General features: G+C 42.7%; 3 protein-coding genes across 3 annotated transcripts; all 3 read right to left on the bottom strand.

The window, feature by feature from the left end:
- Positions 1 to 8,595: 8,595 nt before the first annotated feature.
- LOC115665298 (allene oxide synthase 3-like) lies at positions 8,596 to 10,573 on the bottom strand. Its single transcript, XM_030587170.2, has one exon. The coding sequence runs from the start codon at positions 10,356 to 10,358 to the stop codon at positions 8,862 to 8,864; it is 1,497 nt and encodes a 498-aa protein (XP_030443030.2). The 5' UTR covers positions 10,359 to 10,573; the 3' UTR covers positions 8,596 to 8,861.
- Positions 10,574 to 19,278: 8,705 nt separating this feature from the next.
- Positions 19,279 to 20,038, bottom strand: LOC115667659 (putative E3 ubiquitin-protein ligase LIN). The gene is made up of 4 exons (XM_030589213.2): positions 19,896 to 20,038; positions 19,697 to 19,813; positions 19,473 to 19,616; positions 19,279 to 19,383 (listed from the first exon to the last, which is right to left on the bottom strand). The coding sequence occupies exons 2-4, from the start codon at positions 19,742 to 19,744 to the stop codon at positions 19,279 to 19,281; spliced, it is 297 nt and encodes a 98-aa protein (XP_030445073.1). The 5' UTR covers positions 19,745 to 19,813; positions 19,896 to 20,038.
- A 966-nt stretch (positions 20,039 to 21,004) lies between these two features.
- On the bottom strand, positions 21,005 to 24,299 carry LOC115669437 (allene oxide synthase 3-like). Its single transcript, XM_056305054.1, has 2 exons — positions 22,742 to 24,299; positions 21,005 to 21,141 (listed from the first exon to the last, which is right to left on the bottom strand). Exon 1 carries the CDS (start codon positions 24,199 to 24,201, stop codon positions 22,774 to 22,776), a length of 1,428 nt encoding a protein of 475 aa, XP_056161029.1. The 5' UTR covers positions 24,202 to 24,299; the 3' UTR covers positions 21,005 to 21,141; positions 22,742 to 22,773.
- Positions 24,300 to 60,948: the final 36,649 nt, after the last annotated feature.

Genomic DNA, 60,948 nt, shown 5'->3' with positions numbered 1-60,948 from the left:
GAATTGCTGCCTAGAACTGCTAGATTTGAGTAGATGACTTAGGTCTCTAATTCCTAGGTGGAATTATATTAGTTTAGGTGTTTGGTGAGAGAACCCTGTGAGAATGAGCAGTCGAGGAAGGGGGAACAAGAGGTCGATCGGGTTCACGAGCTAGAGCTGTGGAGGATCACAGAGTGGATGGGATTTTGAGGGCACTTGCAGAGGTTGGAAACTTGATGGGTAGACAGACTCAAGAACGAGTTGCTATTGTTACTGCTACTGCTTAGGCCAGTGTTGCCGCTGTCAATGGGGCTAATGGAAATAATAGGAATAATGGTAATCATGGAAGTGGAAATTACTAGATGCACCAACTGGTGGAGCAGTTCTTAAAGCTGAAACCGTCCAAGTTTGACGGGAAGGGAGATCCCGAGGCCGCTACTATCTGGGTTCAAGAATTGCAGAAAGCCTTTACACTGCTGGGGTGCACGAAGGAAGAAAATGTGACCCTGGCAGTGCATCAACTTCAGGGTGTAGCAAATGACTGGTGGGAGGCCACTTGAGGTAGGGTTTTCCCTATAGGCACGGTTTCGAATTGGACTGCCTTCGTTGAGACCTTCAATGGGAAATACTTCTCTGACACTGCACAGGAATAGAAAATGACAGAGTTTCTATGGCTTCGTCAGAATCAGATAACTGTAGATTAGTATGAGGCTGAGTTCTCAAGGTTGTCCAAGTACGCACTAAGGATGGTCGAGGACCCTGTGGATAGGGCGAGGAGGTTCTGAGATGGACTAAAGCTGGAACTCCGCAGTCAGCTGATGCTACTGAACTTAAAGGATTACAACGAACTATATGAGAGGGCTCAGATAGTTGAGCAGGATATGAATGAGAGGGCTGCTGCCTCTGGATCGTGGTACGTGCCGGCTAGGGACAATCGCAATTTTTGGAAGAAGCCTATGACTGGGAATAAGCGGTTTGTTTCTCCTGTAATAAAGAATATTGGAAAGCCGGACTACTATTATAGCGCCGCATGTTGGTTTTGTGGAAGGAGGCATGGGGATGGCCCTTGCCCAGGTGGACTTGGAGCGTGCTTTGGATGTGGCCAACAAGATCACCAAGTGAGAAATTGCTAATCCGACAGGTTAGACCACTGATGCAATCGCAGCGACCGCAGGTAGGACATTAAGCGAGAGCTACCCCGCAGATTAATCAGAATCGGCTAAGGACGTAAGGAAAAGTATATGTTGTGGCTGAGAAGGAAGCGGAGGATGTGCCTTGAAAGTCTAGATGCGTTATGAGATGATATTGGGTGCAATAGGAGATGATTTTGAAGTTATCGCTCGAGTGGTCATGTAAGACTTATAATCAATTTTATGGTGAATAGGCGCAATCGGTTTAAGGATTTATGGATTACTGATGATATTCTTGGACGGGTTTAGAAGGATGAGTGTTGCTTAGAAATTTCAGATTTTGTAAAGAACCGATGTGATTTGTTTTTGGAAAACTGTTGGATTGAAATTGGATGGATTGAGCTTTGTCTTTGAGGTATAGAAAGATAATGATTTTGTGGCTGACTAGTTGGTTGAGGAACCAAGGCTAAAGGACATAGCCGAGGTGTGTAATCTTCCCGATGTCTTTCCTCAGGAATTGCCGGGATTGCCACCTGAGAGGGAAGTGGAGTTTGTGGTTGAATTAGCCCCAGGGACAGAACCGATCTCGAAAGTGCCCTTTAGGATGTCACTGTCGGAATTGAAGGAATTGAAGGTCCAAATGCAGTAGTTATTGGATAAAGGCTTCATTCGCCCGAGTGCGTCTCCATGGGGAGCGCCAGTTTTATTCGTGAGGAAGAAAGACGGATCGTTAAAGTTGTGCATTGACTACAGACAGTTGAATCAGGTGACCATTAAGAATAAGTACCCGTTGCCAAGGATTGATGACCTGTTGGATCAGTTACAAGGGGCGTCGATATTTTCAAAGATCGATTTAAGGACTGACTATCATCAATTGAGGATTAAGGAGGATGTGCCGAAGATGGCATTTAGGACGAGATATGTGTACTATGAGTTTACGGTGATGCCATTTGGATTGACTAATGCCCCTGCTGCTTTATGGATTTAATGAATAGGGTATTCAAGGAATTTTTGGATCAGTTCGTCATAGTCTTCATAGACGATATCTTGGTATACTCAAAGAGTTCCGCCGAGCATGAGCTACACTTGGAAAGAGTTCTACGGACTTTAAGGGAACATGCGCTCTACGCTAAATTTAGTAAGTGCGAATTCTGGCTCCGTTGAGTGGCGTTCTTAGGACATGTGATATCCGGAAAAGGAATTGCACTGGACTCGACAAAGATTGAGGCCGTCACGAATTGGCCGAGGCCAACAACAGTGACCGAGGTTCGGAGCTTCTTAGATCTAGCGGGTTATTACAGACGCTTCGTGGAGAGGTTTTCGGCATTAGCGACGCCATCGACACGATTATTAAAGAAGGAGACGAGGTTTGAATGGACGGATAAGTGTGAAAGGAATTTCCAAGAGTTAAAGCAGAGGTTGATGACTGCACTAGTATTAACAATCCCGTCGGGTCCGAGAAGATATGACATCTACAGTGACGCGTCGCAAAAAGGACTAGGATGCGTGTTAATGCAACACGGAAGAGTGGTGGCATATGCATCACGACAATTGAGACCGTATGAGCTGAATTATCCGACGCACGACTTGGAATTGACCGTGATTATATTCGCCCTTAAGATTTGGATATGCTACTTGTGTGGGGAGAAGTTTTAGATTTATACGGATCATCAAAGTCTAAGGTGCTTGTTTTTCCAAAAGAAATTGAACTTGAGACAATGTCGTTTGATGGAACTCCTTAAGGACTATGATTGCGATATTCTGTATCATCCCGGAAAAGCTAATAAAGTAGCGGATGCACTGAGTCAGAAATCGAGCATCGCGCATATGATGGTCAAGGAATGGACTCTGTTGGAGGGAGTTCGGGATTCGGAGTTTAAGTTTGAAGAGAGTCATGTCTCAAGTCTGCTTGTCGCATTGAGGATTGAACCGGAAATCCAGACTAAGTTTAAGGCTTTACAACCGACGGACCCGGAGATTCAGAAGGTTCTGAGAATGGATGTCACAAAAAGGAAATCGGACTTTCAGGTATCAGGGGATGGGATTCTGAAGTTCTATGGACAGTTATGTGTACCCGGTGATGCAGAACTGAAGGAAGAAATTTTGTCAGAAGCTCACCGTAGCAATTACAGTATTCACCCGGATAGTACGAAGATGTATAAGAATTTGCGACAACATTATTGGTGGAATGGCATGAAAGTGGATGTAGCCAAGCACGTGGCTAAGTGTTTAACATGTCAGCAAGTGAAGGCATAACATTGCAAGCCGGGTGGAAGGTTGTAGCCATTAGAAATCCCAGAGTGGAAGTAGGAACACATCATGATAGACTTTGTAATGGGATTACCGAAGAGTCAGAGGAGTTATGATTCGATTTGGGTGGTAGTCGATCAATTGATAAAGTCAGCACATTTTCTGCTGGTGCGAAAGGACTTCGCCTTAGAAAGGTATGCCAAGATATACGTGCGACAAATAGTCCGTCTCCACGGAGTGCCAGTAACGATTACCTCAGACCGTGATCCTAAATTCACTGCCGCTTTTTGGAAAAGTCTTCATACGGCATTAAGAACGAAATTACAGTTTAGCACGGCCTATCATCCCCAAACGGATGGCCAATCTGAAAGGACGATTCAGACTTTGGAAGACATGCTACGGGCATGTGTACTGGGATTTTTAAAGGTAGCTGGGAGGAACAGTTGCATTTGGTTGAATTGCCTACAATAATAGCTACCAGTAGAGTATCAGAATGGCACCATTTGTAGCGCTATATGGCAGAGCTTGCAGAACACCGGTTTGTTGGGACGAAGTTGGTGAGAGGAGCATCACGGGTCCCGAGTTGGTTCAGCAGTCAGTCGAAATGGTCAAGGTAATTCGGGATAGGCTTAAGACCGCTCAAAGCCGCCAAAAGAATTATGCGGACCGGAGACGTAGGCCTTTGGAATTTCAAGTGGGGGATCATGTTTTCCTCAAGGTGTCGCCGATGAGAGGATTGTCACGGCTTGACAAGAAAGGAAAGTTGAGCCCGATGTACATGGGTCCATTTGAGGTCTTAGAGAGAATTGGCACCTTAGCCTATTGTCTCGCACTATCGCCGAATTTATCCCATGTGCACAATGTGTTCCACATGTCTATGCTAAGAAAATATGAACCGGACCCGATCCACGTGCTAAATTACGAAGAAATAGACGTGGACGACAAAGTGTCGTACGTGGAAAAGCCAGTACGGATCGAGGACAGAATGGAGCGAGTGTTGCGGAACAAGACAATTCCGATGGTCAAGGTGATTTGAGAGCATCATGGAACCGAAAGTGCGACATGGGCAAGCGAAGAGTTGATGCGACACCAATACCCCCATTTGTTCGAATAGTTGGGTTGGATTGTAAATTTCGAGGACGAAATTTTTGTAAGGGGGGAAGAGTTGTGACATTCCGAATTTCGGCCCATTTTTGGGATTTATAAAACGTGTAATTCGTCAGTGCGCTTATAATAAAATCTCACCCGGAACTGATCACTCTTGGGTTATTTTTTTTTTAAATTAGAGATTTTGCTAGAATCGTACTCGATCAAATTTGGCCGTTATTTAGAGCCCGAACTTTGGTGTCGAATTTCTCGGAGTGTCGTGACAAATTTAATTGGACGGTGTCGATATTATTGTGGCCAGCGTCAATATTGCCCGGGATAAGTGAAAAGTGAAATTTGGACCGGGTGCGAATTTGGACTAGTAGACCTCCCTCATAGTGTGTTTTAGTTATTATCTTTTGGCCTTCTTCCTAATTTATAATTAGGGTTTTTCGTTGGCCGTTGAATCGTTTTCGGATTTGAATGAGGATCGTCGGATCGCACTCAAGTGCGTTTGACTTTCTCTCTCTTCTCTCTCTCTCCCTCTCTCTCCTCCCCCACGTCGCCGCTGCCCCACGCCGCTGACTTCCTCCTCTTTCCCCGCTGCCCTCCCCCACGTTGTTTCTACCTTTGCTACAGCTGTTGACTTCTTCCACCAACTCCACCAGCCATCATCACTTCTCCATGCTTCAGCTGACTCCCCACGTTGCTGCTGCCTCTGCTTTGCTGCTGCTGCCATGCCTCTGTTCTGCTGACTTCTGCTCTTGTTGATCATGTTGGTTGACTGCTTCTGCTCCTACGTTGCTTGCTGCTGCTGCTTCTGCTTTCCCTCTGCTGTGACTGACTTCCACTCATTCCCTTGCTGCTCAATTATTGCTTTCTGCTGTCCCTTGCTGCTGCTTTGCTGACCACCCCCACGCCCGCCGCCGTTTCTCGCTTCATTTCGCCCCACGTTGCCGCCGCTTCGTCCTTCAATTGTCAGCGCCGCCGCTACTTCGTCTTCCCTTCTATTTCTTCTTTGCTTCTTCGGCTCCTTCATTTTGCTTTTGCTTCCTTTGGCTTCTGCGGCTTCTTGCTTCTCCATTTCATCCCGCCAGACCAGCTGCTCGCTGATCACCACAGCCACGCCATTCAGCCATCGTGAGCTCAGCTCACCGCCGGAGTTGCTGCTGCCTTTTCTTCTGGGTTTTCTTGCTTAAGCTAAGTGTAAGTGGCTTCCTAACCCTTGACTAGGCTAAGGGGTGACTAATGGACATGTTAGGGATGGTTTAAGGGCTGTGGATAGTTGGTTTAGTGGCTGGTTGTGCTTGGTTTGCTTGGTGGTGCTTGTTGGTTGATTTCCGGTAAAGTTGCTGCTGCGTCGCTGGATTTTACTATTTGTACTGTGACTTGTGTGGGCCGAATTTGAGGAAATGTTTTTCATGAAAGTTGCTCATGACATCTTGTAGTATGACATACATTAAATCTGAAATTTTTGGAGATCATTTAATGCCATTCGTAAGTCCATTTTTGGGACCGAATTCAGTCCGCCGGATTTACTGTTCACCCGACCTTCTGGTCTTTCCGATTTTCTATAAATTTTTCCAGACCTCTTTTCAACAAACTTTCTTCACAAAAATTGTTAAGAACATTCGTTTCTATGACATATAAAAATTTCAAGGCTTTCCAAAGTGATTTGGGTACTGGATGAGATGCATTTTTATGGTCAGGCGGCCTGACAGGACGGGTCGAATTTCGTCTGACTTCAAGTGACAAAAAGAGGTGTTTACAGTTGGAACTGAGTTTCGAATTCTTCACGGAAAATGTTTATCAAGATGTTTTATACGACATATCCAAAATTTCATAATTTTTGGAATTGGTTTACTATTTATTTTAAACGGATTTCTTTCACTGCGCAACTGCCCAGTTTGGGCCCGATTTTGTATATTCTCGATTTTTCTCTCTCTCGAGAATTATTCGGTGTTATCATGGCGTTTTGACGGATTTAGTTGACATTGGGCTAATTTATAAAGATAAGAATTAGTAATGATTGCTGAGGTGTGTGCATGGTCACAACACGTTCCGTCTAGGCGGGGGTTCTAGACGATGTCCGACGGGGGTTCGGATGCCGTCTAGGCGGGGGTTCTAGACGTTGCCGATCGCGGTGGAGGCCGAATCGATGCTCCTTTGTGGAATGCCGTCTGGGCGGGGGTTCCGGACGTTGCCTTCGCTGAAGTAACGGGACGATGCCTGGTTACGCCAGAAGACCGGCGGGAGTTCGGTGGCCCAAGGGTTCGTTAATAATCTGGACTTAATGAGTGCGATTTGCATTGGGGAATGCTTTGCCTGAGTTAATTGATGAGCACGTCTGGATTATTAACCATGTTATGCTTGATCATGCCATGAATTGCTTTGCGCGTGCTTGATGGGCAATTAGCCATGTTATGGCGATATTCTAACTTGCAGGACTTGTGTATGCGCCAAGGTGAGGTAAGGACGCCTGTGATTGTTTATGGCACGTCGATTGTTTGAATCGCATGTTTAGAATTGTTCGGAAGTACGCTTTGGCCTAAGCGAGGCTTAGGTAGTTGCTTATTGAGAAGTGTTCTCATGGTTGTATAACCAAACCATTTCAGACCCGCAACCGTGATTGATCCGGAGACGCTGCCAGGATACAACGAAGATTGAGGATAGGTCGAGTTACCCCATCTTTTGAGTGCCCCTTTTTGTAGAGGAGTTAAACTTACCAACCACCCGATCCTTGTTGGTGTGCGTGGTTCGTAGATAGTGGCCTCGTAGAAGGCTTGCAAATGTATGTGTTGTAATCGATGTTATGTTTATAAAAGTATCTTGTTGATGTGTATTCTTTGTCTCTCTATTATCCCGTTGTCTATATATTGTACGGAGAGTTCGAGGTTGCTTCCGCATGCATTACTCGTTAGTGTTTCGATTGGGTCGGCGACAAGTCCTGGGATGTCGCGTACATTGCGACAATGGAGGAATGATCGCGCGCTCGTGGAGTTCGGGGCGTGACAGGAATTCTCTTGTCCTCCTCTATCATCTTCCATTCTGCGCCTAAATAGTTGAAGCGGCCAAGTTGCATAATTCTATTTTGTTAAGTGAGAGTCAAGTTTCTGTTAATGAGGAAGGAGCCTTTGCATAGTCGTGAGAGTGGTCCTTTTTTAGCTCGTTCTTGGGGTTCACCTTCCCACGGGTGACTCTTTTGTCAATTGACGGCCCGATTTCTAAAAAAATCCGAACTGTAAGTTCAGTTTGAATTTTACTCTGAACTTTTTGTCGTCTCAAAATTTTTTTTAGCAACTTTCACTTTATATCAAAATCTAACTCCATTAACATTTCATCTAACATTATGGTTAAAGTCTGACGTGGCAATTCCACGTGTACTGAGAGTGCCTAGCAGAAATTTGATACATTCACTCGGGGAGATTGTCAAGAGAAAGACAAAATCCGATCCTAAAATTTCTAAAAACTTGTAAGTAATTGATTTCTTTAAAACGGGTACTTCTACAATTTTCAAAACTTGTTGAATATTGTTATTTCTAATTTTACTCAACTTAATTAATTCCCTCGAATTGACAAAACCCTATGTACCGGAATATTTATCATTCTAGTGCTTGTGGGATACGAATACACTATAGCTGGATGTGTCATTAGTTGCCTTTGTCTTGTCTTGATAGGCAACTTTAGAATAAGTTTTCCTCGATGCATTCATGCATTGACAGATTCAAAGCACGTGCACAAGGATCATCGCTAAAAAAGTTAAAGCTATCACCATGAGTCCATAATGTATGTTTTTTTCCTTATAAATCTCACTGTTCGCTCCAATAACTTTTTTGGGCGATCTTTTTCTTGATTCTACATAAATTTTACAGAGGAATCTCATAAAAAATGTCAGAAGCTTTTAGAAAATAGGATGGATCGAGCTATTATAGCATGTCTCGAGTTATTTATCTTGATGCAAGCAGTTTGGGAGGGCAAAATTTCGGGAACATGTATCTCATCGGTCCGACAACTTTTTTGGACAATCTTTATTTTTTGACTTTGCATAAATTTTCGATGGAAATCTCCTGGAAAACACGAAACTTCTATAAAAGAGGAAGAATCAAGCTAATAGAGCATATATTATGTTATTTTGTCCCGTTGCAAGAAGTTTGAGTTGAAGTAAATTTGATTTCCTGCAAAATTTAATAGTACATCCTACCCATATAATAAATCAAAGAAAGCCTTGAGGAAGGATAGCCACAAATTGAATGTCAGCAATTTTTGCAGTAAACACTCTTAAAAAACAGGACAACTCTAATTTCTCATCAATGTCCCATTTCTAGTGTTTTGTACCTACCACACAAAGCAATGCTGATTGATTTAACCTGTAAGACTTTATCAACCAGCTCTTGAAGTAGCTTTTGATCACCATGGTCAATTACTCGTGGCGGCCTTGGTCAACGACTTGAACGTTGCAGATGATCCGAGAGGCAACTTCCCGGGGTCGACGTCGAACGTGTCGTAACGAAGGAAGATCTCCACCAACATGATCCTGCACAAAAGCACCACCAGATCCTTCGCGGGGCACTGCTTGTTCCGCACCGTCGGATGGTCGATCTCGCGACCGTTCGACCAGAACACATACTTCAACAGCCTTTCTCCTTCCCCCATAAACCTATGGCCCAGAAATTCCTCCGGATCGTCGAAGACCCTCGGGTCTCTCATAGCGAACGGCTGATATCCGAAAATCATCTCGCCCTTCTTGATCTCGAAGGCTGCATCGTGGCTCCGGACCACCATATCACACCTCGCCTTCCCGTATTGGAATGGGACCGGTGGCTCGATCCTCAGTACTTCGTAAACGACCGATTTGGTCAAGCTCATCTTGTCCAAGGCAGCGAGTGTGACCCCGCCTTCCAATTTGACGACTGATCTGATCTCGTTAGCGAGCTGACGATGCAACTTCTCTCCTCCTGATGCGACCCACTTGATCAGAGCCGGAAACGTGGTTTTCATCCCGCCATACGCATTGAAACCGGCAACGAATATGAGGTTATGGCAAGCTTCGTCTCTTTTGATCCCTAAACTCTCGGCTTCATCCAATATGGATGTTGCATTCTCATTGAAGGCGTTATAAAGCTTTTGGTAATAAGATTTGACTAATAATGGAGGCAGTGGGAATGTGTGTAGTAGTATGTCCTCCAGAAAGTTTAAGGCCTTAGTCAACCCTAGGGTCATCAATGGGGCAAGTTGGAAAAACAACCAAGAATCAAATAGTTTTGACCCTTTTGTTTCTATTGTTGCATCATGTGGCTTTTTGTCACAGAAAAGCCTAAACACAAAGTTAAAGGACATTTTGTCACTATAGGTATTGAAGTATACCTTGCCTTTGCTAGCTAGCTCATCTTCCAGGTTGATGAAGAGCTCCGACAAGCAATTCCTAAAGAGCGGGACGATTTCCCCATGCCGAGACACGAGCATGGAGAAGACGAATTGCTTGAGAACAGCGTGCTTGGGCTCGGATGGGTCGAGGAAAGCGCATACACGGTAACCGCCAAAATAGTCGAGGGAGGGCATGTAAGTGCCATCGAGCACGTCTCGCTTCTCAACCTTGGATGTGTCAAAGAGGGCGGGAAAGCTGGCGGCGTCGAGGAGGACGATGACTTTAGGGCTCGAGGCCATGAACGGGCCTGGCGGCATGTTGACTCGGAAGACAGTCGAGTCGTACTTGTGCATTCGATACCTGAAGAACTCCTCTTTTCCTTGGTTGTAGAAGTAGTCGATACGATCTTTTATCGCGCTGAAGAAAGGTGTGCCGTAACCTCCGGGGATTTCTTTAAGCGGAGGTGCATTGTCGCGAGAAGCTTTTGAAATTTGCTCGACATTGAATGGGAAAGAAGATGATGATGATGAAGAATTGTGTGAAGACATTGATAATGAAGAAATGGACCTAGGGTTTTGAGAGAAATCAAAGGCAAAGTTGAGTGCTCGATGTGGTTTTTTTCTAGGAGTGTTCAAGCTTCAAAGAGGACATATATGGATTTGGAGTGGCGGCTTCCTTTATGTATCGACAATGTAAGGTGGAAAATCGTTTCCAATTGGTGGGATGCAATCGTTGTTTTGACAATTATGGGACGATATTCACTTGTGTCAATTGTGGAGATAAGAACTGAGTCAGAAAATTGAATTATAAAGCAAGGAGGAGACTTTTTTACGCTTGAACACGATACCTTCGTTTTCAATTATCAACTCAACATTGATCATATCAGCGTCGACTCTTTCTTCCTGGATAACCACTGACTATTCAATTCTTCGGCTCGGCTAATAATCTAACCGATACACGCAAACTGCTTCATCCATGTGCATCGGGCATCACTCCATCTGTCACATTTGGTGGACACGACCCTCAAGATTATTTGGATTAAAAGGAACTTGTGATACAAACTTACGATTCATCATATCCACACCAAACGGGAGAATTACCAAAAAAGTCTTAAACTTATTGTATTTATGTTAATTCAGTCATAAACCTTTTAATTGTGCCAATTAAGTTCTAAATTTTTTTATGATTTGCCAATTGAGTACTTTTTGCCAATTTTGGTCAGAAATCGCTGACGTGAATGCCGACCATCCTATGTGGCATGGCCAGTACTGACATGGCACGGCCAAATTTTTGAATTTTTTATTATTTTTCTTTTTTTTTTCCTTTCATTTCTTTTTTTTTTTACCTTTGCTGGCTGTAAGTTAAAAAAATAAGTAAAGAAAATAAAAATGGAAAAAGGAAAAAAATTAAAAAAAATTAAAAACATTATAGAAAATATCCATGTCAGCTTCGGCCGTGTCACGTAAGACGACCGGCATCCAAGTTAGCGATTTCAAGCCAAAATTGGCCGGATGGACTTAATTGACAAAATGTAAATAATTTTATGACTCAATTGACATAATTAAAATGTTTAGGATTAAACTGGCATAAATGCAATAGGTTTATAACTTTTTTGATATTTTTCCCCATATCACATTTGACCATTTGGCCAATTCCTCATAATATCGTCTAGTCTTTTTTTTTTTTTCACGAACTAAAAAGGCGAGAAGGGATGACTCTAGGCTCACCATGTTACGGGAACAAGGAAACTAGAAGTGCCAAAAATTGTGTACGGCGCTCACTTTAGTGTCAAAAGTTTTTTTCGGATCACTTAAGTGCCAACTTTAAAAAAAAAAACGATCACTTAAATGCCAACTTCGGTTTGGGTTGCTGGAAATCCGATATGGCCATATTTTATTAATTTCTCAGACCTACGTGGCTCGCCGGCATGCCCAGTCAGCATGTAGCCCCTAAATGATGTCGTCTAAAAGTTGTAATTAGTGATCGCTTGAGTGCCAATTTTTTTAAAGCGATCACTTTAGTGCAAGTCATTATTAAAAAGCGATCATTTCAGTGTCAAGCACATAGCAGCACAAATATGACATTAATGTCGCGTCACTCTCGATCGGTCACCCTGGCTTGTAATTGTTCTTTTCATTTTTCTCTATCAAGTTCATTCATAAAACTGGGGTTCAAAATTATTGAATCAAAACAAATACGTTAAGTGCTTGTCTCTTGTGCAAGGAAAACTGTGTTGCGGATGCCATGACTGTAGTATTCAGGTATTGGTTTTTTTTCTGCTCTATAGCTCTATTACTAGTGTTTTTGCATACATATAAATTTGTCCGTCGCTTTGTGGCTATATTTTTTGCTCTTGTTGGAGCACTGACCGTCAAAATCCGGTTGAACCTAGGAAATCAATTTGGCATTAGGGACAGTCAACAACATTCAGAGTAGTTCTCGAAAATTTCTTGGAAAAGGAAATCCGATCCAACATTAATTTTACATGGCCTTGGCAACGGTGGATTTGCCTATGCCTCCAATTCCATAGAAGCCAATCATACGAACATCGTCGAGGCGAATTCCAAGAATTGGATTAATTCCATCTAAGGGTGTCATCTATGCCAACTGGGTGAGTTGCAGCATTCAAAGAGGGGCGATTTAATTTACTCGACACTTCTTTAACAATTGTCTGAATAAGCTTTGATTCAACCCTGCAAGTTCCATTGCATCAGCTCAGAAAAAGAAAAGGAAAAGGTCCCATTGTACCAAGAACATAAAACTAATTAGTTTCAAGTTTCAGCAAGAGACATGAAATAAATTTATAATGAAGATTCAACTGCAGCTTATTGCTACGTCAATATACTTGTCATATTGACATTGCCATCAATCTGTACATGAGTAGGTTATATAGTAGTCATAGAGAATCATTATAATCTTCAGTACAAAGAGATAACTTCAAAAGGAGTCACTGTATATGTATATTTCAACACTGAAATAATTAGGAAACCCCCAGCATAGGAAAAAGTGTATCCAACCTACTCTGTCAAACTTAAAAGAGAGAGTGTTGACACCTAATTTTGCCCCACCGCGATGAATTAATGCTTGAATGGTAAATGGGCCAAGTTAGTGCAAAAGAGAGATAAAACTAAAACTAAAATAAATGAAGTATATATATCGGACCAATCTAGCCCGGCCCATCAGCCCTAGTTCCGATCTTTTAATTCTCGCTTGGCCCAGCCCATTTTGTTTATCTCTCTCTCTGGGCTTGGCCCCTCCTTTTCCCTCTCTCTTCAGCCCACCTTTGGATCCTCCCCCTCCTTTTTATTTTCGGCCCAACCTTCCATCATTCCTTTCTCTTCAGCCCAGCCCAGCCGCTCAACCATTCTCACGCTCGCTCGAAGAAGGCAGAGAACGGAATGGACAAAAGGTGAGAGAGACAAAAACGGGGGAAGGCCGGGGGGGAATCGGCGATAACCGCCGAGGAATCTCGGCTAGCCCGAAAATAAAGGACGATTGTCCTCGAGCCGAGCGGAAAAGAGAGGACAATCCCCCCCAACGGAGAGAGAAGGCCGGGGGGGTGTTTATCAAAGGATAGAGAGCAGAGAGAGAAGAGGAGGGAAAACAGAGTAGGGGGGGTGAAGAACCAAGAGAGATGGAGAGAAAACTAAGAGAGAAAATGGAGGATTGAGGGATTGGAGGAGAGTGTTCCGGCCCCCTTGATCGACAAGGCGGTGGCCGGGCGAATCTCTTCCCCCTCTCCGCCGTACGTTCGAGTCCGGTGACGCCGGCTGAGAAAGATTGAAGAGAGAAGCGAGAGGAGAAAGAGGAGGCCGAGAGAGAGTCGAGCTAAATCAGAGAGTTTCGAGTCTTACCCGCTCGCCGGAGGGCCACCCGGGATGCCACCGAGCCCCTCAGCCGCCGCGCTTCGACTTGGACAGCCACGAACAGGTGGGTGTCTTAACTCCCCTGTTTTTGCTTCCCCCTTCCCGTGCCTCTCGGGTGCCGGGCACACCGAGTCTATTTGGTGGTCGCCCGGCACCACAAGACGAGGAAAATGTTTCTTTGCATCTCCAGGATGCGTTCTTGAACGATCTCTACCAAGAAAAACCTTTAAACCCCACTGAAATCGACTTAGAAACCCGTAGTTTTAGTCGCACAGCACCTGCGCGGTCAAATGCCCAAGTCAGACCCGAGATGAACTTCATGAAAACCGATACGCTAGAGTGTTGATTTATGCACGATTTTCTCTGTTATTGTCACTGACTTCAAGTTTCTTGCTTTCGTTCATGTCGTTTCGTCGCAGTTCACACATCTCCGAGTCGGCCGCGTGTGTACGTCTCCTCGTCGGAAGTTTCATTACCGGTTGCCAGGTGTGCTCGCGATTTGGAGCGAAACAGTTAGCTCTCTATCTTCATTTGATGTGTTTGTCCGTGTATGTTCAGTGTTACTGTCTGTTGTGGGGTGGTCGAGAATTTGAGAGCCAAGAAATCCGATTTTTACACGTTGATGTCGGTTCCGTGACTGGAGTAAGTCGTCGGTATCATTGCCGGAAAGGCGGCCGACGGTCACGTCGTACGGCCAGTGCCGGTCGTCGACGCTGGCTGTCCAAGCCGTCGACCTGCGGTGGGCTTCCTCGGCGTGGTCCCGGCAAGGCTCGGTGAAGGCGCCATGAAGAAACAGGGGAGGAAGCTCTCGGGAAGAAGAAGCCTTTCTAGGCACGAAGGGGAAGAAGAAACAAAAATGATAAAAAAAAAATTAGAAAAAGAGAAAAGAAATAAAAGAAAAAAGAAAAAGAAAAGAAGGAAAATCAAAATAAAAAATAGAAAAAGCGTTTCCGGGTGGGTCAGTAATCCGGGTCAGGTGTCGGGCGGATCAGGTCAGGGATCCGGTCCGAAAATTTTATTTTATTAATAAAACATTAAAAAAAATATTCAAAAAAATATTAAAATTCCAAAAAAATTCGAAAATGTTTAAAAATCCAAAAAATATTAAAAAGTCTGAAAAACATTAAAAAAATTCAGAAAATTTTAAAAAATGAATAGTAATTAAAAAATCCAAAAAATTTAAAAAATCCAGAAAAATTCAGAAAAATTCAAAAAATTCGAGAAAATCGGAAAATGCTGGCTTAATTTCACTAGATTTTAGGTTAGAAACTCACAAAAAAATGAAAAATGAGAAAAACCTTTAAAAATTTTTTCAAAAATCGGATAAACCATTAGGTCTTTACTTAGGGCTTTTGATTGTCTTTTCCTTTCTAGAGATGATGCTAAATCGCTGGTTATTTATTTCCTTTATGATTATCTGGTTGTGCATTTTTAATACATTGATTGTTATTTTCTATTTTTAGAACGGTTAGGTGAAATCTTAGCTTTTTTGATAGACTGTCCGGTACATTAGTTTGCGAAAATTCAAGTTTAGGTACCGAAATTGTACTAGTTAGATCGCTAGTGTAATCAAATCCCTGAATTTTAGAATCTCTAATTTTCGCACGTATTGAGACGACACTCTCTCGTCTCGATCAGGGTTTCTAGCCGATCATTGATCATGGCTTAGTGGCGACTCCAATCAAATGCGTAAGTTAGGCAACTCTCGTCACGCGAGGTACGAAACTCGGGAGTGCCTCGGTCTTTGGATTAATAAACTATTTAGTTTGTCCTTCAAATGAATCAATTAATGTTCACATCCTTCGACAAATACCTCTTGATCTAGCCCAATCGGGACATGTAGGTCGCGACAGGGAGGAAGTAGTGGTACCCTTTTGAGAAGTGCCACCCAACCAAATTAGCCAAATCCTCAAGAGATTTCCTCCATTTCATGACCCTCTCAGAATCTTTCCCAAACCTACCCTCATGTTTGGCTAGATAATCCCCTGTTTTGCCAGTTTGCTTTCGCAATCAGAAGGATCCACCCTATGAAAGATTGGCCTGACCATATGACCCTTTGTCTCTTTACAAATCTAGATCAATCTTCTCGGCGACAAAACAGGACCTAAGAAAGAAGAAAGCCTCTGCCTTTGGTGTTGATAAATCACAACACTGCCTCCATTTACTTTCCCGATTCACGACTTTGTAGCTCCAATCTAATCAGATGTGAAATCTCTGACCACAGTTTGTCCAAAAAAATCTCACAAAACAAGACAATCAAGGCACACCTAATGATTCGATTCACGTGATAAGGCGCTCGACGCCAACCGGAAGCTCAGAATCAAGGAGAAAACGCATATTTAAATAAACAAACGCAAGGCCGTGAATACGTAGAAATGCACAAATCATGTCTCGACTCCTCCCACACCAACCTTGAGCTCAAAATCAAAGAGGAAAATACGCAAGACCCAAATCAACCCACACCTCAGTGCCAAGCAAGCAAGCAAGCACACGGGGTACAGCTCGGCAGAGATGTACCTGAACGGCGGCGGGCTGGGCGGCCATCCTTAGTGCCACTGTCACAAACCCCTGCCCCCAGAACTCGGCCCCAACGACGTAGCCGACGCAGGCGTGGCACCGCTCGTCGCTAGACCCGAGCTTGACGGAGACATACCTCATGGAGCTGTCGCCGATGTAGAAGCAGCGATGCCTTAGGTGGGGAATGGTGACGGCCGGAGATACGACTCGGCAGCCTCTAGGGAGGCGATGGAATCCCAGCGAAGGTAGAGGGTGACTCTGTCGTCGCCGGCCCATGAGAGGAAGTCATCGGCGTCGGAGGGTCGGAGAGTGATTGCTAGGGAAAATTACCAAAAAAGTCCTAAACCTTTTGCAATTGTGCCAATTCAGTCCTAAACCTTTTTTTTTTGCTAATTCATTCCTAAACTTTTTGCAAACCAGCCAATTCAATCCTTTTGGCCCGGCGGCGCTGATGTGGCCGCCGGCCGGCTGACGTGGCGCCGGCCGGCGTCCACGTGATAATATTTTAATATTTTTTATTATTTTCTATTTTTTTTCCTTTTATCTATTTTTTTTCTTTTCCTTCTCCCCCCTGGCCTGTTCGGCCAGGGGGGAGGCTCGCCAGTGAGGGCCCAGCTCCGGCGAGGCGAGCTAGGCCCTCGCCGCCGCTGGGCGAGCTCCACCTCGCCGGAGCTGGGCGAGGCTCGCCCAGCGGCGACGAGGGCCCAGCTCGCCATGGCTGGGCGAGCTCCGCCCTTGCCCCCGCTAGGCGAACCTCGCCCAGCTCCGGCGAGGCGGAGCTCGCCATGGCTGGGCGAGCTCCGCCCTCACCCAGATCTGGCGAGGCGGAGCTCGCCCTTCCGCCCTCGCCACCGCTAGGTGAGCCTCGCCCAGCTCCGGCGAGGGCCCAGCACTCCTTGCCGAAGCTGGGCCCTCGCCGGCGAACCTCCCCCCTGGCCGGACAGGCCAGGGGGGAGAAGGAAAAGAAAAAAAAAAGAAAAAAGGAAAAAAAATTCGAAAATAATAATAAAATATTACCACGTGGACGCCGGCCGGCGGCCACGTCAGCACCGGCCGGCCAAAAGGACTGAATTGGCTGGTTTGCAAAAGGTTTAGGACTGAATTGGCCAAAAAAAAGGTTTAGGACTGAATTGGCACAATTGCAAAAGGTTTAGGACTTTTTGGTAATTTTCCCGTGATTGCGGAGGGCTAGGGTTCCATGGAAACGGGAGAGGGAAGGTAGAATTTGGACTTTGGAAGGAGGGTGGACGTGGAGGGAGAGAAGCAACAAATATACATATGAAAATGCCATATACATTGATTTTTTTTAAAAAAAAGCCAACTCAAATTAAAATTTTAATTATAAAAGTCACGTAATTAATTTGGCTGGAATTTTTCGCGGTGGCACTTAAGTGATAGTTTTTTTCTCCAATTTAGCATTTAAGTGAGCCGGCGAAAATTTTTGACACTAAAGTGAGTACCGTACACAGCTTTTGGCACTTCTAGTGTCACTATTCCCCATGTTACGTGTACGGTATACGCCACTCAGAGCGTCCATTGGAGGAAAAATTGTCTAGCTTGTTGAGTGTAACGTAAGTTTTGGCTATTTCTAATGCTTTCGCGGTTATAATAAAGTGACTTGGTTTCTACACACGGATCCATAACTTGATCAAATTTCAAAATGTTTCCTTGCATGTCCTGCTATACTTGCTATAGACACAGTGGAAACATGAATCCGAGCTCAATAGCGTGGGCCCGTAACTAAGTGAAAACATAGGCACAAACTAAATATTCTTACAAACATCGCGTACACGGACGTACTTTACAAATATCGCATACACGGACGTTCCACTCCTAGAGTCGTAAATTTGGAGAAATCCCTCTCTCAGTATTAGTTCCTGAAGATAGCATGGAATGTGGTTTGCCGATGCTAATTGAAGATAGGACACTTAAAGCATATGCAATGCACCGTATTTGTAAAGGAGACTTTATACAGGAGCCTTGGAAATAACCCAAAAGAGGAGGGGAATCGGGGGGAGATCATTGGACATTCAACCTACTTCAACATGAACCAAGAAGTCCTGCAGATAGACAATTTTGAAGACCGGACTAACAAATGATTTCAACTTCAAATTGCCATATTGAAAAGTATAGGGCTGAATTGACCGCTATTCAATAGATTTATGACCTTTTTTCTTGGTAACTATCCCTTCATACCCTTTTGCTTATCTATGTCAAAATTTCACCCTAAACTTGTCGCCCACCGTGAATAAAGGGCAGTCCAATTTGTTGCATTCCTTCCAATATCATCTCAACAACACCCTTTACCTCCTTATACCAAAATGCATTTTGTGTGTTTCATTTCAAACGGTAGTATAAGCTATCTTTCTCATGTTAAGTTACGTTTATGTTCTGTGTTATGTTTACGTTCCGTTTCTCGTCGAAAAACAATTTGATGTCGAAACTATAATTCGATAGTTGCTGCTCCTCATGAAGGTCATCAAACCCACTTGTACTTTCTTTTCTTTTCTTTTCTTTTCTTTTCTTTTTTAACATTTCCATTTCTCTCCATGGAAAAAGTTAGAAGGCCTAAATTTTGATTATCCAGAGTCCCCAATTGAAAACGATGAATCTTGAGGCCAAAAAGCGAACTCAAACAACTTACCCAACTCGATCTTCAATATAGCACGCTAAACGAGCATTTGTTTCACGAAAAATTTAATATTTGAAAAATATTTTCCAAAAAATAATTGGTTATATCTTTCAAAAAAATGATGTTATATCTTTCAAAAAAATGAATCAATGAAAAATGTTTTCATTATCGACAACAATTTATGATTAACTATTTTTTTGGGTGATGAAAATATTTTTTATTCATTCATTTTTATAAGCGATGCATGTGATCATTTTTCAAAAAATATTTTTTGAATCTTGAATTTTTCATGAAACAAACGCAACTTACAAGTGTTGTAAAAGGTGCGGAACAATTTCATGGGTTAGTACTGGTCCCTCGTTGCCAAAAGGCGTGGCATAATTTCGCAATCTCATGGAGTTAGGACTGTTCCCTCATTGGCAAAAGGTACGCAACCCACCTTTTTCTCCCTTTTCACGTGGAATGACAGCAAATGAAGTCGTTGCTCACTGCCATCCGTTGGATGTCGAACCCCGTCGAGAGCGACCCGCTTATGGCCTTACTGGGCAGAGAGAATACCTTCCATGCTCAAGTTCAGAAAACATTAGTTTTAACTCATTTATCAGTCGAATTTTATATGAATGGACTGTGGGCAATGAAAGTCGTACCTTTCCCGCTGTTCCATCCACGGATGAACCGCCGGCGAAGAGAAGGCTATCGTGAATAAGCAGGGAATGAATAGTTTGCTTCCCAAGCAACTTCCTAGTCCCTGAGTAGAACGTACCCGATGTCGACTTTGCCAAGTCCACCTCCTACGACATTGTAGCATGCTCGAAGATTTGTGACTGTTGATTTGTTAATTGCGAGAATGCAAAGATATCTAGTGTTGTACCTGGATGCTGTATCCAGAACAGCCACAGTAGAGCTTACCCCCGGCCATGGCGAGGCACCGTGCCGTTCTGTTGTTGTTGAAATTTATATGCTTTGGAGTCCCTGACCAATTATATACCTGAAATTGCATAGGGAGTTGGCTACTATCCTTGTCCTCGTGCCAATCAGATCAATAAGTATGTGTGAAAAGTAGCACTTACCTTGACCCCGGTTCCTTGAGAAATGAAGCATGCGGTATGCGCGTTGGCGGTCAGCTCGTACACCGGCTCTTTCACATCATGGACTTGAACACAATGGACTTCTTCAGCTTTGATTACCCATACCTGCAGAAGAAGTATGGAACGACGACCTTTTTAGCATTATAAGGCAATAGCAAAGTCTATTCATCTGCCTAGTCGTGCAAGGCCACTTTGTGAACGAGGAAACAAAGGTAAAGATCTTAGATGAACTATCTGTGAATTGTATTTGTGCCATTGGTCAAGTTCAGGTCTATGAATTGGTCATGGTCTAAATTAGAAGGACGCAAATAGTGTACCTCATTGGCAAAAGGTACGCAACGACTTCACGACCCTTGTTCACGGTACATTCCCGACACGGCTTTTTCCGCAAGTCATTATCGACCTTTTAAACATTAATTCACATCTTCTTGATCGATCGAAATTCAGTTCCGTCTTTCACATTACTTCGTGTCATTTAAGAACCTTTTTCTTCATGTCCGAAATCGAGTAAGTCTCACAAGTATAAGGTAATTCTTTTTTTTTTTTGTCTTGGACCATGTCGGCTACTAACGGATAATTGTGGTCAAAACAAATAATGCGGTTGTTGACTGCAAGGTAGCTTCTTCTTCTTTTTTTCGAAAGAAAATTGTGTTCATTACTCAAAAGGATACATGAAAAGTAAAGCAAGCCCAGAATACTACAAACAAAGTCAAATCCAAAAAATAAGGAGGATCAACAGAGTATCAGTTAAGCACACACTTGTTCCATAAAAACGGATTGGATATGTCAAGCAAAATAATCGACGGCCGATCACTAAATTTCGTATTATTATCAATGATGAGCACACGCCTAAAGTTTCTTCTCCAATAAGTACAGCGTTGCCAGTTGGTGGTGTGCGCCTAGGTTCGGCTTCCTCTACACAATTGTCGTACAGAGACAATCAAAACAAATTGAATAAACACAATTTTAACTTTCAGAAGAGCAAATCTTCGTAGTTCAACGAGACGCCAGAGCTCTTGCGATCACCATTGAAACTTAAGGCAGAGAACGTGTACATAGACAGAGCATGGGGGTAGCGAATCCCTATAAATATTATTAAACTCCCAAATCTAAATTGGCAGAGTTCAAATTCTCAGATCTAGAATTAAACCGAGATAAGAGAGCTCCCAGATCTAGATCAGGAGAGAAGAAAGAAAAAGAAAATAACAAAAAAATTCAAACAAAATCAACAAGAGAGAGAGGGGAGAGTTTGAGCTACTCTACCCCACGGCCGAAGGTTGAAAAAGACGATGGAGAGAAAAGAGAGAGGGAGAGAAAAAGACTTTTTTTGTTATTATATGGCTGCAAGGTAGTCCATTGAGCATAAAATAGATCTCCTCGGTTAGCATTTGTCATCACGACAAGTCGAATGATTTTGAAAAGTAATTCCTCGATTGAATGTGGTACGGATACAAAATGTTTTGTCTTCGAATCTTCCCACATCCATTATTTACCTTTTCAATAGTTGATTTTATGGATTTTTTTTTAAATTTTGTCTCATCTTCGTTTATGGTAGCATTCTTTTTCCTCCTCAAATTATGTATGCCTCTTGTTTCTTTCCCATAATCATCATATGCCCCTTTTTCAATTACTTCATGAAGGTTATGTATAAAAATTTGGAAAAGTTACCTTCTTCCGGATGATATGATAATAATTTAAAAGTTGGGTTAATACCACGAAAAATCCTAAACTGGTACACTTGTGACACATTTACCATAAACTATTTTTTTTACCATAAAAAACCTCAAACTGGTACACCTGTGATAATTTTACCCTGAACTATTTTTTTGACCACAAAAAATCACAAACTGGTACACCTGTGATAATTTTACCCCGAACTTACCACAAAAAACCCCAAACTGGTACATATGTGACAATTTTACCCTGAATTAAAATTTTAATATTACTTTTTATTTTTTTCGAATTTTTATTTATTTTTTATTCTTTTCTTTTCTTTTTTTTTTCATCTTCCGCCTCTGGCCGGTTACTTTTTTATTTTTTTCGAAATTTTATTTATTTTTTATTCTTTTCTTTTCTTTTTTTTTTTCATCTTCAAACCCTGGCCGGTCGCCGGTCCGGCGACCGGCCAGAGGTTGAAGGTGAAGGAAAAAAAAAAGAAAAGAAAAAAGAAAAAATTCAAAAAAATTCAAAAAAATAAAAAAAAAATAATATTAAAAATTAGTTTGGGGTAAAATTGTCACGTGACGGTTAGGGTTTTTGTGGTAAGTTCAGGTAAAATTGTCATGCAGTGTACTCGTTGGGTTTTGGTGGTCAAAAAATAGTTCGAGTAAAATTGTCACAGATGTCTAGGTTGGGGTTTTTATTGTCAAAAAAATAGTTTGGGATAAATGTGTCATAAGTGTACCAGTTTAGGGTTTTTCATGGTATTAACCCTTAAAAGTTCAATACTAGTGCCAATTCGAAAATTTAAGTGTATATATATACTTTCCACTTTACTTTTTTCAAAAAGCATGAAGTTAAGCCAGATTGGTACTTATTAAGCTCACGTCTTAATTGCAATAGTTACAAGGAGGATAACGTATTTCGTAGATACATTGTACTATTCCAAAATAATAGAGTGAGCTAATCACGACGTAGAAAAAGAAAATATTTAATCACAATGTTGACGCTCGCTTATCATCGAAAAAAGTATTGTAAGACAATCAATTTATTAAATAGTGACCCAAATTATGTAATTTGAAAAATTAGAAACACTTCCAATCGCTGCGATCTAGTTTTAAAAAAAAAACACACTGAAAATCACACGTCACAATCATACAATTAAATCATGCTAAGTTCTTTATCAGCGGCAGACGCAGGGTCAACAACTTGTGGCCTTGGTCAACGACTTGAACGTCACGGATGAACCCACGGGCAAGCTCCCGCACTCCACGTCGAACGTGTCGTAGCGGAGGAACAGCTCCACCAACGTTACCCTGCACACAAGCAGCACCAGATCCTTCCCCGCGCACTGCTTGTTCCCCACCGTCGGATCATCGGTCTCCCGGCCATTCGACCAGTAGACGTACCTCAGCAGCTTTGCCCCCTCCCCGACGAACCTGTCGCCCACGAACTCCTCCGGGTCGTCGAAGACCCTCGGATCCTTGGTCGCGAACGGCTGGTACCCGAACACCATCTCGCCCTTCTTGATCTCGAAGGCCGCGTCGTGGCTCCGGACCACCGTGTCCTGCCTCGCCCTCCCGTACTGGAACGGGACCGGAGGGTCGATCCTGAGGGCTTCGTACACGACCGACTTGGTCAGGCTCATCCTGTCCAGGGCGGCGAGGGTCACCCCGCCTTCTGACTCGACGGTCGACCGGATCTCCCTCGCGAGCCGGCAGTGCAGGTCCTCGCCTCCCGACCCGACCCACTTGATCAAGATGGGCAATGTGGCTTTCATGCCACCATAGGCGTTGAACCCGGCAAGGAACACTAGGTTGTGGCATGCCTCGTCTCTATCAATTCCTAGCCTCTCGGCTTCATCTAAAACGGAAGTCGCATGCTCGCTAAATGCATGGTAAAGCTTCTTGTAAGATGATTTGATTAAGAGTGGAGGTAGTGGGAAAGTGTGCAACATGACATCTTCCAAGAAATTTAGGACCTTGTTGTTAAACCCTAGGGACAACAATGGCGCAAGTTGGAGAAATATCCATAGGTCGAACATCGTTGCTCCTTTGGTCCCTAGGATTGTGCTCGAGGGCTCTTGGTCACATAGTAGCCTAAACACAAAGTTGAAGGACATTTTGTCGTTGAGGGAGTTAAAGGACGCTTTCCCTTTGCTCGATAGCTCATCCTCTAGGTTGACAAAGAGATCCGACAAGCAGCTCCTGAGGGTCGGGATGAACATGTTGCGCCGAGCCGTGACAAGGGACAAGAACCAGCGCTTGATGGCGTCGTGCTTGGGCTCGGACGGGTCGAGAAAGGCGCAGGCACGGTGGCCGCCGGTGAAGGCGGTGGAGGGCATGTATGTGCCGTCGAGCACATTCCTCTTTTCAACCATGGATGTGTCGAAGAGGACGGGGAAGCTGATCGCGTCAAGGAGGACGACGACATTGGGGTTCGAGGAGATGAACGGGCCGGGCGGCATGTTGGCCCTGAAGACCGTCGACCGGTACTTGCGCATCTGGTCTCGGAAGAACTCATCTCTTCCTTGGAAGTAAAAGTAATCGAGACGATCCCTAATCGCGCCAAAGAATGGGAAACCGTAATCTCCCGGGATTTCTTCCAGTGGAAGTTCCGAATCCGACATGATCGATGCCACGAATTGGAAGACGAATTAGACGAAGACGAAGACGAGCAAGATCGAGATATGCACAGCCAGACCTAGCTTTAGAGGACTAGGTTTTGGTGAATTTTGGAGATAATAAGATGGTCCTTGCGAGGCGAAGTCATATAAAGACGTGAATGATATAATCACGACAACGTAGTGCATTGTGCTGGGAAAATGGCAAAAGGAACCATGTTGACTGAAAAGGACAAGTAAAAACTCACTATGGTAAGTACAGTTAATCCGTTTGGTTGTTATCTAATACAGTAACTTCAGAATTAAATACAAGTAATTTGTTTATTTCTTGATCAACAATCGAACATGTCAGTTTAGTATCTGATTTTTGTAAGGCAATCTTAAATTCCATATAGTTAACGTTACTAACGGCGTGAACATCACGCGGTCCACACCGCATGAAAATCGAGGGGGATAAATACTGATAAAAAATTATTTCGAAAAGGTCTCTTCCACTTGAAAGATAAAAAATGATTTCGAAAAGGTCTCTTCCACTTGAAAGATAAAAAAAGATTTCCCAAATTGCTTTCATGATTAAGCAAGAGCAAGCGTTGAACACGCATAAAAGATGCCCTAGAGTTGAATCGGATACCTAGGAAGGAAGGATAGAGCCATGAGTGATCAGTTAACTGTCGAAATCTTCCACGAGCAACACTTCATCATAAGAAAAGATTTTATAAAACCCCCACCCCCATCAGCCCACCAACTCCAACAGAGCCAATAGGTATAGCTCCGTTTGTTTCGAAAAATACTTGCTGCTATCGCTTATAAAAATGAATAAATGAAAATTATTTTATTATTCATGAAAATATTTAGACATAAATTGTTGTCGATACCGAAAACATATTTCATTGACTAATTATTTCAAGCGATACAAGTAATTAATTTAGAAAAATATTTTTCAAATCATTCATGTTTCGTAAAACAAACGAAATCTAAGTTTCTTTCTGGGTCATGTTTTACTCCAATCATAATTCATTCGCCAGTTACATGCAATCGTCATCACTCGCACCAAACTTAGCTATAATTAAGTGTAAAGGATGTCAATCTTTGTGACCTAACAATCAAAAGAAATGATAGACGAAATTAGAAAGTCCAATTAAAAAACTTTAGCCATTAAGCGAATTGAGACTTTATGAATATAATGTTGGAAATTTCCTATAATATGGGCTTACATTAATTAATTGATTTTCTATTTTAAATACTCGGGTTAATGGATATTCCAATATATGTGTTGTACCCTTTAGTGATCTTATTGAATTGGGTTTCGGCATCTATAAATAATAGGCCTAGTTGAGTAGCAAAGTGTAGGCAATTGTGTTTAACTGAAGCCTGTGATGGGAGGGGCCCAGTTAATGCACTAATGATTAGGTTTGCTAGGTCCCCTCTCTAGCCTATAAAAGGGTAGGTTATATCTATTGGTCGCTTTATCCCATTGAAAGCTGCTATATCGAAATAGGCCAAAGAGAGGAAGATCGGCATTCCAGTAGATCGTTGATCTATTTCTTTTCTTAGAGAATAACAATGGTTCAAACAGATACGCTTTAATTCTGCTGTGTGTATTATTATTATTATTTTTCTTATGGTGATCTACATTCATATATGGATCTAATTGTTCTTTAAGAATTAATGTATATATATTGAGAAATTCTTTACATGTGGTATCAGAGCTTGGTCATATATGATTGTAGAATCCATAAAATTAATAAAAATCGTATTTTTACTCGAATATTCAACAAGTTCTTGATTACTTCCGATTCTAGGGTTCATGTTTTTTGAATGAATCCTAAGATTTCGATTTTCTTTCGATTGAATGTCGCTATCTACATGTTTCTGAACATCTTGGTTGCATAAAGCTGAGATCTGATTATCTAAAATAGCTTTGTTCATGTGTGGCTAATAATTTGTTCGCCTTGTAATTGCCACGTTATTGTTAAATGCAATACGATCCTTAGAAGCACATGTCGTAAAGTGCTTCATATTGTCTAATGGAATTATGGGCATTGTTTGAATGGAACTTTTGCAATTCCTTATTGATAAGAATTAGTATATACAATCACCTGCCCAAAGGGGGTTATTGTGTGTATTAATTTGAAAATTGCATGAAGATAAGTACCCATGTTAATAGATGGGGATGTATAACTCGAAAGATTTATCTGCCCAAAGGGGATGATTTTTTTTTTTGAAAGTTATGTGTAATTTCCCTCTATAGTGATATAATGGAGATGTATAATTTAAAGGATTTGTCTGCCCAAAGGGGATGGGTCCTTGACAATTATGTGTAATTCTCCTTGTTGTTGTAATCTTCATGCTATGGAAAATAGTGGGGCATTATATACTTTGCCCAAAGGGGAGTTTATAGTGTGCTAATTATTTTATTGTTGGAAATATAATGTGGAAATGACAGGATCTTGCAAATTAAGTCAATGCGAAAATACCAGAGAAATAAACAAGGAACGATAAAGGACACCAGAGATTTACGTGGTTCGGTCCGAATATCGGTACCTACATCCACGAGGAGAGCCAGCAACAAATAATCCACTATAATCGGAGAATCATAGTTACAATTCGCTCATACGCTCGAGTGTTTCCCACACCTACGTTTAAGCCCAAACCCAAAGTGTTTACGAATAAACAACTTAATTGGACAAAATAAACTCACTGCACAAATCTCCGCGTGTTGAAGCCCAAAGCGAAATGCTCTTGTACGATCGAAACCAAGAACGACTGTATGTTCTTTTCTCTTGTTCTCGTGCGGCGATTCTTCTCTGAGAACTTCGTGGGCATTCGCGGCTAGTGCGGCTCTATGCGTGTGCAGCTTCAAAACCCTCGGAGAAGATAACATGCCTTTTATACGTGTGCCCATCTTTCTCTTTTATTTTATTATTTAATTCCAAGAGTCAACAAAGAATAACTTTGACCAGGGCCTACTCCGTTGAAGACGTCCTTCACTTTACGTGCCATCAGAAGGATTTCTTTTATAGGCAATTTTGAATATTTTCTCCAAAAGAAAATATATATATCTTCACGATAAATATGAAATTTATCTAAGCGAGTCACGCTGCGTAAACGATTCAAACTCGAGACATAAATTCAACAATTTTCCACCTTGGCTCGATGTTTGTAGCCAAGTTATAGTGCTCCTCTTCCATGCTGCTCTCCCAGCGCACCGACAAGCGCTCACTCTCCACAGACGCCAATTGTGCTCAAGCAGAGCTTGAGCTTCGCCAAAGGAACAGGCTTAGTCATCATGTCCGCTGGGTTCTTCTCTGTCGCAATCTTTTTAACAACAACTACACCCTTCGCTAAGACATCTCGGATGAAGTGGTACCTGATGTCGATATGCTTCGTTCGCTCATGATAAACCGGATTGTATGCCAGATATATCGCACCTTGGTTATCACAGTGTATATCAACACTTTTCTGATCTAACCCAAAGTCCGAGAGAAAACCTTTTAGCCATATCGCCTCTTTCGCTATAAAGGTCAGTGCCATGTACTCTGCCTCAGTCGAAGATAAGGCAACGTGATCCTGTAAGGATGCCTTCCAACTAACTGCACCACCTACTAGCGTAAATACGTACCCTGCTAAAGACCTGCGTTCATCCAAGTCACCTGCGTGATCCGAATCCACATAACCAGTGGTCTCACTGCCATTATTGTCCCTTCGGTACACAATTCCAACGTCTGCTGTCCCCTTTAAATATCTGAGGATCCACTTCACAGCTTCCCAATGAGCTTTACCAGGACGCTTCATATAACGACTAACAACGCTCACTGCTTGTGAAATATCAGGCCCAGTGCATACCATAGCATACATAATACTACCCACTGTACTAGAATAAGGAAAACGGGACATATGCTCCTCTTCCTCCTTAGTCTGTGGTGATAACTTATCTAAAAGTTTAAAGTGCATCGCCAAAGGTGTACTTACAAATTTCGCTGACTGTATTATATTAAATCGTGCAACAATCTTCTCAATATATTTCTTTTGAGAAAGACGTAAAATTCCTACAGTCCTGTCACGCAAAATCTCCATACCCAATATTTTCTTTGCAGCACCTAAATCTTGCATTTCAAATTCGGCACTCAATTGCCTCTTCAGCACAACAATATCGGACATATTCTTAGCTGCTATCAACATATCATCAACATATAGTAACAGATATATCAAAGACCCATCCTCCAATCTCCTATAGTAAACACAACTATCCATATGACTTTTGGAATAGTTCTGACTAGCCATGAAAGAATCGAAACGCTTATACCACTGCCTAGGAGACTGTTTCAGCCCATATAAAGATTTCTTCAATAAACAAACATGATCTTCCTTACCCGGAATAGCAAATCCCTCTGGCTGCCTCATGTAAATCCGCTCCTCCAACTCACCGTGAAGAAACGCTGTTTTCACATCTAACTGCTCCAGCTCGAGATCCTGTGCAGCAACTAAGGCAAGTAAAACACGAATAGAAGTATGTCTTACCACAGGAGAGAACACCTCGTTGTAGTCAATGCCCTCCCGCTGTGTATACCCCTTCGCCACAAGTCTCGCCTTATATCTCGCTGCCTCGACACCGGGAATGCCCTCTTTCCATTTAAAGACCCACTTGCTACCGACAATCTTCTGGCTCTTAGGTACTTTGACCAACTCCCATGTTTGATTCCGATGAAGTGATTCCATCTCTTCACTCATAGCCCTTATCCATTGCGACGACTCAGAACTCGCCATCGCCTCAGAGTAAGACGAAGGCTCATCTGTCTCCACCTCGTCACCTACAGTCAATGCATAAGCAATATCTGTATAACCATAACGTACCGATGGTTTAATTTGCCTTCTCTGTCTACCCGCGGCTATAGTGTGCCGCGGCTCTACTGATTGTTCATTATCACCGACTTCAGGAACTGCGGTCTCATATGTAATCTCAGCTTCTATTACCTTCGAGGTCTCCGGAGTCTCCACCTGAATCTCCACCTCACTGCTGACACCACGATCTATCTGCTCTGCTGGTTGTGTCTCAAGACCCCTCCTTTGAAGCATTGCAGTCTCGTCGAAGATCACGTCTCTGCTGATTAGAAAATCGGGTGATCTGGGATCAGTGCACCACAGCCGATAGCCTTTCACCCCATGTGCATAACCCAGAAATATGCACTTCTTTGCCCTCGGCTCAAGCTTACCATCACTCGCATGAGCATACGCAGGACATTCGAATACTCGTAATCCAGAGTAATCAACAGGTTTCCCCGACCATACTTCCTCGGGAGTCTTCCACTCTATAGCAGATGATGGAGATCGATTAACCAAGTAACATGCCATGTTCACTGCTTCGGCCCAAAATTCCTTGCCTATTCCTGCATGCGAAAGCATGCTCCGAGCTCGCTCCAGTAAAGTTCTGTTCTTCCGTTCTGCAACGCCATTCTGCTGTGGTGTCCCGGGCACTGTGCGGTGTCTCACAATCCCTTCTTTCTCACAGAACTCGGCAAAATCTTTACCACAGAACTCCATGCCGTTATCGGTTCTCAGGCACTTGATCTGTTTGTCTGACTGCTTCTCAATCAATGCCTTAAACTTCTTGAACCGATCAAACACATCAGATTTGTGCTTCAGAAAGTAAACCCATACCTTTCTAGAGTAGTCGTCGATAAATGTCAACATATATCGGGCACCTCCTTTTGAAGGAATCGAAGACGGGCCCCAGACGTCTGAATGAATGTACTCAACCGGTCGCTTGGTCGAATGAATAGCTATTGTAAACTTAATCCGACGCTGCTTCCCAAAGATGCAGTGCTCACATAAGTCCAGCTTCCCTGTCTTTTGACCCTTCAACAAACCCCTATCACTCAGCATCGTCATACCTGCCTCACTCATGTGCCCCAAACGCATATGCCATAACTGAGTCAAGTCAGAATCTGACTCACCTGATGAAACTGCAGCAGCTCCTGTCACGGTCTCTCCTAGTAGATGATAGAGAGAACTCACTTTCTTCCCCTTCATCACTGTCATGGCACCTCGAGAGACCTTCAGAACTCCACCTTCAGCGGTGTACTTACACCCGATATCATCGAGTGTCCCTAGAGAAAAAAGGTTCTTCTTGAGCTCTGGTACATGCCTCACGTCTGTCAGTGTGCGTACCACCCCATCGTGCATCCGAATCCGAACTGTTCCTATCCCCACAACATTGCAGGTTGCATTATTCCCCATTAGAACTCTACCACCATCTGCAGTCTGGTAAGTAGTAAACCAGTTCCTATGAGGCGTCATATGATAAGAACACCCCGAATCTAGCACCCATTCGTCTCCTAACGAACCAGTAGTCACACACAAGACGGCCTCTGCATCACTAGTGCTCTCCTCAGAAACGTTTTCCACACTGCTTGTAGCATTCTGCTTGTCACCTCTATTTCTCCGCTTCGGACAATCTCTCCTGATGTGCCCCTCTTCGTGACACTCAAAGCACTTCACGCGTCCCTTAGACTTTCGATTGCATGACTTTGACCTGCTTTTACCTCTGCTGCTATTGGACCCTCGATGTTGTTCTCTACCTTGAATCACTAGTCCCCGCGCTACATCCTGCGCTAGACTGTCATCTCGCAACTTCCTCTGCCACTCTTTAGAAAACAATGCGGACTTTACCTCTTCCGAGGTAATAGTAGTACGCCCCTGTAGTAGTGAATCAGTAAAATGCTCCCATGATTCCGGTAAAGAAGCCAATAACATCATGCCCTGTTCCTCATCATCAAGTATCTTACCGACGTTCTTCAAATCCATCATGAGTTTATTAAATTCATCTAGGTGGGATCTGATCAACGTACCTTCGGTATATCGAAATTGAAACATCCTCTTCAACATGTACAAGCGATTGTTCAAACCCTTCGTTACATAGAGTGCTTGTAATTTTGCCCACAATGCTGCGGCATCCTTCTCCTCAACCACCTCTATTAACACTTCATCCGATAAATTCAGCAGTATTATACTCTTTGCTTTCTCCATTAACTCTGCTTTATTAGCCGCTTTCATTATAATGGGTAACCCATCTTCGCCATCTAATGCTTTGGCCAAACCTTGGGTTGTCAATAGCGCACGCATCTTGACGCTCCATAACCCAAAATTGTTCCTCCCGTTAAACTTCTCAATCTCAACTTTCGCTCCAGACATAATTGCAATAGCAGAATTTCCAGATAATAATCAGACAAGCAAAAGCCCCAAATCACAATCCAGAAAATCCAACCCTCAAGCTCTCATACCAATTATTGGAAATATAATGCGGAAACGACAGGATCTTGCAAATTAAGTCAATACGAAAATACCAAAGAAATAAACGAGGAACGATAAAGGACACCAGAGATTTACGTGGTTCGGTCCGAATATCGGTACCTACATCCACAGGGAGAGCCAGCAACAAATAATCCACTATAATCGGAGAATCATAGTTACAATTCGCTCATACGCTCGAGTGTTTCCCACACCTACGTTTAAGCCCAAACCCAAAGTGTTTACGAATAAACAACTTAATTGGACAAAATAAACTCACTGCACAAATCTCCGCGTGTTGAAGCCCAAAGCGAAACGCTCTCGTACGATCGAAACCAAGAACGACTGTACGTTCTTTTCTCTTGTTCTCGTGCGGCGCTTCTTCTCTGAGAACTTCGTGGGCGTTCGCGGCTAGTGCGGCTCTGTGCGTGTGCGGCTTCAAAACCCTCGCAGAAGATAACATGCCTTTTATACGTGTGCCCCATCTTTCTCTTTTATTTTATTATTTAATTCCAAGAGTCAACAAAGAATAACTTTGACCAGGGCCCACTCCGTTGAAGACGTCCTTCACTTTACGTGCCATCAGAAGGATTTCTTTTATAGGCAATTTTGAATATTTTCTCCAAAAGAAAATATATATATATCTTCACGATAAATATGAAATTTATCCAAGTGAGTCACGTTCCGTAAACGATTCAAACTCGAGACATAAATTCAACAATTTTGTTGAATTGTTCATTGCCCATAATTGATCTTATTGCATTGTATGTGGCTCAAACAGTTACTTTTGCTGTAAACAACAATAATGCCACTGTCGAAATGTTAACTGGATCGAACTTCAAGAGGTGGAAACAAGACATAGAGTTTGCTCTGGGAATTGTGGATATGGACTTAGCTCTGCGTGAGGATGAACCTACCAAGCCCAATGATCAAAGCACTGCAGATCAAAAGGCTCATTATGCTAAGTGGGAAAAATCCAACCGACTAAGCCTCATTGCTATGAAGAGGTCCATTGCCAAGCATCTCATTAGTGGTTTGCCAGAAAAAGCAAATGCGAGAGAGTTTCTTGCAGCAGTGGAAGCAAGATATGCAGTTTCAGACAAAGCTGAGGTTGGGAATTTGCTGAGTGAGTTAACTAGTATGAAATATGATGCTGCTATAGGTGTTAGAGAATTTATATCGAGGATGGTGCATATTCAATCCAAGCTTAAGACCCATAATATTGTCCTTTCTGAAGATTATGTTGTGCATCATGCCTTAAATATTTTGCCTGCTGATTCAGTCAGATTAAAACTGCTTATAGCACTCAGAATGAGACTTGGAGTGTTAATGCTTTGATTACTAAATGTGTGGCTGAGGAAGAAAAGTTAAAGAAGGAGAAGAATGAATCTGCCCACTTGATTACTAATGCCAAGTTGAGTTCCTTTAGAGGAAAATGGAAGCCTAAAGGGTCGAATGCTTATGCCCCTAAGAAAGATCAAGGTTTCAAGAAAATTGGCAATAATGGGAAACATGGAGATAAGAATTTTAAGTGTTTTCACTGCAAGAAGCAGGGTCACAAGAGAGCTGATTGCTATAAGTTCAAAGCTTGGCTAAAAGCAAAGAAAGAAAGTAGCCAAGGTGAGTTGTTAGTTTGTTCTGAATCAAATATGGTTGATGTTCCTTTGGATTCTTGGTGGATTGATTCTGGTGCTACTGTACATGTGATTACTACTTTACAGGGTCTCACAAACCTAAGGAATCCAAGTCCAAGGGAGTCGAAGCTTAAAGTTGGAAATAATATCGGTGTTGATGTGGAGCATATAGGGACAGTAGTTTTGAATTTAGACTCTGGATTTCAGCTAGTTCTGAATATTTTCTTTTATGTTTCTGGATTTAGGAGGAACTTGATATCTCTTTCTTTGCTTGACAAGGCTGGATATTGCCTTTATTTTGCAAATAATAGAGTGGATTTGTTTTATGGCTCTAAAATTATTGGGAATTGCATTCTGTTTGATGGATTATATCGATTATCTTTATCTCCTGATAGACCATATTGTTCCTTCAACGTTGAGAATAATGTGGCTAAAAGATCCTTGATCAAGGCGAAATCTTCTTTGCTATGGCACAAACGATTAGGGCATATCTCCAAAGAAAGGGTAAATCGGCTTATCAAAGCTGATATCCTTCCTCCTCTTGACTCAGATGATGCTGAGATTTGTATTGATTGCGTGAGGGGAAAGTTGACTAAAGTCAAGAAGAAAGGCGCTACTCGCAGTCAAAATCTGTTGGAGATAATTCATACAGATATTAGTGGGCCATATTCAACCACCTTGTGTGGAAATAAGTATTTCATCACCTTTATTGATGATTTCTCCCGTTATTGCTATGTTTACTTGATTAGGGAGAAGGCTGATGCTCTTGACATGTTGAAAGTATTTCGCACTGAAGTTGAGAAACAATTGGGAAAGATAATCAAGATTGTAAGATCTGATCGTGGTGGTGAATATTATGGGCGATATACTGAGACTGGACAGCAAATGTGACCATTCGCTAAATATTTACAGGACTGTGGTATCGTCGCTCAGTATACAATGCTTGGGAGCCCTGAACAGAATGGTGTAGTTGAGCGGCGAAACCGCACACTCATGGAGATGAAACGAAGTATGATGAGCAGATCTAATATGCCTGAATACTTATGGGGTGAGGCAATTAAAACAGCAACTTATATATTGAATCGTGTACCCAGTAAATCAGTGCCAAAAACACCTTTTGAGCTATGGACGGAGAGAAAACCAAGCTTGAACCACTTTCGAGTTTGGGGATGTCCTGCAGAGGTGAAAATTTATGATCCTTCGCTAAAGAAGACTGAACCCAGGACTACTAGGTGTTACTTTATTGGATACCCTAATTATTCTAAGGGGTATAGGTTTTATTGTCCTACTCGTGGCACTAGAATTGTTGAGTCTCAGACTGCTAAATTCCTAGAGTTGGATGTTGATGAAGAGAGTTACTCTTAATCCTTTCAAAGGGAGGAACCAAACAATACAGTCTCTATTTCATTGCCCATTTTGAATGATGACTCCGTGCGAGAGATTTGCAGAGAGGAAACCCAGCAAGAAGTAGATATTGGAAATATGACGATAGACCATTCTGTTACGGAAGAAACTCCCCGGATGAATGATCCAGCTCCAGAAGTGCCTGTGCAAAGATCACAACGACAAAGAAGACCGACGCTTTTGAATGATTATCGTGTCTATCTTGGAGAAACTGATTTTGACATTGGACATATAGTTGATCCGGTGACCTTCAAAGAAGCTCTTGATAGTGATCAGGCAGATAAATGGTTAGGAGCGATGAAGAATGAGATGACTTCCATGTCAAATAATCAAGTATGGGAACTCGTTGATCTACCTGATGGGCACAAACCAACTGCAAATGGGTATTTAAAACCAAGAAAGACAATAAAGGTAACATAGAGAGATTCAAGGCAAGATTGGTTGCGAAGGGATTTACATAGAGAGAAGGCATTAATTACACTGAAACCTTTTCTCCCATGTCCACTAAAGACTCTTTTCGAATAATTATGGCATTGGTGGCTCATTTTGATTTAGAGCTTCATCAGATGGATGTCAAAACAGCTTTTCTAAATGGAGATTTGGATGAAGAAGTATATATGCAGCAACCTGAGGGGTTTAAAGAAGCTGAAAAAGAGCATATGGTGTGCAAACTTCGAAGGTCTATATATGGTCTCAAACAAGCATCACGTCAGTGGTACTTTAAATTTGACAGAGTTGTGAGATCGTTTGGCTTTGAAGAAAACAAATTTGATCAATGCATCTACATGAAAGTAAGTGGGAGTAAATATATTTTCTTAATACTTTATGTAGATAACATTTTGATTGCTAGTAGAGATGTTGATCTGTTGCATGACACAAAAGGTTTTCTATCTTCAAAGTTTGATATGAAAGATCTTGGGGAAGCCTCTTATGTTTTAGGCATTGAGATTCATCGTGATAGATCTAAGAAGGTTTGTTGACACCTATTTTTAATTTGCCCAAAATTAATCACAAAATTTAGGAGTTAACTTTCTTTAATTCCTAAAACAAAAAAAAAATTCTATTCAAATGCATTGCATATAGACATTAGGCACATTTTGCATTAAAAGGGTCTATTAGAATAAAAATAAAAAAATTCTAAAAAAAAATTAATTAATTAAAAAAAAATCGGATTGGGCCAGGCCAAGGCCGGCCCAGCCCGACCTTCTTTCTCTTTCCCCCCTCCCGTGCGGGCCCCCGGCCCGCTCCCTTTACTTTTTCTTTTCTTCCTCCCCGCGCGGCCCAGCCCATTCTCTTTTTTTCTTTTTTTTTCTTCTTCCGCGGGAGCTGGGCCTGGCCCGGCCCAGCTGCCCTCTTCCTTCTTCCCCCCGTCGCTCTCACCGCCCCTGTTCGCCTCTGTGCTCGATGGCAGCGTGGCGCACGGCGGCGCTGCTCCTTGCCGTCGCTATCCGGCCAGAGCAGGGCCGGATGAGCACGCCGACAGGACTGGCATTAATTGCCAGTCCCGTCCTCCCCGTCTTCCCGGCTCGCCCTTATCCCCTCCTCTCTCCCGGTTCTCTGTTCTCTCCTCTGCATCCCAGAACTGACACCCCCTCTGCACCGGCCTATGGCCGCGGAATTCGCGGAGCCTAGGCCGGTGCAGGCCATCGTCACGCGGACGCCACGGAGAGGGAAGCCATTGTCCGTCGTCCGGCTATAAATAGCCAGAGAGAGAGAGAGAGCCCGGTCGGTCATTCCCAGAAAAAAACAGAGACAGAGAGAAGAGAAAGAACAGAGAGAGAATCAGAAAGAAAAGAGAGAGAAAGAAGAGAGATTCGAGTTTCTGCAGGTTTCCACAGCCGCGCCATCGACCGCAAACCAGCCGGAAAGCATCCAGTCGCGTCGCCGAACGGTGAGCCTCCCCCGGTGCTCTGTTTTGCCCTGTTTTTGTACTCAGTTTGGCCGAGACCTGCGCCGGCCATTTCACGCGAGTCCCGGCCCATACCGTTGTCCCCCGCCGTCCGTGTGTCCTCACTGAAGGTAGGTTGGGTCGCCTGAGTCCTCCGGTTCGCCGCAACAGGTCAGAATTTGCTGTTTTTAGTCGCGCACACCATCTGCTCGACAAAAGTCCTCAATGAAACCAGGTTTCGTTTTGGTCGCCGGCCGGCGAGCGGCGGTCGGACGGTGACCCCGGTGGGTGGAGAGGCTTGGTCTTACTCCCAGGAGGCCGATTTAGGGGCGGCGCCGGTCTGGGTCGGCCGGCGAGAGGCCGTTTTTTGGCTTCGCCGGCGGCTGCTCCCACGGGTTCGGCCTGACCCGGTTTAGCCGACCCGACCCGGTCAACGACCGGGTTAGATCCGTTGACTCGGGTTAGATCCGTTGACTCGGGTCGGCCGACCGACCTGGCTCCGATCCGATCTGTCTGATCCTGACTGGTCGGGCCGACCGATCCGGTTCAACCGATCCGACTCGGGTCAACGCACCGGGCTCGGATCCGTTGACCCGGGTCGGTCCGACCCGGTCCGGATCCACTTTTTTTTATTTTATTTTTATTTTATTTTTTTTAAAAAAAATTTAAAATTAAAAAAAATATAAAATTTTTTTTTCTTTCTTCTTTTTTTTCCACCCTTTTTTATTTTTATTAAAAAAAAGGTTTCGTATTTTATTTTATTTTATTTTATTTTATTTTTTTAAATTTTTTTTATGTGATATATTGTTGTTGTTTTAATTTAATGTGATATTATTTTGTAAGTTTTTGTCTTATTTAAATTAGACAAGCCTGAGGTTGCGTGGTAGTATTTTGCATGTTAGTTTTTATTACCGTTGTATTGTTATGCATGTTTTTTACAATTGCATGAGCTGTTGTGTTTTTGAATGTCATCTGACTTAGTTAAGGTTAGAACCTTAGGCTGCATGAATTGTTGTGTTCCTGACTGCTAATCGTTTCTGATTATGCACTCGCTTGATCACCTCACATGTTAGGAGAAAGGTCCTAAAATCAATCCAAATTGTCTGACAAATGTTTTCATGAAATGAACAAGGATAAAAAGGTACCGAAAGGGCATTAGTTATCTAACTAGTGTAACTAAGTCCCCGAATTCAGTTAATCTCTGGTTCGTAGGAATAGGGTGATTCTCCCATCACCCTATTTGGGTTTCTAATCGACCCACCCCAAATCGATTAGTGGCGACTCCTTGGTATAAACCACTTGCATGTTAAATACTTAAACCCCAAGTCGCGATATGGTATGGGCTTGGGAGGGCCCGAGTTAAGTCCTGAACCTAGACTTAGCACGTACCAGGCGAGCCCCCTTTTTTTTGCATGTTCGATAAAGAAAAGGGCTCAGGAGTTCGATCGCGACAGACTGGCGACTCCGCTGGGGACTTGCATTTTTTCAAAGTGGACTTAAGCCAAAAAATTTTATCCTGTTCAAAATAATTTTTGTTTGGCAGCAAGGACTCCAGGTACGATACAGACATTAAGGTGTTATTTGTTTTTGCAGGTTCGAATTGATTATTTATAATTTGTCGTGCATGCTTTAATGATTTAGCACTACACCGTTGCACACACAACCACGCTGCCGGACCTGGGCCGCGATAGGGCATGTTAGGATGGTGTTAAGAAAGATACGACCTCGAACGCGAGCCCGCGATGTAGAAGTTGCCTTTCTTTTCCCCGAAATTTATTTCTAAAAAATCGTAAAGAAATATCTTTAGCTGCTATTCGCGTGACTATAAGATATTCCTTTCGATTTGGCCGAGGTTAAAAGGACTTGACACCAACGCGAGGCTGCGACGGTCAGGCACCCTTTTAATTTTATTTTGCTGAGCCAGTCTATATAGAAATCGAACCTCACTCCTCATGTGTATGTCATTGTGATTGCCATGGTTCAAGGAAAGGTATATATTCTGTCCCTTTTCATTTTATTATCCAACGTACTTATTCATTTGATTTGTTTTTTTTAGGCCACCCGTTGATTGCATTCTATACACGATGGGAAGAGCTGATGTCCAATTTGTCCTCACTCCTAAAAAAGAGCTTCTGGCATGGTGGGACCGACTCGATCAAAATGGCCAACAATATGTTAAAGCAAGAATTGGTCGCCTACTCCCCTTGCTCAAAATCAACATCCATTCTGGCATGATGCAAGCATTAGCACATTTCTGGTGTCCACAAACATCCACTTTCATATTCGGTAAGTTTGAGATGACCCCAACCTTGGAGGAGTACAGCGTTGTCATTGGAAAGCCTTTGGGATCTGAACTCATCAAACCACTTTTGGGTGTGTCCCCTCTATCCGAATTATCCCAGTTTTTGCGAACAGATAGCAATACCGTGAAAAGAGTTGTCAAAGCCCATTGCAATGCCTGCCCCTGATTTTTCCTAAATGAGTGTTTTGAAAGTCAACCCATGAGCCAAAAAGCTAAAAATTTTATCCTTGCTTTTGTTGGGTGTGTCATTTTCCCCTATCACAGAAATTCAATAAACCCTTCGATTGCGTATGTGGCTAAACAAATTTGCACCGGCTTGGGTTATGTTAATTCGGTTCTAGCAGAAATATTTTTGTCTCTGAACCGTTTTAAACAAAATGATGATAAAATCATACGGGCCGCCCCAGAGATTTTGCAAATCTGGTTTTTATCTCATTTGAGAGGATTTGGGTATCTCATGCAGCTTTTTGAAGTCGATGACTTCATGCATCCGATTCAAAGGTTCGAGGTTTTAAAAAATAATTCCCCTCATAAGGATTACTCCACCTGGATAGATTTTTTGAAAGACCCCGATCCCGAGGCTTTCTTATGGCGTGCTAAATGGTTCCATGAGGGTCAGGTTCGGTATGCTCACCAGTTTCACAACTCTGTCCCTTTGCTCGGTTTATCTGGCATCACTTCATATTACCCCTACCGGGTAGCTCGCCAGTACAGGGCCCTCCAAGAGATCCCGCCACCTCTCACGACAGATTTGCTTCGAACCCGATTCACTCGCTCAAATTACAATTACGCTGATGAAATTGGTGTCATCTAGAGAAGATGGACTAAATGTCAACCTGAGAACATTCTTGTGCCTAAACTATTAAAAGGGCAAGAAAAAGTCCACCATGCCTCTTTATTCTACATCATGCATCACAAAATCCCGGCAGAGCTACAGCTAAAAATCTCAGATGTACCTAACAAGCCCAGTCGCCAAACACAGATCGACCCGCTCGAAAGGACCGTGGGGACGAAGGATACGCTTATTGCGGAGCTTGTCCGTGAAAATAAATGGCTCCGAGAGACTGTAGCTTCCCCATCGTTTATAAAATGAGCATCCGGGAAATGACATCTTTTTGTTAAAAGCCCTGTCTTTTATATTTCCCTGTATTTATGTTTACGGATTTTGAATATCTCCTGTAAAAATGTTTATGGGTTGTACAAATGTTAATATAACTCGGGCCGCTTTTTATACTTTAAATAAAATTTTTTTTTGCCCCTTACTGACACCACCGCGGCCTTCGGCCCAGTGGTATCCGGGGATGTAGCCTCAGGGTCCGAGGAGACCGGGGTTCGAACCCCGGGGACGCCACCTGTAATGATATATAAATAAAAACCTTTTTTCTCTCTCTTTTTTCTTTGCAAATAAGTAAATTATGCAATAATAATATGACTAAGTCATAGAATGATTCTTTATTGGGCATTATACTCATTCATATACGCGTTTTCACAGGTAGTTACAAAAAATGGCCGAAGAAAATGTCCGCCTCAATAACATGGAAGATGAGATGAAAATGGTCCTCAATGCGATCCAAAATCTCACAAAGCAGGTGGAATCCATTCATGGCAAGCTCACACCTACGCCTGCAGCAGTTGAGGTGGTATTATCACCACCGTCTACTGGAAAAGACAAGGCCTCCGCCAGTGACAATAAAATGCCCCTGCTGGAGGACGATCCGCTTCCCCTTGATTTCAGGAAGCCTGAACTCGAAGCTGTACCAGTGACGGAACAGGACAAACGCCTTGCAAAGGTCGAGGAGATGCTAAAACAGCTACAAGGCCCGCAGCATGCCGTTCCACTTGACCTGTCCATATACAAACGGGTCAAAGTACCAGAAAAATTCAAGATGCCGGAATTCGAGAAGTATGATGGTACCTCATGCCCCAGACATCATTTGCACATGTATCATGTGCGAATGACCCAGTACGTTGACAATGAACCCCTCATGATTCAGACCTTTCAAGCGAGTTTGACGGGGCCAGCCTTGACATGGTATATGTCAAAAGATGTGGATGCTTTTAAGTCTTGGGATGATGCTGCTGATGCATTCCTCAAGCAATATCAGTTCAACCTTGACGTCACCTTCACTCGTGACGATCTGGAACGCACGGAAAAGAAGAAGAGCGAGTCATTCAAGGAGTATGCCACCAGATGGAGGAACTTGGCCGCCCAGGTTACCCCACAACTCATTGATCATGAACAAGTAAAGTTGTTCATAAAGTCGCTTCCATACGAATACAGACACCGCCTGGTTGGCGCCACTGCTGAATCCCTTAATCGTCTCGTCCCTGTGGGTGAACGAATTGAAATGGGACTGCGTGACGGATAGTTCACAGACCCCGCTTCCACAAGTAAGAGACTCTACACACGAAAAGAGAAGGAGCCCCTGACGGATGGAAACATTGCATATACCCAGACTGTTCATCCTCCTCGGACAGTCCAGGTAAACAGTGAGTAGCAGCCTACCTCAAGTCGCCAACCTCAGAGGCGATATAAGAAAAGACAATTCACTCCACTGCCTGGATCCCCTTCTCAATTCCTGGCCATACTCCGGAAGAAAAACCTGCTTTCTACCGAACCAAAACGACCCAACTCAGAAAGCTTTTCGAATTATAATCCGTCAAAAAAATGTGACTATCACATGGGCGAGGTAGGGTATTCGACTGACGACTGCTATACCCTCAAACACCGAATCCAAAACTTGCTCGACACCAAAGCCTTTTCATTTCAGACATCCAAGCCAAACATACAGAACAACCCGCTACCCGAACATGAAAACAGAATCAATGCCATATCCACTTTCAACGCCAGTCGAATCAAGAGTGAGAGGGTGCGCACTGTTGATGTTTATAATGCTTTAGTGAGAGCAGGGTATTATCCTACTGGTGAAGTATTGCCCATGTCCCTAATGAAAGAAAGGGTTGCCAGCATGGCGAAAGCAGGTTTGATTGTGTACGCCGACTGTACCGATATAGTGGCCACCATCTCTGAGGTTATCATCGACTGGGACAAAGAACTTTCAGCATTGAATGCCGAAACAAGTGAAGCCATCCCCACGCTTGTGAACGAACCTTTGTCTGACAGCCCAGACGAGGAGGAGGAGCTGATGATTGAGGTACCCTTACCCGCAGAGCATAAAGTGATCGAAATACCTCAGCCCTACCGGTACGAGAATGACAAAGCGGTCCCATGGTCCTACGAATTGGATGTGGACCTAATCACCAGGTCAGGACGAACGTATGCCCAGGCTGACGCTCAGCCTCCGAAACCTGTTACCGAAGAAGAAGCCAAAGAATTCCTGGCTATCGTCAAAGCCAGTGAATATAATGTGGTAGATCAGCTACGTAAGTTGCCCGCTCAGATTTCCTTATTAGAACTCCTCCAAACGTCCGTAAAGCATCAGAAAGCTCTGATGAAGGTACTCAGTGAAGTAAATGTACTAGAGACAATCGAGCATGACAAGCTAGAAGCATTTGTGGGGTCTATCCTTTTGAAGGATTAGATAACATTCTCGGAAGATGAATTTCCCGCTAAAGGAAGGGGACATACCAAAGGCCTCTACATTTCCGTCAAATGTAAAAACTCCCACGTAGCTCGAGTTCTGATAGACAATGGGTCTGCACTGAATATCTGCTCGCTGGCAACCTTGCGCCGTCTTAATGTGGACACATCTAAGCTCCGTGCCTCCAAAACATCCGTCCGAGCTTTCGACGGAATGAAGAAAGACACTGTGGACGAAATCGACCTCGATGTCCAAATTGGCCCAACAGTATTCAGTATCCTGTTTCAAGTGATGGACATCCCCACTGCCTTTAGCTTTCTATTGGGCCGTCCCTGGATTCACTCTACCGGAGCTATACCTTCAAGCCTTCACCAAAGCGTAAAGTTTGTGGCCCAAGGGAAGCTGATCACGGTCCTTGGAGAAGAAGACCACCGGATCTACCAAGAAACTGCCATCCTGTATGTTGAACCAAGCGGTAAAGTGGAATCTAGCTATCAGTCCATCGAGCTCGTTTCAACTGTGCATGGATATCGAGGAATTGCTCCCTTTGTCCCTGATATGTCAAAATCCTCAGTCATGGTAGGGAAGGTCATGGTTGGGAATGGTTTCACCCCAGGTCAGGGACTCGGCAGGGGAGGCTGGGGCATCCGAGAGCCTATCCAGGCTGCCAAGAATCACCGCACTACTGGTCTAGGGTATCGTGGAGGAAACCCACAGACCAACAAGGGGCATATAGCGGGTCAAGTCGGTTTTCCACTTCCCCATATCCGGGAAACTTTCCCGCCAACTGCTAAATTACTGCAGGATGAAAAAATTTATCTTAACCTCTTAGGACAATCAGGAGAGGGGTTCAAGCATCCTGCCGAATCTTCAAGTCAGCCGAGCTCTTCGATGCTTCCCGTAAATGTTGCTGTTGACCGACATCGGAACCCAGACAAGCTACCGATTGAGGAAGATTGTGGACGAGAAGAAACGCTGGATAATGTGGTCACCCTATTTGACGACATCTTTATAGGAGCCATACAAGAAGACTCGGCCTCTCAGACAAGTACGAACCTGCCTGATTTGCTTGCACGATTGCAGTGTCAGTTAGGCGAGCTACGAGAATTGCTTGCGTCGTTAATGGATACTATCGGCCAAATCTCGGGTGTGTTGCTGCCGTTCCCCGATCAGGAACAGGTGACCCAAGTAAATTGTCCCGAAGAAAACCCGCCATCGAGAGCCTTTCCCGACACGACTTGGCGAGATGTCCAACTCCTACAGTGGCAGGGCAATGTACGACGATACTCGCTGGTTCCCAAATCCATGGATGTGATATTCTCTATCCTTTTGCAAAAGGGGCTAATCACAAGGAAGCTAAAACACCCTACTCCTGAATACTTCATTAACTATGATCCCTCCAGATCTTGTGACTTTCACTCAGGAGAGGTCGGGCACTCGCTGGATGATTGTGACGCTCTGAAGAATAGAATTCAAGACCTACTGGATGCTAGGGCATTTACTTTTCGTGCCCCATGGTTATGTCATGGTGAAGATGACCTCTTGGTGGTACCTAGCCTTCGTAACGCTGCCCCTAAGCTTTCTGATAAGGCACGCAAGGGAAAGAAAATTATGGATACCTTGGGCCAGCCCAGTGGTAAGTTCGATTATTACGTTGACTACCAGATGCCATCAAGTTTTTATGAAGATCGGCAGAACAGCATTCCTAGCGGATGGGACGACATGGAAAGGTTGACACCAGTGAAGAGAAGAGCCGATGAGCTAGATTCCTGGAACGATGATTTCGAAGATTTCTTCGTCGGTGCAATAGAAGAAGGACCGGTGGAGGGAATGGGCGCAAGCCCGCTTGAGTAGAATTCCTCTTCTCCTTTCTGCATGAATCCCTGGAAAAGGGGCTATCCTTGTGTTTTGTTTTTTGTAGTCATTCCTGCTGGAAGAAATGTCTTTTTGAACTCACCCTCTTTTGAGGTTGTAAAACCGCGTATTGTAAATAAATAATGTTTTGAGGGCATGAGGTAGTATACCAAACCGGCCCGTTGATGATATCCAGCCACAAAAAGGAAAGTATTCTGAGGCCCGGGCTATCTCATGTTTCCTCGTTTTTAAAATTTTCTGAAAATCAAAGACGTTTCACAATTTCCTCAAAAAATGTCTTAAGTGGAACAGCACAATGGAAAAATCCATATCCCATTTTGTTTTTCTGATCGATTTACCCTATGTTTCAGGAATAATCTTGCGACTTGCGAGGGAGTTAGTGCGGTCCATCCTGATGATGTAGATATTGACAGCAGCGATTCTGACGATTCAAGCGATGACCCCGCTGAAATCCAAAGAAATTGGGAGCAATATGAACAAATCAAACCCCTTACAATCGAAGATACTGTTACCATCAATTTGGGTGGTACTCAGGAGCCAAAAGAAGTGAAGATTGAGGCCAACCTTCCCGAAGAGAAAGCCACACGTTTGACTGCTCTCCTCAAAGAGTATCAAAACGTCTTCGCATGGTCTTATTCTGATATGCCAGGACTGGACCCTTGGATTGTTGAGCACAGTTTGCCTACTAATCCCGACATGCCTCCCAAAAAGCAAAGATTACGAAGGACCAAACCCGAACTGTCGAAAAAGATCGAAGAAGAAGTGATAAAGCTGTTGAAAGTAGGGTTCATCGAGGTTTCGCAATACCATGATTGGGTAGCGAACATCGTACCAGTGAAGAAGAAAGACGATCGAATTCGAGTTTGTGTGGATTACCGCGACTTGAACAAGGCCAATCCAAAGGACGACTTCCCGCTCCCCCACATAGATATCCTTGTGGATAGCACTCCTGGTTTCGAATTATTTTCTTTCATGGATGGATTCTCTGGGTACAACCAGATAAGGATGAACGATGAAGACAAGGAGAAGACGGCGTTTATCACTCCATGGGGGACTTTTCACTACAGGGTTATGCCTTTTGGTTTGAAAAATGCTGGGGCAACATATCAACGTGCTATGGTCACTCTCTTTTATGACCTGATGCACAAAGAAATTAAAGTCTATGTTGACGACATGATCGCCAAAACTAGGTGCGGAGAGGACCACATTGAAGCTTTGAAAAAGCTATTCAGCCGGTTGCGTGAATTCAAATTACGCCTGAACCCTGCAAAGTGCATATTCGAGGCGACCTCTGGTAAGTTACTCGGATTCATCGTGAGTAGCAAGGGGATTGAGGTCGACCCCTCGAAAGTCAAAGCAATATGTGAGTTGTAACCCCCGTCCACAGTTAAGGAAGTCAGAAGCCTTTTGGGAAGGTTGAACTACATTGCTCGGTTCATCTCCCAACTATCTGAGACTGCGCGTCCTTTCTTCAAACTCCTCAAGAAAGGCGCTCAAATCAACTGGGATGAAGATTGTCGGGAAGCATTTGAAAAGCTGAAGCAGTATTTGATGAGTCCCCCGGTATTAATCCCACCAGTTCCAGGACATCCTCTAACTCTCTATTTAACGATTCACAGTGAATCATTAGGAGCTCTATTGGCCCAGAGCCACCCCGACGATGGAAAAGAACGAGCCATCTATTATCTGAGTAAGAAGTTCACCGTTTCGGAACAAAATTATTCCGAATCAGAAAAAACATGCGTCGCATTGGTGTGGGTGTTGCATAGACTCCGACAATATACTTTGCACCACCAGACGTTCCTTGTAACTGAAAACGACCCTATCCGGTATCTGCTTAACCGGCCAGCATTAGTGGGAAAATTAGCTAAATGGCAGATTCTAATTTCAGAATTTGACATCCAAATGTCATCGCAGAGGTCAGTGAAAGGCCGGGTGATCGCTGATATGCTGGCTGAATGCCCTGGGGAAACGCATGAGGATAGTCTTCCAGATGATCGCATTTTATCAATGGAGGAACACACATGGACCATGTTTTTCGATGGAGCAGTAAACCTGTCTGGCTCTGGCACTGGGGCGGTCTTGATATCCCCAGATGGGCAGCATTATCCTGTGGCCGCGAAATTGGTGTTTCCTTACACCAACAATATAGCCGAGTATGAAGCATGTATTCTCGATTTACAAGCAGCAATTGATATGAAAATATCAAAACTAAAAGTGTTCGGCGATTCTGCCTTAATTATACTCCTGATTGTGGGTGAATGGAAGACCAGGGATACTAAACTAGTACCCTATCGTGACTATCTGGAGGAATTGGTTTCAGAATTCAACGAGATCTCGTTTGACTACCTATCTAGATCTCATAACCAATTCGCCGATGCACTGGCTACACTATCATCCATGTTGCAGGTTACCAATGGTTTGGAAATAGAACCTCTGAAAATTGAAGTTCTAACCAAACCGGCCCATTGCATGACCTTGACTGAAGAACCCGATGGTAAACCATGGTACTCCGATATCATGAATTACATCAAGGAGCAGCAGTTCCCTGAAGGGATTAGCTCTACAGACAGAAGGTACATAATGAAGATGGCGACGAAGTTCTTCGTCAGTGGTGAAAGCTTGTACAAGAGGTCCTATGATTCTATTTTGCTAAGATGCGTCGATGCAACTGAAGCAACACGAATTATGCAGGAATTGCATGAAGGAGTATGCGGTCCACACATGAATGGACACATGTTGGCTAGGAAAATAACAAGACTAGGTTATTACTGGCTTTCCTTAGAAAGCGATTGCATCCGACACGTTCGAAATTGTTACCGTTGTCAGATCCATGGAAACAAGATAAATGCCCCACCAACTGAATTACATCAGTTATTTGAGCCATGGCCATTTTCAATGTGGGGCATCGATGTGATCGGCCCAATTAATCCGAAAGCATCAAATGGACATCGCTTTATCTTGGTCGCAATTGATTATTTTTCCAAGTGGATCGAGGCTACGTCATATGCCAATGTCGCTGCTCGGAATGTGATGAAATTCATCAAGCGGGATATAATCGCACGTTATGGCGTCCCTGGAGCCATAGTTACAGATAATGGGACGAATCTGAACAACAAGATTGTTGATGATTTATTCAGTGAATTCAAAATCTGCCATTTGAATTCGTCTTTTTATCATCCCCAAATGAACGGAGCTGTTGAGGCTGCCAACAAAAACATCAAAAAGATCTTAGCCAAAACTGCTGAGAACTACCGAAATTGGCATGAAAGATTGCCTTTCGCATTAATGGCTTACCGAACATCAATTCGGACATCTACCGGGCAACCCCTTTTCCTTGGTGTATGGCATGGAAGCGATCTTGCTGTTGAGGTAGAAATCCCTCATCAGCGGGTATTATCCCAAGTGAAACCTGTCGATGCGAGAATGGAAGCAAAGATTGGAGCAGCTGAATATGATTGATGAAAGGCGATTGAAGGCTCTTTGCCATGGGCAATGCTATCAACAGAGGGTAGCCAGATCGTTCAACCAGAAAGTACGCTCCAGACACTTTGAAGCAGGCGATCTTGTCCTAAGAAAGGTGCTACCGCCACCCCCTGAGCTTGGAGGTAAGTTCGCTCCTAACTATAAGGGTCCCTATGTCGTGAAAAAGACACTCCCGGGAGGAGCTTTGATTCTGACTGAAATGGATGGACGCCAATTCTCCAACCCGGTCAACTCGGATGCTGTGAAGAAGTACTACCCTTGAAATAACTTCTATGTCCCAACTTATAGCAAGGGAATTGGCAAAAAAGTTATTGACAAGGACATTCTTGGTGGCAAATCTAACCGGAAAGGATTTCGCACATGACAAAATGACTTCAAGGCCGATCCTGACAATCATGGAAGTCTCAATGGTAGTCACGCTCATATCTGTCAAAGACCTTTAAAGCAGAAATTAGCTTTGCTGCGAAGTTCCCCATGCAAGCAATTGCACATGCCTGTGCAATCAGGAATCGGAGCCTCCACGAGAAACTTCTCAATATGCCGAAACCGCATGGACACAGCATGCGTTGATAATAGAACCCTCCATTTGGAAGCACCTCTAACTATAGAGGATTTCACTCGAGTTTCGAGACCAAGAGTATGGAGGAGTAGACTGAAACAGAGAAGGCTAAACAAAGTAAAGAGGAGAAAAGACTCTGCTAGCTTTGAAGGCAAAATAGAAGAAGGGTAATTTGTATCGTTCTCAATTTACCCTCAATCCTCTCATTTCTAACATAAGCTCCTGTTTTTGTTAGGAGGGAATTATCAACATCTGAGAAAACTCAAGGAGTTGTCAGTTTGATCTCAAATGAAGGGAATCACGAAGGGTAATATTGTATCGTTCCCATTCCTGTTCCCCAAAGAGCCATTCATTAACATGGTCTTTTTTATTACCTTATAGGTTTACCTCGTTGCTGCTGCAGCACAGGTAAGTATTTCTTTCCCTTAAAACTTTAAGAGTTGAAAGAATCAAAAGAAAGAGGAAACATGTTAAAGCAAATAAATGCTTAACCTTCCCCCAAGTGCATTACATATCTTTTGGAAAGAATTTCGCATGGTAATTTTACCTGTTTAATTCACCAATTCCCTATGAAAATTTTGACAATTCGACGAATGGTGTCGAACTACTCCGAGGTATTGAACGAGGTGTGTCAGGATGATGAGAGGCAATCCTTAGTCTATACACATTCTCACATACCAAACCCTTGCAAGATGAGCGAAAATGTTTCACTTCTACAAGGTAAAGGGGTTTCTCGCATAAGGTACGGTAGCCAAAATGACGAGAGGCAGTTCATTTCTCTGCCCTATACACTTCCATTAATCCTTTGCTTGACCATTTGAGCCCATACACTTGGAGGTTCCCTTTAAATCACCCATGTCAAGAACCACCCCACATTGGGGCAGCTTGAGGTAAACCAGCATCACAGGGAGAATTCAAATTCAGAGGGAGCAAGAGGAGCGTCCCTCCTTTTCAATCACCACTCCCGTGGTTTCGGTCTCGTCGTCTTTACGGATCCGACGGTCCTCGATAGAGTCCTCCAAGACAAGCACACCATCGACGGCTGAACAGTCAAGGCTAAGAGGGCTTTGTCAAGAGAGAAGCAGCAAACTAAAGCTTGTCCAAAATGCCAACATCTTATTGATAACAGTGATGAGCAAGACAAGAATGATGAGGAGTTTGTAATATCTAAAATTTTCTATGATCATCAGCTGCAACAGCTCGCACAAGGTGAAAAGATGAATAGAAATTTTCTTGCTCTCATTTGCATTAATCTTTGAGTGTTTTTATTGCAGATGAACTCTTACAATAATTTAAGTGTCCTAGGATGACGAAGAGCGGTTCTTCTTCTATCCCATACACTCATATCCCTTGCTAGCCCAATTGAGCCGGCGATTTCATTTCGTACCAACCTAGTTGGTGATCATCCCCTACACAGGGGCAAGGCAAAAGTCACCACAGCTTGAGCATCAGGGTCCAAAGTACCGAATCAAGATGAAGACTCCAAGAGCCTAATAACATTATCTGCTCAAACTTGTTTAGGCTAGTCCTGACAACACAAAAAGAGCAGTAAAAAAAATGCTGAAAACTTGAGGCATGAAAAAATAGTGTGCCTGGTAAAAGCAAGGCCAATGCCCATGAATAAAAAATAAAGAAAAAGAAAAAAGGAGAAGAAGAAAAACGATGAAAAAGACAACCCCAAAGGGTTAAACTTGAGTTCTTCTTCGATACAAATTCCTACTTTAGGAACTCTGTCTTGACAAAGATCTGTCACATGATAGATGAAGACAAACCTATTCTTGAGAAAGCAATTGGAACAGAGATAGAATGGTATCCAGGAAAATGCTTGACGCAGAAGCTCCTCAAGAAAAAGTTGTCAAAGAAGTTAAAACATGGGATTACCCAGGGAGTTTTCCAAAAGAGTCCCGACGGTGGAGAAGAAGGCTGGTGATAACGCTAAGATGATCACCAATTTTCACCCTTACACACATTTTTGAGCCTAACGATCCTTTCGTTTCTTAACCTGTGAACTGAGCCCACGTTACATCCATCATGAAGTCTCTTCTGATTAGGGCACTTGATTTAACGTGGAATTTCAAATGTTTATAAACAACGCTTGAGGAAGTGTGAGCAAGACTATTTATATCTCGTTTTGCAGGGTTCTTGACTTGTAAACCCGGAGATGATTGCAGAATATTTTCTTTCATGGCCTTGACTTGGACAGTCACCTTTGTTAAGCCATTGACTAAGCCTACATTACGACCCTGAAGAAGACCTCTCAGATTGGCAGCGTCGTACTGCTTGCGAGAAAACTCAGACCCTTGCGGATGTAATAACGGTCAGATTGAGTGTTTTCGATGTTCCCGCATTAATGGACGGGACAAATAGCCCTTTTCAATGAGAGCGAGTGGAAAGTCCTTTCTGACTGAGGATCCCTCGTTCAGCATCTCGAGAAGTCCACCTCCCAAGCGAAAATTGTCTTGATTGACCCTCGGTGGATGTTTGGTGATGCAAACATGGCAAAATCATCATGCATGAACTTTCAAATACACATTCTGGGATAGCCTAGCTTATCTATCCTCGATGAATGCATGCATATTTGCGCTAACCCTCTTTGACAGGTAAAATATCCTCAAAGACTCAAAAAACATATGACCTTTGGAGCGTCTCCAAAGATGTCACGAAAAAATTTCTTCCGCTCCCCAAGTGGAATTAACACAAAGATGCTTTTCTTGCTCGTAGTTCTAATCCCGGTGATAGAACACGAAAATTCGGGCGCTGGAGAAGCCCTCATTATCATCATAAAAGAGATGCCCTGACAAAGGTCGGGTATTCAGCAGATGATACATCAAACCTCCGGGTAAGAAATCCCAGGTATTTCATCATATTTCTTTTCAAACTACCCAGAAGGTAAACGGGGTGTTTCTTTGAAAAAGAAAAGCATCTTGACTAGCTGGTCAAGATATTTCATACGATATTCAAGAATAGCCTCAGTTGTCTATCTCTCCGATGAATACGTATGTCTTTGTACAAAGAAAAACTTGTCTGACAGGAGACACGCCCTTAAGAGGCAGGAACGTGCCCAGGTAAGTACATTCTACCCGCGCCTGGTTCCAAAAATCCATTATACCTACAATTGTTATGGTACCCTTTGAACATTGGATTGACCCATCTGTTCACCAACTGAACATTGGATTGACCCCTCTGTTCATCATGTACCTAGATTATTATGGTACCCCTCCTGAGCATGGGACCGACTCCCTCTGTTCACAACAAATCCTCGGGCGAAGACCCCCAGGTGCTCATCATTTGAGCCTTTTCAAGACCTGCTGGCGAGGACCCACCAGGCAAACTATCAAATCCTCGGGCGAGGACCCCCAGGTGCTCATCGTTTGAGCCTTCTCAAGACCTGCTGGCGAGGACCCACCAGGCAAACCAACAAATCCTCGGGCGAGGACCCCCAGGTGCTCATCGTTTGAGCCTTTTCAAGACCTGCTGGCGAGGACCCACTAGGCAAACCATCAAATCCTCGGGCGAGGACCCCCAGGTACTTTGTCAAGACAAAATCCAGTCAGTCAAGGCGATCGAAGAAAGGTTCGGGTCCTAGACAGACAAAATCCAGTCAGTCAAGGCGACCGAAGAAAGGTTCGGGTCCTAGACAGACCAAACAAAATCCAGTCATTCAAGGCGACCGAAGAAAGGTTCGGGTCCTAGACAGACCAAATGAAATCCAGTCAAGGTGACCAAAGAAAGGTTCGGGTCCTAGGCAAGCGATTTCCCCAGTCGAGGCAACCGAAGGTAGATTCGGGTCCTAGACAAATGAAATCCAGTCAAGGCGACCGAAGATAGGTTCGGGTCCTAAGCAAGCGATTTCCCCCAGTCAAGGCGACCGAAGAATGGTTCGGGTCCAAGACAAATGAAATCCAGTCAAGGCGACCGAAGATAGGTTCGGGTCCTAAACAAGCGATTTCTCCAGTCAAGGCGACCGAAGAAAGGTTCGGGTCCTAGACAAAAGCAATTTCCGTCAAGGCGATCGAAGATAGGTTCGGGTCCTAGACAAACTATTTTTCCCGTCAAGGCGACCGAAGACAGGTTCGGGTCCTCGACACACAATATCAACTATCTGGAATTACTTTACCCTTCGGCAAGGTAAGTAGCCCCAGGTATGTTTTTATTTGCTTTAGCATGCATCATCTTATATCGCATCATAAAAATGGGACTCCGGTCTCGCCAAAAATAACATTCATTGAACATGCATGGGCCAAATTTAGGTGTCATTTTATCTTTGAACGTAACCTCTGCGAGCTCAATCTCTGCGAGCTCACCTTCAAAGAGGAGCAGCTGTTGACACCTATTTTTAATTTGCCCAAAATTAATCACAAAATTTAGGAGTTAACTTTCTTTAATTCCTAAAACAAAAAAATTATTTCTATTCAAATGCATTGCATATAGACATTAGGCACATTTTGCATTAATAGGGTCTATTAGAATAAAAATAAAAAAATTATAATAAAAAATTAATTAATTAAAAAAAAATCGGATCGGGCCGGGCCAAGGCTGGCCCAGCCCGACCTTCTTTCTCTTTCCCCCCTCCCGCGCGGGCCCCCGGCCCGCTCCCTTTTCTTTTTCTTTTCTTCTTCCCCGCGCGGCCCAGCCCATTCTCTTTTTTCTTTTTTTTCTTCTTCCGCGCGAGCTGGGCCTGGCCCGGCCCAGCTGCCCTCTTCCTTCTTCCCACCGTCGCTCTCACCGCCCCTGTTCGCCTCTGTGCTCGATGGCAGCGTGACGCACGGCGGCGCTACTCCTCGCCGTCGCTATCCGGCCAGAGCAGGGCCGGATGAGCACGTCGACGGGACTGGCATTAATTGCCAGTCCCGTCCTCCCCGTCTTCCCGACTCGCCCTTATCCCCTCCTCTCTCCCGGTTCTCTGTTCTCTCCTCTGCATCCCAGAACTGACACCCCCTCTGCACCGGCCTATGGCCGCGGAATTCGCGGAGCCTAGGCCGGTGCAGGCCATCGTCACGCGGACGCCACGGAGAGGGAAGCCATCGTCCGTCGTCCGGCTATAAATAGCCAGAGAGAGAGAGAGAGCCCGGTCAGTCATTCCCAGAAAAAAACAGAGACAGAGAGAAGAGAAAGAACAGAGAGAGAATCAGAAAGAAAAGAGAGAGAAAGAATAGAGATTCAAGTTTCTGCAGGTTTCCACAGCCGCGCCATCGACCGCAAACCAGCCGGAAAGCATCCAGTCGCGTCGCCGAACGGTGAGCCTCCCCCGGTGCTCTGTTTTGCCCTGTTTTTGTGCTCGGTTTGGCCGGGACCTGCGCCGGCCGTTTCACGCGAGTCCCGGCCCATACCGTTGTCCCCCGCCGTCCGTGTGTCCTCACTGAAGGTAGGTTGGGTCGCCTGAGTCCTCCGATTCGCCGGAACAGGTCAGAATTTGCTGTTTTTAGTCGCGCACACCATCTGCTCGACAAAAGTCCTCAATGAAACCAGGTTTCGTTTTGGTCGCCGGCCGGTGAAAGGCGGTCGGACGGTGACCCCGGTGGGTGGAGAGGCTTGGTTTTACTCCCAGGAGGCCGATTTGGGGGTGGCGCCGGTCTGGGTCGGCCGGCGAGAGGCCGTTTTTTGGCTTCGTCGGCGGCTGCTCTCACGGGTTCGGCCTGACCCGGTTCAGCCGACCCGACCCGGGTCGGTCCGACCGACCCGGTTCAGCTGATCCGACCCGGGTCAACGCACCGGGTCGGATCCGTTGACCCGGGTCGGTCCGACCGATCCGGTTCAGCTGATCCGACCCGGGTCAACGCACCGGGTCGAATCCGTTGACCCGGGTCGGTCCGACCCGGTCCGAATCCGCTTTTTATTTTATTTTATTTTTAAAAAAAATTTAAATTAAAAAAAAATTTAATTTTTTTTTCTTTCTTCTTTTTTTTCCACCCTTTTTTATTTTTATTAAAAAAAAGGTTTCGTATTTTATTTTTTTTATTATTTTATTTTTTAAAATTTATTTTTTTTATTTTATTTTTAAATTTTTTTTATGTGATATATTGTTGTTGTTTTAATTTAATGTGATATTATTTTGTAAGTTTTTGTCTTGTTTAAATTAGACAAGCCTGAGGTTGCGCGGTAGTATTTTGCATGTTAGTTTTTATTACCGTTGTATTGTTATGCATGTTTTTTACAATTGCATGAGCTGTTTGTGTTTTTGAATGTCATCTGACTTAGTTAAGGTTAGAACCTTAGGCTGCATGAATTGTTGTGTTCCTGACTGCTAATCATTTCTGATTATGCACTCGCTTGATCACCTCACATGTTAGGAGAAAGGTCCTAAAATCAATCCAAATTGTCTGACAAATGTTTTCATGAAATGAACAAGGATAAAAAGGTACCGAAAGGGCATTAGTTATCTAACTAGTGTAACCAAGTCCCCGAATTCAGTTAATCTCTGGTTCGTAGGAATAGGGTGATTCTCCCATCACCCTATTTGGGTTTCTAATCGACCCACCCCAAATCGATTAGTGGCGACTCCTTGGTATAAATCACTTGCATGTTAAATACTTAAACCCCAAGTCGCGATATGGTATGGGCTTGGGAGGGCACGAGTTAAGTCCTGAACCTAGACTTAGCACGTACCAGGCGAGCCCCCTTTTTTTTGCATGTTCGATAAAAAAAAGGGCTCAGGAGTTCGGTCGCGACAAGGTTCTGGGATTATCTCAGAAAAGTTATATAGACCGCATTTTGAAAAGATTCAATATGCACACCTGCAAGGTTGGTGAAGTTCCTGTTGTGAAAGGAGATAAATTAAGCATAGAACAGTGCCCCAAAAATGATGTTGAAAAAGAAGCAATGAAGAATATTCCATATGCTAGTGCAGTTGGCAGTCTTATGTATGCACAAGTATGTACCAGACCTGATATTGCTTTTGCAGTGAATACTCTTGGGAGATATTTATCGAATCCAGGTCATGAACATTGGGTTGCAGCTAAGAAAGTAATGAGATATCTGTAGCGAACAAAAGAATTTATGCTTGTGTATAGCAGAGTAGAGGATCTAAAGGTGATTGGATATTCAGATGCGGATTTTGCTGGTTGTTCAGATGACAGAAAATCGACTTTTGGATATATTTTCATGATGGCTGGAGGTGCTATTTCTTGGAAGAGCACAAAGCAACCCTTAATTATGAACTCTATAATGTATGCTGAGTTTGTAGCTTGTTATGGTGCTTCAACTCAGGCTGTTTGGCTCAGAAATTTGATCTCAGAATTGCGGGTTGTGGACTCTATTGCAAGACCGATGGTCATCTATTGTGGCAACACCGCAACCGTGTTTTATTCTAAGAATGACAAAATCAGCAATGCGTCTAAACACATGGACATCAAATATTATACTGTTAAGGACTTGGTCAAAAAGGGAGTTGTTCTGATCGAGAATATTAGAACTGAGTCCATGTTGGCTAATCCTCTAACAAAAGCTTTACAACCCATTCTGTTTAAAAAACATGTAAACAATATGGGTGTTTTAGATTCTTTTGATTCCTTTTGTTAGTGGGAGTTTTGCATAGTTTGTTTATCTGGATATTGTGATTATATGCAAAATGATAATGCTTTTTATGATCTTTATTAAAGCATTTACTTTTGATTTTCATCATTATTTTTGCTATGTCGACTGAGAGATGGAAATATAAAACAGTATCTTTAAACATATTTTAGTTTAAAGATGACTGGATGTCACTAATTTTGAGATCTCATGTTGAATTGTGACATAGTTGTGCAATTTCATGTTGTTTAGAAATTGTACTAAGGCAATTTCATATTGTTTAGAAATTGTGGTGATGCAGTTTCATGTCGTTGAGAAATTGCGTTGAGGACCGATAAGGAATAGTGCATGTTTGATCACATGTTGGCACTATTTCTTACTACACCACTAGGCCTATGATCCATGAAATTATAATGCTTATTATATGTGATTATGGAAGGTCATGTGTTGCGGTATTTTCTTAACACTTTGACCGCCATAGTCCTATATTGAGGTTATAAAGGATTGGGTTGGTTTTGAGATGCCATTATTGGATTATTATTATTATTATTATTATTATTATTATTATTATTATTATTATTATTATTATTATTATTTTAAATCATGGCCACATAAAACAAATTTTTAGTTATTAACCCGAGAGTGTCATTTTCGAAATAAAATCATTCTAAAAAAAAAGGGGTTAATTAATGTAGCCCAAGTGGGAGAATGTTGGAAATTTCCTATAATATGGGCTTACATTAATTAATTGATTTTATATTTTAAATACTCGGGTTAATGGATATTCCAATATATGTGTTGTACCCTTTCGTGATCTTATTGAATTGGGTTTCGGCATCTATAAATAATAGACCTAGTTGAGCAGCAAAGTGTAGGCAATTGTGTTTAACTGAAGCCCGTGATGGGAGGGGCCCAGTTAACGCACTAATGATTAGGGTTTGCTAGGTCCCCTCTCTAGCCTATAAAAGGGTAGGTTATATCTATCGGTCATTTTATCCCATTGAAAGCTGTTATATCGAAATAGGCCAAAGAGAGGCAGATCGGCATTCCAGTAGATCGTTGATCTATTTCTTTTCTTAGAGAATAACAGTGGTTTAAACCGGTACGCTTTAATTCCGCTGTGTGTATTATTATTATTATTTTTCTTATGGTGTTCTACATTCATATATGGATCTAATTGTTCTTTAAGAATTAGTGTATATATATTGAGAAATTCTTTACATATAAGACCCATAAAAATTTCATAGACAAGTGGTGCTAAATACTTTAATACCCCGTCTCACATGGAAACAAAATGGAGAACGACGCATGGAATTGGCAAACAAGAAGCATCACAGCCAAAATAAATGTGAGGGGAAACTTGCTTATAATACCATGTTAAAAAACTCAACTCAAAAACTTAAGCAGTTGAGTAGATAGAGACTTCGCGAATGCAAGGCTCATTGAATCCTAAATATGAGTAGTGTGAGATATTTTAGCACCCTCTCTTAGGTGCAAATAGGATTGAAAATGGCACATGGAACTAAAGAATCGAGGAGCCTCACACCGGAAATAATCTTACCTTTTTAAAGACAAAATTTTCTAAAAAAGTATGATTATAAATAATATGGATTTTGTGACTATTTTATTTTTCTAATATATGTGAAATATAACTTACGCAAGATTTGCATCAGTTTAGCTGCTTGAAACAAAAGTTCTATGTGGACAAGTAAAAAAGAAAAAAACGGGGTCCACAAAAATAAGGTATTGTCAAAGTTTATCTTTGAATTTTTCGTGTTTAAAAACTTTTTAGTGCTACATTCTAATAACATTATTCCATTATTCTAATTAACTTGTCCCCGAGACGGAGTAAATAGTAATGAGCACTAAGAACATGTTAATTGTGTTTCACGACTTGGATGAAACCTGAAGGCCAAAGTTTTCAAGTTTTAATTGTGTTTCCTGTGAGCTCTTGTCCTTTTTTCAAGAAATTCTAAAAGTGTGGGAATCTGTAGTTGTTCTGTAGACGTAAGAAAAATGTGTTGTGTGAAGTGAAATCACGTGAAAGGAACATCAATTGATTCAATTTGGAAAGTATTGACGACCACAATTGTACAAGCCCGACGTCGTACCATGCCGCGTAGATTACCAAAGAGACTGTACATTTTGGGATTTATGACTGTTTGAGTGGTGAAAGGTGAATTCGTATCGCGCCTTGGAGAGTTTGTCCATCACTGAATGTTGGCTTTTAAGTCGTGCTTTACGTGGCTTATCATCCAAGAATTAATTAAAATAACGCATGAAAAATCAGACCGCAAATACAACACCATGATTAAAACGTTAGTCATGTAAAGTATTAAGATTTGGAGCAACCAATAAGCATATATAAAAAATTGTCCGACACAAAGATGACCTATCCTATTAAGCTTTTGTCTCTCTAATTGTTTGATTTGAGAGATCTAAGTTATGTCACCATATTAAAGCAAAAAAAAAAAATTTCAAATATAGAGAAGTCACAATTAATCAGGGGATATGTTCACTAATAGTCCTAAAACTTATCGTGAAAGTGCAATTGAGTCTTAAAATTTTTAAAAAGTGCAATTGAGTCCTAAAACTTGTCAAATTGGTTCAATCTAGTCCTAAAGTTAACACCATCAATTTGTCTAACGAAAAAAGCTAATGTGACATTTTTAAATTAATTTCCCTCTCTTAGGGTGGACGTGGAGGGAGAGAAGGAACAAATATACACATGAAAATGCCATATAGACTGATTTTTTTTAATAAAAAAAAGCCAATTCAGATTAAAATTTTAATTATAAAAGCCAGGTAATTAATTTGGCCGGAATTTCACGCCGGTGGCACTTAAGTAATAGTTTTTTTCTTCGATTTGACACTAAAGTGAGCCGGCGAAAATTTTTGGCACTAAAGTGAGTGGCGTACACAACTTTTGGCACTTCTAATGTCATTGTTCTCCATGTTACGTGTACGGTATACGCCACTCAGAGGGTCCATTAGAGGAAAAATTGTCTAGCTTGTTGAGTGTAACGTAGGTTTTGGCTATTTCTAATGCTTTCGCGGTTATAATAAAGTGACTTGGTTTCTACACACGGATCCATAACTTGATCAAATTTCAAAATGTTTCCTTGCATGACCTGCTATACTTGCTATAGACACAGTGGAAACATGAATCCGAGCTCAATAGCGTGGGCTTGTAACTAAGTGAAAACATAGGCACAAAGTAAATATTCTTACAAACATCGCATACACGGACGTACTTTACAAATATCGCGTACACGGATGTTCTACTCCTAGAGTCGTAAATTTGGAGAAATCCCTCTCTCAGTATTAGTTCCTGAAAATAGCATGGAATGTGGTTTGCCGATGCTAATTGAAGATAGGACACTTAAAACATATGCAATGCACCGTACTTGTAAAGAAGACTCTATACAGGAGTCTTGGAAATAACCCAAAAGTGGAGAGGAAGCGCGGGGAGATCATTGGACATTCAACCTACTTCAACATGAACCAAGAAGTCCTGCAGATAGACAATTTTGAAGACCGGATTGACAAATGATTTCAACTTCAAATTGCCCAGATTGAAAAGTATAGGGCTGAATTAACCGCTATTCAAAAGATTTATGACCTTTTTTTTTTGGTAATTATCCCTTCGTACCCCTTTGCTTATCTATGTCAAAGTTCCACCCTAAACTTGTCGCCCACCGCGAATAAAGGGCAATCCAATTTGTTGCATTCCTTCCAAGATCATCTCAACGACAACCTTTACCTCCTCATACCGAAATGCATTTTGTGTGTTTCATTTCAAACGTTAGTATAAGCTATCTTTCTCGTGTTAAGTTACGTTTATGTTCTGTGTTATGTTTACGTTCCGTTTCTTGTCGAAAAACAATTTGATGTCAAAACTATATAATTCGATAGTTGCTGCTTCTCATGAAGGTTATCCAACCCACTTGTACTTTCTTTTCTTTTCTTTTTTAACATTTTCATTTCTCTCCATGGAAAAAGTTAGAAGGCCTAAATTTTGATTATCCAGAGTCGCCAATTGAAAACGATGAATCTTGAGGCCAAAAAGCGAACTCAAACAACTTACCCAACTCGATCTTCAATATAGCATGCTGAGCAAGCATTTGTTTTACGGAAAATCTTAAGATTTCAAAAATATTTTTCAAAAAATAATTGATTATATCGTTGAGAAAAATTAGTCAATGAAAGTTGCTGCTCCTCGAAAAACAAATTGATGTCGAAACTATAATTCGATAGTTGCTGCTCCTCATGAAGGTTATCCAACCCACTTGTACTTTCTTTTCTTTTCTTTTCTTTTTTAACATTTCCATTTCTCTCCATGGAAAAAGTTAGAAGGCCTAAATTTTGATTATCCAGAGTCGCCAATTGAAAACGATGAATCTTGAGGCCAAAAAGCGAACTCAAACAACTTACCCAACTCGATCTTCAATATAGCACGCTAAACGAGCATTTGTTTCACGGAAAATCTAAGATTTGAAAAATATTTTCCAAAAAATAATTGGTTATATCTTTTAGAAAAATGAATCAATGAAAAATATTTTCATTATCAACAACAATCTATGAATAATTATTTTTTTGGGTGATGAAAATATTTTTATTTATTCATTTTTTGTAAGCGATACATGCGATCATTTCATTTTGAAAATATTTTTTCTTGAATCTTGAAAGATGTTGAACAATTTCATGGTTAGTACTGGTCCCTCATTGCCAAAAGGCGTGGCATAATTTCGCAATCTTATGGAGTTAGGACTGGTCCCTCATTGGCAAAACGTGCGCAACCCACCTTCTTCCTCCTTTTCACGTGGAATGACAGCAAATCGTTACAAGAATGTGGTCACGACCCTTGTTCACGGTACATTCCCAACATGGCACTTTCCGCAAGTCATTATCGACCTTTTAAATGTTAAATCACGTCTTCTCGATCGATCGAAATACGGTTCTGTCTTTCACACTACTTCGTGTCTTTTAAGAACCTTTTTCTTCATTTCCGAAATCGAATAAGTCTCACAAGTATAGGGTAATTCTTTTTTTGTCTTGGACCATGTCGGCTACTAACGGATAATTGTGGTCAAAACACATAATGCGGTTGTTGACTGCAAGGTAGCTCCATTATTTTTTTTTTGGAAGAAAATTGTGTTCGTTACTCAAAATGATACATGAGAAGTAAAGCAATCCCAGAATACTACAAAACAAAGTCAAATTCATAAAATAAAGAGGATCAACAGAGCTCCAGTTAAGCACACACT

The sequence above is a fragment of the Syzygium oleosum genome, unplaced genomic scaffold, assembly GCF_021117445.2.
Source record: "Syzygium oleosum isolate NSW1041296 unplaced genomic scaffold, Sole_v2.1 Sole_v2.34, whole genome shotgun sequence".
Lineage (NCBI taxonomy): Eukaryota > Viridiplantae > Streptophyta > Magnoliopsida > Myrtales > Myrtaceae > Syzygium > Syzygium oleosum.
The sequence above is the reverse complement of the archived record's forward strand: the minus strand, read 5'-3'. Positions and strand labels throughout refer to the sequence as shown.

Coding starts and splice junctions, on each gene's coding strand:
- LOC115667659 (XM_030589213.2), bottom strand. CDS start 19,744: ATGGCCGGGGGTAAGCTCTACTGTGGCTGTTCTGGATACAGCATCCAG. Junction 19,617..19,696: donor GTTCTGGATACAGCATCCAG/GTACAACACTAG, acceptor ACAATGTCGTAG/GAGGTGGACTTGGCAAAGTC. Junction 19,384..19,472: donor TGGATGGAACAGCGGGAAAG/GTACGACTTTCA, acceptor TGAGCATGGAAG/GTATTCTCTCTGCCCAGTAA.
- LOC115669437 (XM_056305054.1), bottom strand. CDS start 24,201: ATGTCGGATTCGGAACTTCCACTGGAAGAAATCCCGGGAGATTACGGT.
- LOC115665298 (XM_030587170.2), bottom strand. CDS start 10,358: ATGTCTTCACACAATTCTTCATCATCATCATCTTCTTTCCCATTCAAT.